The sequence below is a fragment of the Aquila chrysaetos genome, chromosome 17 (assembly GCF_900496995.4).
Source record: "Aquila chrysaetos chrysaetos chromosome 17, bAquChr1.4, whole genome shotgun sequence".
In the NCBI taxonomy this organism is placed as follows: Eukaryota; Metazoa; Chordata; class Aves; order Accipitriformes; family Accipitridae; genus Aquila; species Aquila chrysaetos.
In genome coordinates this window covers 10115943-10188031 of record NC_044020.1, presented here as the reverse complement: position 1 = coordinate 10188031, position 72089 = coordinate 10115943, and the positions used below count along the sequence as shown (strand labels likewise).

Sequence of the window (72089 nt, the reverse complement as noted above, 5' to 3'; positions counted from 1 at the left end):
GGATTGACAGGTTCACAACCAGGCACTACCTAGGATAAACCCAACCTTAAAATGACTTGTCAAAGTCCTAGAAAACAGTTTGCATAGCAGCGTAGCATTGCTTAAGACACATAAGTGATTAAATTCTTAATTTGCAGTTAATTCTCAATTTAATGAGACTTTGCAAATTGAAACTTTAAAAAAGGGCATCTGTGTAATCTAGCAGTTCAGCATATGGATGCCGGGGGAAGGAAAGCTATTTTGTATGTCTATAAAAGCTGACAGCAGAAGTTGATGATTATGAAATGTGTATCTCTGAATTGTTGGACTAAACAGAGCAGAAGCTGTTGGTCTGATGGTGGGCTGCGTGGGGACTGTATCCAGAAGCGAGTGGGAGGATTCAGTGCCCAGCTTCAGCACTGAGATATCACAACTGATGTGAAGCAGGAATGATCAAAGGACAACACCAGACAACAGCTGGAGAGAAAGTGTTACCCACTGATATAGAAAACATTGCTTCTTCCCTCCCAACATCTTAAAGGACATAAAATAACCATTTTTCTGTCCTATGGAAGCCTGGAGGGAAAGAGTGATCCTCTGTGTGCTTTTTAATAGCAGCAGTGTTGCAGCTTTGATGGCCAGAGAAAGTGAGGCTTGGAGCAAAGCTAACATAATTTATCAGAGCAGATATAAAACATTTTCAAGCAGAGAGTTATGTGCAGAGTCTCAGAAACTGACAGCACATCTGATTTTTCCAAATATATCAGCAAGGCTAGTAAAAGATGCTGCCTCTCCCTACCAATCTTACTTTCCTGGAAATACTGTTCTGCAGTAAACTACCATAAGGAGTTACAACACAATTAAATTATCAAAAGAGTGAGGCCCGGGGAATTTCCTGTACCACTAGTTAGTAGCATAAGAGAAAGAGAATAACTGCTGATGGGCACATTAACTTTTCCCTTCTTAGCAGTGTTTAAGGAACACATCTTTTATAGATTCACTCCCTCATTTACCACTGGATTCAGTGGATGTGACCTAAGTTTGACAGAAAGCATAATTTTCCTTAGTATAAAGCAGATGTGAATGTCAGAAGGAAGAGAAATGTATTCTTAAATAAAATAAGAGACCCCAGTCAGTGCTATGCTAAGCAGTCACTCTCTTTGGGTGTCGATAGAGTTATGGCAGTTTGTCGTGAATATGATTCTTCTCCTTTCTCCAGGCATTGCCTTACAAAACTAATTCAAGAATACAGTGATTAATACTAACAGCAGTCATTATAATTCTACTGTGAAAGCAGCCACACAACATTTACCACATTGGCTGAATGAAGTGACTTCCCACTGGGGCAGGGAGACTAATGACTGAGATCAGAAGATAAATTTAGGACACTAGCAAGCCAACAAGAGGAACAAAAAATTAGAAGAAAAAAAAAGTTAAAAAGCGAATAATTAGTATAAGCATAATCAAAGACAATTTGCCTGGTTTATTGCCTGCTGATCCCATTTCTCTCCAACCAATGCAAGAGGCCACATGCTACGCCAGTGCAGATGTATCGCACTCAGGAGTATGTTTATTTCCTTGATCACAGCCCTTTGTCGTTGTTGAAACGCATGCTATGAAGTTGACTCTGACAAACCTCTGAAAAAGCCCTCCCTAAACAAGCACAATGTGATAAGAAACCAAATTCACTTCTCTTTTATGACTAATTTTCCTTCAACCTCTATCATCTTTGAAGGAGATATTAGAGTAGCTAAAGTTACTTGCTAATCTCAAGCACCTTCTGAAAGTAGTGTCTAAAACTTCTCTTTCCAAACCAGTCCTAATCTCTGAAAATTGCTATCAAAAACTGCAGTAAAACAGCCATCCATCCATCCATTCTCAGCTCTTGTCACAGTAACTCAAAAAGATAGATAGCCATGCTGACATGTGTTGAAAGCAAGCCAGATTTCAAAGGCGGCCATCTGCATGCAAAACTTGCTCCGTTCTCATTGTCTGAAATAATGCCTACTTCTATTTTCTTAGTTGTTTTGTGCGTGTGCCTATGTGTGGCTTGTAATAGCACTTGCTTGAAATGGGCGTAGAAGAAAAGATATCTCAAGCATAAGGCTGGGATAATGCCACCGATCATATCCACCCCTTCTTCCCCAAAAGGCAACTTCTTAACAATGTGGTCATTGCCAGGGAAGTGTCATATTTTAGGACTTGGTATTTTTTGTACATTAAAATAAAGAGATTTATAAGCTTTTATATCCTGATTTCACCCAGTTTCTGTTCCATCTTTCCTGCTTCTATCTTGTCTGCTGTACTTATGCCTCCACCTCATCCTCCTTTTTGTTCCATACAAGACTAGTTTTTTCCTGACTATTTTCTCTGGATCTCTTGAGCTGAATCTGCTTCTAAAATATTCAGAAAATAATTTACCTAAAATTTTGAATTCTACCCTTGAATCTAGTTCTCGATGTTGGCACAGAAGATCTCCAAATCCCTGTTTTAAAGAAATAGGGATAGGTGGAAGAGTTATCAAAAATAATGGCAAAACAATGCCACTGTTCTCTGTCAGGAAGGGGGCTGCTGCAGAGGAGCAGGAATTGCCATTTTAAGGGACAACCCACATTGTATTTTTGGTAAGGAACCACAACTGTCATAGCATGATTGTACTAACTTCAAAGCAAGCCAAAAACTGAATTATTATAATTTAGTCCCACGAAAAATGCATTTGAGAATCACCCTCACTGTGTACAACCCAGATGTCCTGTGTCCCTTCCCTGAAAAAATACAAGTGCTCTATTAATAGTAAAGGGCAGCAGCAGCCTCTAACAGAGCTGGGAGAGGAATGCTGGCAGGGCTAGAAAGGTAGTGTCTGTAGATGAACTCATTTGCTAGCTCATCAGCGAGCCTGGCCAGGACTTGCACAGCTTTTGGGACTAGCAGCCTGAAGGGACAAGCTCCATAAAGTTGCAACAACAAAGCTGTTCTGTGCTTATTTAAGCAAAACTCTTCCTCTGAGGCAGAGTCTGAGAGCTCCCCATGGAAAAGTTATTTACATATTTGAGTGATACATCACTCAGTTATGTGAACATTTCTCAGGACTGTAAATCTGGTAGCTAGTATAAATCTGTGATCCCACTGTGGTTTTTTAGCTTCTTCCCTGTTACAGGCAGAGAAAAATTTAAATAGATAAACCTTATTAAAAGTGACTATTTTTCTTACCACTGAAGAAGAAACAGTAGCAAGATGAGCTGTAATTTTTCATCCAGATGGTGGAGAAGTTTGTGACTGTTTTTAGCTCTTGGACCACAGACCACAGGCTATGAAGACTTGCAGTCCCATGCACCTCTCTCTCTGAAAAAGGAAGAGAAAAAAAATTGTTGTTCTGTCTTCTAGTCAACAAGGCTGGGTTTGGTCATTGAAGCAGCACAAGTGTATGAGACAGCTCAAGTACAGTCAATTAGAGATTTGGGGAATCAACAGAAAGACTTTTAATATCAAGTGGTATGGAATGGAAAGCCAATGCACCCTTTAAAGCATAGGACTCGGATCTTATAGGAAAGGTCTCCGGATATCTGTGCTATACATTCCTTATGCTGCATTGGAGTGGGGGACTCTGACATAGCTGTATGGGATTTATGGGAGAGGGACCTCATGAGGTAAGAGAACAGTCGTGGCAGTTTATCAGCAGCAGTATTCTGCAGAAATGCACTTCTAGCAAAAGAGGAGGATGAGGCTCTTCCCCCGCCCCCCTTTGCAGGAACAAAGTTTTAACAAAATTCTCTTTTTCTTGTGTGACTAAAATAGAAACCTGGACAGCTGTGACTCAAATGCAGGCTCAGAGATGTGCTTCACAAACACGAGTGCTGTGGTCCTCAGTGCTGCAACAGCAAAGAGTGTCTGGCCTCAGCAAGAGCGAGCACCAGTGCTGCACAATGCAACAGACTGCACCAGCTGCCGCCTTGTGCTCAGAGAGGTTTTTAGGCCGGACTCCTTTCGGTGGAAACCCTCAACAGCTCCAAAACGCTGAAGGACTTACACAGACCCTTTGTGGGGCTGTACGAACACCTCTGTGGACCTTGCTGAAAACGCTTGCTTGCGGAAGGAGATTTCTTCTTGTACTTCAGAACAAACACAGAGGACAACGAGCCCTACACCAAGCCATTAGCATTCGGTGCGGGGCCCTACTGCTGCTCTGGAGTTCAGAGGGGAAGATCACGCACCCTTCTTATTGCCGATGACTTGTTTCCAGCAGGGATACCGCTGTTGATAAATTACTCAATACCATTGTCCAAACCCCCACGCTGTAGCTCTCTGCTCCGGGCTCCTTCTCTCCTCGTAAACGTGCCATGTCTGGGACGCGGGGCAGGAGAGCTGACGGGACTATCGCAAGGCGGGGGAGAGCAGGTGGAATTGTAAACAGCAGCAGACACAGAGAGGAGACGTAAAGATGTGAACAAATAGCTTTTGTTCCCAGCTACCAGCAGTGTCAAGTTATTCTGGCGAGACCAAAATTACAGCTAAGGGAGGCTGTGTCACAGGGAATCCATTTTTACTGGAGAAAAGAGGAATTGGCACCAGCGGCCTGCAAGCACTTCTGTGAGGTAACCGAGGGCTGGCTGGTGACAGATTTCTCCTGGTGCCTTCACTGGAGAGGGGACGGAGGATGCCAAATGCAGTGTGAAAGCAGCAGAGCAAAGGCAGGAGGCCGTGAGGCGCGCGCTCGCCAAAGCCCTCCTCGGGCGCTCGGCTGTAGCTCTCCGGGGCCGGGCTTCCCTCCGATTTCTGCCTTGCTGCATTTCTGTCTTTCACTTATTCGCAAAAAAGCAGCAGGTGTTTAGCGAGGAAGAAGCAGTTAACCCTGGAGAACATAATCAAATATAGCGATATGAAGAGCAGGCCTGGAAAAAATAAAGAGAAAGAAAGAATGAAGGAGGTAAAAAGACTGAAAGGGAGGGGTGGGGGGAGGAGTAAAACCACTTCAAAATCCAAAGTATCTGGTCATCTAGAAAGAGTGTACATCGTCTTCTGTCTGAACATACCCAGCTCTCCCCCAGGAGGTACAATGATGTAACCCCACCTCTGTCCTTGGCAAACCACTTTATTTGCTGTGTCTCCGTCCGCTAACTGGAGATAGCCTCTGGCATACTTATTTCTTCATGTGATTTGATTTGCCTGGTCAGGCTGTAAACTTTTAGGCGCTGGGACACCCACGCTCTCATTCTGCTCATGAACCATGTCTAGCAACAGTGGGGGGCCCTCTGCCTCCGCGAGAGCCCCCAGGAGCTACCGTAACTGAGTCGGCACGGGTGTTGGTTTTAACGTTCTGGTTCCCTTTAGCAGCACCAGCAGCAAGTCCAGCAGCTGTGGCAGTGGGCTGTTGCTGAGGCTGAGGATCCTCTGAAGCTGTTAATACCAAAGCAGAGGAGAAAACATGGTTAGGGATAAACAAACTTTCATTTCCATGAGTTCTTAGCAGGGCAGGAGGGAAGAAGAATGAACAAGCAGATCAACAGCAACTGAAGGGGATGAGGTACTAAGATCTTCCAAGGACATGCAGACCTAGGCCGAGAAAAATGTTTGGGGTACCAAAAGTAAGTTTGTGATGCTCCTGGAGCAGACCTCCGAACTAGGTGCCCAGACTTCTTGTACAGGCCCTGGTAAGCTCAGTAGCTCTCTGTAATTGTTTTGTTTAAGGCACTGTGAAGAGGAGGTTTGTATCATCATTCCTAGTTTACAGATGAGGAAACTGAGGCACAAGGAGAGATGCCCAGGCCAAATATGCAGCCTGATCCAGCTACAAGCTCCCTCAAGCTGCTTCTGTTCTCTTGTGCAAAAAAGGGGAGAACCATGCTGTTCAGGGTTAGGCATACACAACCCAAACTCCCTTTAGTTGGTTCATCAGCAACAAAAACTGCAATATCATCAGTACTGCTAATCTTTTCTGAAGGGTATGGTTTGAAGGGATGGGTAAAAAGTTTTCTAAAATCAACTGAGTGCATTAAGAAATGAAAAAAAATAAGATCTGAGACATAAAAATTTCCAACCAGGTCAGAAACAGAGCTAATGCTTCTACATCAGCTGAGAAGGGGCACAGTACAATCCTGCTAAAATAGTCTTGTTATGATATTTAACAATTTCAAAGAGAAATGGAAGGTAAGGTGTTTTCATTTAGTCCATGGTTTTATTCTGCAGCAATGCTATGAACATAGGAGCTCCCAAGCTTCTCTTGATCTCCCTGCAGAATTGTGGCTTAGAGGTGGAGAGCTTATAGGTGGAGAGCTTAGAGATGGAGGGCTGCTTGGTGCAAACTGTTCTTTCACCAGAGTCTGGGTGTTACTGGTCTCTATTGTACTGGTTGTTTGGTTTCACCTAAACAGGATCAGAGCTTTAAAAACTAGTGTTCTTTTTTTTTTTTTTCCGGTATGCAAGCTGAAAAATACAGACACATTTCTGACTTCTAATGCAAGTCAGCTGATTCAGAACTGGAGACAGGCTTTAATTACAACATTTAACCTTCAAAACCACCATTATATCAATATCATATCATTGCCCTAGGATATTTCACAGAATGACATGTGTTTTTGAAGTTACATATATATATACACACACTCTTTTTTTCTTAGAAGAGGTTCACTATCTACACACTGTATATATGCCAGGAAAAGCATTCATTAGTGAAGATGCAAATGCTGAAAAATGAGTGGAAAATGAGGATGTCATTGCTAGGCCTCCACTGCTTAAAGCCAAGCTAGAGGAGGGGTATCAGTTTCCAGGTGATGCTAATGGTGCAGAAGAGGGTGTCTTACGTGAAAGGAGTCTGGGGAGCAGCAGCAGTGGGTAGCGTGTTGGAGAGGCAATGAGGTTGCCTCTTCTAAAAACCTCTCAACCTGAATCGCAATTGTTTTAATGCCTGTAACAGATTCTGCAATCGGGACAGGAATGAACAACCTACTCACTGTTTACATCCCCTGTAGGTACTAGTGCAAACAACTCATTTTAATGTGGTTTTGCCTATAAACGTATGACCTTGGACCAGGATATTACATACACAACATTACTCCCACAGAGAGATGTTGTGATATTGACATGCTAATTCTGATATCCTGCCAGGGACGTGCTGAATCCATTTTTTAGAAAAACAAAGGGAGAGGTAATTGCACAATATGCAAAGGCTGTTGTAATTTTCTTTAAAGTCTGAAGAATCCCCAGGGGTTTATTTAAGCAGGGAGACTATGGGCAGAGCCATTTGAAATGCACAGAGGTATCAGTGCAGAATGGGAAATGAACTAACCGTAGCTATAGGTCAGTGAAGGTTGCAACCGGAAAAAAAAAAAAGGAAAACCCAGATAATTATCCTTTCTTTCCTAATTAACCCTTGCTTTCGGTTTCTGCCCAGCTTTCCAGCCCTGAGGGAGAATGTGTTTGCAAGACAGATGCCAGGTGATCCAGTTCAAGGTGTCCCATCACTTCTGAAGCACAAGCAAATTGCCTGAACTTGAGAATAAGTTGGCAACTACAACAAAATCTGCTGTCACTTTTTATTTTTAGATCAAGGGAACGAGGTATGTGACCACAAAGGAAACCCCACCTGCACGCTTCACTTCTAAGGCTGAGGACACTTTTTTTCTCTTAAAAGGCACCACTCCCCTATGTAAGACAATTTTGACAGGCTTTCAGAAAGTCAAGCTGCCCTGTGCAAGCCTGTGCAAACACTCTACTGAGTAATACTGAAACTTAAGTTTAGAAGCTAGCTCTTGCTGGTCTCCATAAAAGACAACCTGTAGAACTGTACTTTTCTATGCTTTTTAACTGACCTCTGTTTTTCTCTTTCCTTTAAATGGTTCTATCTAGTCAAATCACTGAGTTTTTTGCTTAAATGGAAGAGAAATTCTTGTCTGGCATTCTCTAGAAAACATCAAAACTTTGTCCAGAAAGAGTAAGAGGCAAATGTGACTCATAATTTACCAAATCCATGTTAGGGAGGAACCAGCTATCCTGAAGGAAAAGGAGCAGTCATAGGTTGATCTAATCCCCTCTAATTCCAGTCAGTGCGTAAAATCTTCCAGCACCACCAGAGGTAGATTCTGAATTAGGAGAAAAAGGAGTTTTCATGTTGCACCCAGCCCCTGACTTCATAACATGCAAATAATTCTTACACGTCACGGAACATCAGACAGAATAGCTTGAACAGGACATGAAGCAATTAATGCTACCAGCTCTTTACAGCTGTCTACTTCTCAACCAGTCCTCCCAGCCAAAGCCTCCTGCAAAAATTTCAATTTTTTTTTTTGCCATAGCTCAGACATGTATTCTACAGAGCAGAAAGAATGATGGGAAAATTAAATCCACACATTAGACTCAAGTGTTTCCCTGCTCGAGGAAGACATGTTACATCCACAGCAGAGGAACAAGCAATTGATCACTGTGCATCACAGGACAGGATGGAGCTGCTGAATTAGTATTGAGCTGGAGTGTTCCTTCTCCTGCTGGGAAGCAAAGCTGCATTTCACAGATGTTGTTTATAATGAAAGACAAGATTTGTATTCATCTGCAGGTCAGGTCTTTAATGAGATTCACTTTCCTGGTCTGTAAGTCACAGTGAAATGATTAGAGCTCTCCAGCAGCCAGTATATTAGCTCCTCAGCCACAGACCTTCCAAACTTTAAATGCAAAGTGCACAGCAAAGCACCCTCTTGCTTTCCCTTATCATCACTGATTCACTTGGGATACGGCACGTACTGTCACCCATAGAGCCGTGAAAAGTATGGAACTGGTGCATGACCGAAAAGAGCTGCTGCAGAACTGGGATGCTGCCAGAGGGTCTGTGTCTTCGAGAAGTGCTCCACTTACCTGAAATCTTCACTAGAGAAATAAATGGTGTTATTCAAAATGCTGTCCAAGGGAAGGCCTTTCCTAAGACTTTGCAAATAAAGGTTTGTTGCAAAACAAAATGAGATAAAAAACATAAGCAAAACCCCCATCATGTAGCTGTGGTTGTATAACCTAGTACAGGACTTTGTGTTAGAGAGCTGTTAGTTCTCCTAGTGCTCCAGACTGATTATTTTAGGCAAAGCTACAAAATAATGCAATAGGAAGCTGAATTCAAGTTGCACCTTAATCCTTATCTTTCCTAATTTTTGAGTGATTTAACAACGTTCTTTAATGCTGTGTTTAGGAGCTCTGATTGAGTATCTAAAAGTCATGCCTGTTTGCTGAATCCAAGTATTGTCTCTAATCCATACTTAGCCTGCAACCACTTTAATAATAGCACTTAATGCATTGTGCACCTGCACAGAGGCCTCACATGATTCATTTTGGAGGTGTCACCCAGCGTCACCCAGCCCAACCCACTCCTCTGCAACAGCCCTGGTGTCTGGGCCATCAGGAGCCAACAGCGTTGCCTGGCATCCTCCCCAAAAAGTCAAGAGTTTTCACGGGCTCAGGTGCTGAGCAGCTTTATAGTCTTCTCCTCAATCTGTCACACAAGCACCAATATCTGACCAGAGAAGGGAGCAGGACTAGACAACTTGGGGCAGGAAAAGGAGGAGTAGTATTGGAGCCCTAAACAAGATTATTTTAAGGTTTTACCTTAGAAAGTTCTGCCTCTTTGCATTTTAGTCTTTCATGATGTATCCTGAAGCTCCTAGGTGTGACTGACTCATGGAAAGGGACAGCCAGGTTACCTAAAATATTTTGAGACTGGCTTTTAAAGTCATTCACAAACTTTTAATGTTGTAACTGATGACAATGGCTGCACTCAAAAGGAGCTTTATCCATTATTCCAAACAGCAAAGGAGACAGCAAAATGAAGTCGGTTAATTTTTAAATAACTCTTTTTGCCATAGCTGTTTGCTCCTGTGCTGCATATTTCTAGCGTTGGCTGAAATATGAAGTGCTGAAATACATACAAAATAAGCTACACTATTTCTAGCTAAGCCAAAAATACCTGAAAACCAAAGTTTACCAAGCAACGCTGTTCTCAGTAAGTTCAGATGAAGATTAAAATCAGATTCAGCTTTTGAGAACATTACTCAAATGAAATCTCCAAACCTAACAAAGTTTACTCATTGTCAGATATTCTACTCAAAACCATGGCAGTGGTGAAACTTCATGAAAAGACAACCCAGGATGTGCCTTGCATAGAAAAATACCTGGCACTGCAAATACAGAGAATCCTCTCCAGATCAAAATATGAGTTGCTTTAGATGTAAGTCATTAATAGAGCCCATGTGGTTTTTCACACAGCTAACAGTTGTAGAAATAAAGTAAACTCTTAAAATCAGTTTTTGTTTTCCTTATTTTGGTAACCATGGGTATGAGAAGTCTCAGACACTTTGGGAAGTAATCCAGACTTCTTTAACCTACAGGAATAAAAATAATTAAAGAAACACCCAGGGAAATAATAATAATAATTAAAAAAAAAAAAAAAGGCTTTTTCAATATTGTATCTTTTTAAAAGCAAGATATCCTAAAACTTTGAGGTATTCTAAGGTTTTCTCTTGCCTTCCTCCCCTCCCCACTTGTTTCTTTGAATCTTAGTTACATCAAAAATATCCATTTCAGCAGGTAGGGAAGTTCACCTTCCCTTAAAGCCCATTAACCAAGTGAGCTTTTTACCCTTGAGGTATAGGAGGTCCCTTCTTCCGTTTCAGTCTTATTTGACATCTTTTAGTGCCCCCACAGAGGCCTTCTACAAAAGCAAACTAAATGCATCCAAGCTAACAGAAAGCTAAAAACCTGGGACAAACAAGGTACCTGTGGTACCTTTGAGATTTTCTGTGTGTGGTTTTAAGGGGGCTGTCTAAAAATGAAAAGGGCATATCTCATAATAACTGAAACAGAGAACTTTCACTTCAGAGCCATCAGACATTTAATATCATAGCATTAACTATTCATTATGAGGATATATGGAACAGTTCAAAAAATGATGAAATAACTTCTTAGGATATGAAACCAAGAATACTGGAAAAAACATTCTCTTACACAGATCAACTACTGCCTTGCAAGTCTGCTGTCGAAGGCCAAAATGCTCTCAGCTTGCTGAAGATTGTATGTGCTTATCTAGGGCCTCATAACCATTTTTCCCAGGTTATGGGAAATGGGTTTCCCATTTTTCTCTTTTCCTCTCCTTTTTAGCCCCATCTCTCCATTGATACTCATCTCCTTTGTCAGCCTCAGAATGAAGAAATCTGTAATAAAAATGACACTGAGAGCTAGATGATTTAGATCATTCACTGAAGTTTCAGATCATATAATGTGTGGCATGGAACATGTACACTAAAAAACTGCATTTTATCACATCAAGAGATTACAGTTGTCACAGGCAAGTACAGCACAGAAGATGATTATTCTAGGAAGGAATATGTTACAGCAATGAAGCTGTTAGGTGTTGAAAAAAGTGGTTTATCTGTTGACAAGCAAGGTGAGAAGATGCTTAAAATTAAGTCCAGCTAAAAGCCTTGCAGAATCAAAGCTTTATCGTGTTTCCAGGCATTCTTAGAGCTGTGATTATTTGTATTTCTCTTCTGTAACTTAATAAAAACCTAGTAAGTGTAAAAGAAAAGGTGTGGATTTGCTTGCAACACAATAAAGAATTAACTGATATTTTGTTGCAAGTACAGGAGAAATGACCTTTCTGATTATTCACAGCTCATCTTTTTCTCCCTAATAATGTAGGAATAGCTCAAGGAAGCCCGCTTTTATGGTTGATGTGCTTGGTCATATTGGAGCCCTTTGAGGATACGATACTTATTTGTAACTACGGTTGCTCTTCAGGTTTTATATTGACATTACTATTTAAGAAACAAAATATCCAGAAACCTCCTGGACTGCTTCTATCCCACTGTCTTGTCCCTCCAGCTGACACTGGGGTGGCTGAAGTCTCCCCCTGGGAGTACCTGGGTAACTAACACTGAACTATGCACCTTCCCACGCACCAGTGAACGGCCGTGCAGTCACAGAAATGTATCTGTTGCACATTATTGTACGCCTGTTCCAACTGAACTGTGTTTTTTCCCAAAGAGGTTTAAATAGATGCTTTTGCAAGCTGCTTCTGCCTCTGCCTTTTCGCCTCCTCTTGCATTTTTATGTGGGTCTTGAAACATATTCTTTGAAAAGAAATCGTATAACCTCTTAGACAAATCTCTGGTCACTCTACAAAGTTAGGCAGATGACTGCAGCCAGTCACGCCACTGTGGTTTGCCAAAGCTGTAAAACCAGACTGCATGTGGGGTCCTGGCCACTGGCAGTTGCAAAGTGCTATTTAAAGTCATTGTTGTGATTGTTTCACCTGTAAAATGGACAACCTAGATTAAAACTGGAAGCACGTGTTTGACTGACTCACTGAGCATGACTTGCACCACTGTAGCCCATTTACAAAGGACTGCTTTCTCAGCTGTAAGAATAGGATTGTTCCCTATTCATATGATTATAGCCTGCATTTGACTTGAAGACCTGAAGGGAAAGCATACCATCCTACAACACATGAAGAAAAACTAGGATAATCATGAAGAACCTTACAAGTTATTTCTTTTCTGTGTGTATGAATTCAAACCATAAAGAGATGAAACGTTAGCACTCCCTTAAAATGCAACATATAATCTGAATTATCCTGTGGGTCTAAGGGACCTCAGGAGATCTAGTCCAACCTCCATGAGAAACTTCAAACTACAAACTGATGCAGATGCATCTTTGCAACCAGGAGGGATGTGATCTCTAATGGACTTACTTGGCCATTGAAGCTGATGAAGTAAATCTTGCCATACTAGATCTTTTTCTGGTTTTGTGGGGTATTTTTTGCTCAGGGTGATGGCTGGACTGATACAAAGGATAGCTTTCCTATTGTAGCTGTATTCACTCTTGCAGCATTTTACTAGTATCGCACACTAGTAGTCCTGGTAATGTAGACGTGTCCTACAGCTAAAATTATCATTTGGTTTCACATTTGAAAAATGTAAAGTTTACATACAGACCATGATGTTTTTCTTTTATTTGCTCATCATTTGTTACAAATTAACATAATATTATTGGATTTGTACCTTAAGCACAAATGAATAATAGAAGATAAATTATCCTGAAATCACATTTTTTGGAAGTCAGGGAACAACAGCCTCATAGCAGAGAGGAAAAAAACTATTACAAGCCAAATGTGTTTATCAAGGGATACTACAATACCCCAGGCTGTGTTATTTCAAATTAATGGGGCCTGTAAGCACACTTTTCTTGATATATCTTATTTGTATCTGTTGAAGTCATATACAGCTGTGAAGCATCATCAGAAGTGGTACTCTGCAGAGAAATCTCCGATTAAGAAGCTTCAGAATTTTCATAATTTCAATTAACTAAAATGAATGGAGGAAATCTCTAAAGCCACTTGGCAAGCAGTTTGTTTTGTATAAATCCCATTTTTTCTGGGAGTAAAGATCCATTAATCAGCAATGCTACATCATGAAGGAAACTAAAATCTATTAAAAAAAAAATTAACCCTATCTAGACCTGTTCAATTACAGAAGCACAACCTTAGTACTGTGGATGCAGTTAAATATGAAAGTACTGAAAAGGGACTAGTGATGGCAGATGTAATTTCTAAGTGGGAATGGAAATAAACTGTACTGCTATAAGCTGTTTTCACACTAGAGTACTAATACAGCTAGTGTGAACACAAATAAAAAGATAAAACAAAGTATTACACTTTAAACTGAATTAGTCCCACCAATATCTAGCCTGTGCTTAAGTAAGGCATAAGAACTGGACTTCAAGCGATTGAACAGCTTTGTGATTTTGACATAGTTCAATATCCAACATGGTTCTCGGAGCCATTTTTGGGGTATTTTTCAGGCTGTTTGCAATCTCGTTTTCATAGACTGAGCTGCCACAGTGACTCAGTAGGATTCTGCAGAGTAGTCAGTGTTAGGATCAATACAAACAGTTGCAGGTGATGTGTCCTTGGAAAAAAGGAAAAAAAAAACAACTCAAGATTTTTTTATAATTTTCTTTTCAGAATTTCAAGCCTTTGTTATTTTTCGTACTTAAGTCCATTATTTTTCAGTAAGTTGTACGGAGAAGTTGCCTTCAACAAGCACAATATCTGATGAAGACACCTATGAAGTACACTGAATGACTTAATTTCAGAGGACACTGAATCCAAATTCATCCTTTAAATTGCCCAGGAAGACAACGTAACTAATCATTCTCAATATGACTAAAAATGTTTAAATCCATAAATATTGCATAAATATGTATTTCTTCTACGCATTTTTTGTTAGACATGTATTTTAATGTTTTTTCTAGATATAATTATCAGTATTAAATATATATACCCCTCAAGTAGATGAAACTTCACAAAATTGCAGGCCAAGGATGAGTTTGGAAAAAGTCATCTAGACCTCACCGTGTCCCAAAGGTTTACGTGAGTAGTTTCTGATAAAAAAAAAAAAAAAAAAAATCCCTCATATCTGTTTTTAAGAGCATTTAGTGATGGAGACTCCATAGGCTTTCTCAGAAATCACTTTCAGAACTTCATTATTTCTTGATGTCAGACTCCTCACTATAGTTTATACCCATTTTATCTTGTCCACCACAGTCACGGGGAAAGCTTCCCTTCTTTGCAAGTGTTTTACATATTGGAAGGTCTGTTATTGCATCCGATTTCTGGACCTTTGATCATTCTTGCTGCTCTCCTCTGTTTGTGTGAAGAATGTCTAGAGTTTATCTTACTGAAATTCAGGACTTTTGATCTCTCAGAGCGATTTGAAGTAGCAGTAGATATCAAACATTAGCTTGCTATAGCCTTTTGACCTGTTGCATTGTATCACAGAAGAAAAGAGATGCCAGTCTTTGGCCAGGGCTTCTGGACTCCACCATAATGCATTAAATAGATTTAGTAGCAGCAAGCTCCAGCAGAGCTTCAGACCGAGAATTTGAAGACAAGAATTTTTCTTCTATTTCTGTCCTTGACCCTGATGCTTTTATCTTGAAGTGTCTGCTTCCTCTGTAAAACCTCCCACATGCAAAATGGTGCATAAGAACCAGGCATTACTAATTATATTTTTCAGCTGTTTGCCCGTGGTATCATCATAGTGGTGAGCTCTAGCAAGGATTACATATCATTCAAAGTGTTTGTTTGAATTCTAAAGGACTGTCTAGTATATTCACAGAATGATGATAAATAATTGAAATACAAGACAGTCTGATGGCTTGTCACAGGCTGTTTGAACTGTCAGGCTGCTGGCGAACCTTGGATTTTCAGTTGCAATGGATTTCTGAAAAATATTGCAGAGACACAAGTTCACTACATTCTTGGGTCTGCATTATTAACGATCTGTCCGAACTTAGTTTAGATGGAGATGAAGTCGCCTTAACAGTAGCTGGTAATTTGTTGTTTGTTACAAGAGGCAGGGGCAGGGAATCGATTAATTCATTCAGAAAAGGAATCGATTATTCCCCTAAGCATATGTTTACCCTTGTAATGAGCAGTTTATAGAGTTAGATGCTTCACAAGGACTTTGGGGAAAAAGAGGACTTCTGCCTGGATTTTAATTGCCTGTCTATTTACATGTTTGGGATGCTTGCATCCTCTCTTTCCTTTGAAGTTAGTCCAGAGCCCTGAAGGACTGTAAAGTTACAAGATAATCACTGATTGTTAAGAGACTATGCTTTCTAAAAAAATTGCCTATACTGTTTTTTCTCTATTGCCCCCCCCCCCCCCCCCAACTGATTTTAAATAGAGAAACTTCTAGATAGAAAATGTTTAAACTTTCCAAAGACTTTTTACAACCTCCTTCACAAGAAGCTATTGAAGAAACCTGGCAACCAGCATGGGGAAAAGTCATGGCACAGTTTAAAACCTGAGAGGAGAGAATTAGACATAAGTAGCTATTTCTCACTGTTGACAGAGGTTAATACTAGAGTGACCTAGGGACCAGCCTTAGGACTAGACCGACGACATTCAACCCACGTATTAATGAACTGAAAGGGAAGGTGAGCAGCAAGGTGACTATATCCCCTTGATTATTCTAGATTCTTGTGGCCAGTGAGGATTACAAGAAACTTTGGAAAGACCTAGCAAGCCCGGGGAATGTGCCAGAAGCAATAAATCCACAGATAGCTATGTACAATTTTTGTTATTGCTGTAAATAAGGAAGAAAAATTTGCTGCTTCTCCCTAAGAACAGCTTAAATATTGTCTCAGGCTTATCATATTTTTGTTATTGCTGTTAGGCTACATTTTCTGCTGTTTCAGCTCTCTTCAGGACCAGGTAAGCATTAGTGCTAATGCAGGAAAAGAGGCTGGGGCTCAGCCGAAGACAGGGGGAAAAAAATCTGCCTTTTCAGCAGCATTTGCTACTTTAACTATTCCATCAAACTGCAGCATAAATGATTTGTCCAAAGATCATACAAAAATCTTTCACATAAGGAAAGCAGCTCTCCTGAATCTGGAGACAGCCACTTAATCATTTGGAACATCCTTCTTCTCAGCAGGGGAAAGCAATGAACAGCAACAGTCTACTGTGTCTTTCTGTACTGTGGATACCTGTAATTCTCCCACTACTGCTGCAATGACAGCAACACACTTGTAAAAGCTATGACATCTTACACCACTGTATCTGACACCAGTTGCATAAGGACGTTTACACCAGACCCCAATACATTACCCTTTGAATAGAGATTTTCTTCCTCCTCCGCTGTAGTTCACAGAAGCTCATCAACCGAGACCTGCAAGATTATATACCAAAAAGGTGTTTAACAGTGCTTAAAGCAAACTAGAGGTGACAGTTGTGAAAAATGAAGTCATTTACAGCCAACCTACACAGGCAGTCCTGCCACTGCTAGCTGTAAGACAGAGAGCTGCCTCAAGGACGGGACTCTAGCAGGAGAACACAAAGATTTGTCACACCAGATTAGCTAACTTTCAGCCAAATAGATCCGTACTTTCCAATCTCTATTGGGATTGCTTATTACAAAATGGAAAGAGTTTAGCGCTTGTTTATTTTGTTTAAATATACATTTATCTCTGTTATTTCTGTATTAAGGATTACTGGGTGACTGGTTCTCCAACTTTTCTGTATAAGGAGTCTACATCAAAACAGAAAAAAGTTTCACAACTTCCAACCAGCTATAAATAAATAAATGGAACTTAGTCATTCCCAATGAGAAGAGAGACAGAGCCTGAAAGCATAGAAAGCCTGTGGAAAGTAGTGCTTGACAATTGTTGTTCACTTATATACTGCCAATTTTAAACACACTTTTGCATTTTAGAAGGGCTGCTGTGTTCGTCTATTCCAGGAATAAACATTACAACTGCTTTCCTGTGCTTTTTGCAACACCATATTTCACAATGCTATTTCAACCCTGCAGAATACAGTGGTTTTACAGTTCAGGATTAAATAGCACCATTTAGAGAGCAAATATTGAGCCAAAGAACTTCAAAGCTGCAACATTCACTTATTCAGCTTTCATGTATTTAAAATAGCAACTAAAATAAAACAAAAAGAAAACTAAATGAAAAAACATAATTTATTCATTTGAAAATAGGTTCTAATTAATATCCTCAAGTTTAGACTTATTTCTTCTGCTCTTTTCTAAATTACAGCACAAAAAAAATTGCCAAACCTTTTTCAACTCTTGCCTTACTATACTGAGCTAATCCCCTCTGGAGCAGAAACTATTGGACTGTGTAAACCTGAAGTTTATTAGTGAATGCATTGCAACAGACAGTCATTGCTTTCCTTTCCTATAGAGTAAAAACTCTTTCTGCTGCCCTGGCCATAAAGATAGCTTTGCTGTAAGAATCACAGATATGAATCCTGACTATATTTTGCCATTCTGTATTTTATTCCAAGCGTCGTTGCAATGCATACTTTGCGTTATTTTTGCTCTTTCTTTATGTTGCCTGATAATTTTCTATGTTTCCTACTAACACTAAAAATTTCCTCTTCTCCCCCTCTTATGTATTACTTTTAGAGATCTTCTCTGCAGCTGTCATTTTGCAATGTCATTTCCTCCAAAATTCATCAATTCATAATCAAAGTGAAAGAAATGCTTGGACCCTTTCCCCAAACCAGGATGACCATGTTTATTTCTGTGTTCCAGTTCTCACTGGTCTGATACTCGGTTTCATTCAATCCTACATTTTTTCTTCCTTGATTAGCAGGTACAGCGAATACAGCTGAATAACTGCAGTCCTGGTACAATCCTTCATTTTTAAAGAACATTTATGCTCAGTGACAAAAGTCACCAGTCCCGAAAAAGTGATGTTCAGTCTAACCACCACCTCCAAAGTGCAGCTACTTTGACAGTATAGCCACATACATTGCATGCGATCCTGCGTGCTTCTTCAGCTTGTGTTTGTTGAAAATTCCTCCCTGCCACTGGCTCCACTGTTTAACCACATTTTATTTTCCAGCCAAATACCATTTCTTGGCATACAAGCAGGAGGACAAATTCAGAATTCTTCAACTTGGTAGCAAAATCCTGGGCAGCTGTACTACACAGGTTAACAGTGGTAAAACTCCTGAGTATTTCCTGCTTTCGATCATCTCTTTCCAAAGGAGAATCACAATTGTCAAGGTCAAATCCAATGTTTTCAAGGAGTGACTTGCTAAATAACCATGCAACTGAAGGATGCACAGATTTTCTGGGGACTTAGCTTATTTATATGTTGGAGAACCAAAAATGAACAAAATTCTTTTTTTTTTTCCCTATACACTTCTTAGCTATGTTGTATCAGCCTGAGTTCCTTTACTGCAAAAATAACTTGTTGCAGGAACACTCAACTTCAGCTTTACGAAAGCTAAACACCAAAGATGAAAACAGTGAAACTATTTAACGCTCTCCCTGATATTTTCCCCTAATATTTCTGAAGAAAGGGAAGCGCTACATCTCACAGAAATAGAATAGAAAAGAACAAAGGTTTTGAGAAGACTTGGCCTCCTGTAGACACTTGGCCTGGCTATCAGCTGAAACAATGCTATGTGGAAACAGCTGCCTGAAGACACTGTGGAAAATAGAGCGCAGATTGCTAATACACCAACCTTTGAGGCCTAATATCTCATGTTTCTCTGGTGTAGTCACATAACTTTGGGGAAACTGTCTTTAAGCTACTACCACTACTAGCACAGGTATGGAGACAACAAGACCTTCTATATGCTACTGTATCAAAACACAGATAAGAAGTTGAGTAAGTTGCAGTTCTCACCTTGGTGGACAAGACATTAATCTCCCAACTGTCTCAGGCAGGAACACAGAGCTCATTTTTGCTGTTGTGTTTTTTGGGGGCATATCTCTGTGTGTTTTTTTTTTGTTTGTTTGTTTGTAGTGTGTGTTTTTTTGTTTTGCCTTTGCAAAGGAAGTGGAAGATTCCCATGGCTATTTCCATACGTGCTTATCACCTGCCCCTCAAAGCCAAGTACATTCATTTAACTCCACATTACAAAGAAAGTGTTTGGATCAAATTGTCCTGAATTCTTCAATTCTCAAGAGGAAATTCTTATATATTAGATATCAGTTGTGATAAAGATGTCTGATGTGATCCATTTATGTAGAACTCATCTGGGAGAAAAACTTCATCAGTTCTTGTTGTTATACTAACCCTGCCATACTGATGGAGGTATCAATTTTTAACCACAAAACTGTATTGAAGTCCAGGGATCAGGGAAATTCCTACCTCTTATTAACTGGTGATCAATGGTCCATGAGTAAGATAAATCACCCTCTCTCTCTCTCTGAAAAGAAAGCAAAGTAACTAAAAAAAAAAAAAAAAAAAAAAAAAAAATCAACTGTGCTAGATGTTACTCTGCCTATTTACATATACAGAAGTTTCCCCCAGGCTACAGGGGATTATTCTATTTTAATGAAAGAGCATACAAAGCATACATCCCAACTTTAAAACAGAGAACAGAGAGACAGAACAATCAATCAATCTACCATTACAGGTAGATGAATTTGCGAACACAAGGAAAATCTCCCTGACTGAATTTCCCATTATGACAAAAGATGGCTGAAAAGCCCCCAACTACTGATAACATGTTAAAAAGTGAACAATGTTTCTTACTATTAACCTGTCAAAAAATAAATTTAGTGTAATTTCAAAACCTCTGTAAGACAAGCTTTATATTTTTATTTAGTCAAATACTTCAATAGGTCGACTCTCTTAGTAGCTATTAGCCTTTATCACTGCTGCTCTTACACTACATAAAAAAGAAACTCGCTACCCTCTCAGTATGCATCCACAGCAAGTATCATTGTTTTTCTTAATAGACTGCTGTTATCAAGAATGACAAAGGCAGCTTTAGACTGCTGCTTTCACCCATCAGCTTTTTAACAGCAGAACACAGAACATTTGAACAAATATTCTAAATCCTCAGTAAATGAATGACACTACATGACCGGTCGGTAGGTGCATCCTAGCACATATACCTACTACTTGGCAATGGTTTGAACATTTCCTTGGGAGAGGATCCAGTAGAATACACCTTTTTCTGTAGAAGCTTTACACTAGACAGGTCAAGCTCATGTTGCCTCTTTCAAATCATCATTTCCTCACTCTGGTAAGTTGTCACTACATGAAAAGAACAAGCTGGCTGAAACCTTTTTTAAAAGGTGACAGTTTTCTGCCTAGATGGCCATGAAATTATTGATGGGTTTTCACAGCCACCGGCAGGAAAAATGCATTTGGAAGTCCACAATGTGTCGCAGCTGCTCTCTGCAGCAAAAGTGCTTGTGCGTGCAGCAGGCAGCTCTGCATTGACACAGGCCTCTGCTTCACAGCAAAACTCCAGTTCAATAGAGCAGCATTTCTCAGTCCAAATGACTGAGGAGCAATGGACACCTAAGCTTTTCTGAAAAAAAAAAATTAAAAAATAATAAAAAAATTCATAGAGCATGTTGCATCTATCATTTCGGAGCAGTAAGGCAATAAACGATCTTCAGCATGAACACACAAAACATTACAGAACACTGTAAGTCAAAATATTAATGACAAGAAAAGCCAACAAGTTTCAGTCATTGGATTATGGATTATACCTCAACAAATGCACACACAAATCTTATTAAAATACCAAATGTTTGCCGAACACAAAAACTGAATGTAGCACCTTTCTTTGCCTTATCACCTTAACAACTACTGTCCTTCACCCCCCCAGTCTGAAGCTCAGGTGTTTATGAACTTGGCTTATAGTTGTTATTGAAAAGTGTTTTGTCTCCAATGGAAATTGTGAAGAAATGGGCTCAAAATAGAAAATGGTCTATGAAAAACTACTCAGTCACTATGGATCTTATTTTTATATCCTTCACTTGCCTGCCCTGTTTGTTGGTGCAAAATTCCAAAACACTGCAAAGCCTACTCCAGCTCCTCTCTGGCTTCTAGGTCTGTCTTTTTACTGTTCTGCATTACAGCTTATCTTTTAAATCCTGATCTTTACTATACTGTTTTGTCTAGTTAATTAAAAATAAGATGTCTGTTGCTGAGTCATCCTGCTATTAAAATGTCTAATCTTGGAGGGGTGCATTTGCAGAGGTATATTTTGAATTATACCGTATCACAAGTAACAAGAAAATTGGAGTCACAAGGCCAACTACACTGGAAAAAGCAGTAAGACCACAACACACATGATGCCTTCTATTTCTGCCAGCAGCATGATGTATTAACCATCAGCAGTTCAGTACTTAATTTGAAGTACCTTGCAGGTTTAAGAAAGTTATCTTGCTCCAAAGCTTGAACCAAAATAAAGTCATTTACATACTTCCTACCAACCTGTAGCATTATGAGAGAAGCAGTCAAAAGGGTGTCAAGAACTCAAGCAATCTGCAGGTTAAAACACTTGTTTTGCATCCACATTATTTCAGGGTAGCACCAAGGATCTCTGTGGCACCACTGATATTACTGTATTTTGCAACCACTTTGTCTTCCAGTAGCTTTCAGGAAAAAAAACATGGAGAAAGTAAATCGTATTATTCCAATCCTACAACTACGCAGGGTACATTTGATATAAAGAAAAGCAGTAAAGAGATAAAGCATCTGACAAAAAGAAAGAAATAGGACATACTACTGTAATATTTAAAGCGGAGAACAACCCTGCAGCAGCAAGGAGATAGGATGGAAAAAGTCTTTCTTTTACTTAATTTCTCTTCAGTCTTTCCTCCTGTGATTTTAATTCCTCCTTTCCTGTTATAGATGACAGACAGCTTTAGATAGAGTATTTTGTAGTAACATCAACAACCAAGTTTTTTGCCTACTTTCTAGCCACCTATTAAAGAGAAAGCTTTGATGGGGTAAAGTACAGCTTTTGAAAGCTGTGCATTTAGGAAGGGCAGATAAAATGAGAGAATGGAAGCACGTGTCACAGGTCAGCTCTGGCATATGGAGAACAAATGCAGCTGACAGAATGTGATCTTTAGAAACCACTCAGGGAGATTTTGACATTAATTTATAGTACATTTCACACACTGTACATCTCTGTAGATCTCACCTCTGACAGTAAAAAAAAACTTCAATCCCAACCTCTGAGCTTTGCAAATTGGGAACAAGGGAATTCTCTTTTCCCCAAAGCAACCATCTGCTAAGTAAGTGCCAATTTCTTTTTTTTTTTTAAACAGATAAGAGAATGGCCAATATATATTCAGCTGTTTATAGTGAGAACACAGCCTTAAAAGCACCTCCTTATTAAGTATACAGGCTATGCAGCTTTACTGCTGTAGGCTGGGCCTTGTTTCTTTCAAGTTATTGTTTAATATGACTTTGTAAATATTTAAGTTTATAGCTATCTTCAGAAATTTCATTAATTTATAAGCTTCGGTTTTGTTCTTACATTTTAAAGCCCTAACACTAGAAATCGGTGTGCTTCCCATCTGTTTCATCTCTCTTTTTAAATTATCCCTTCTGTGCTTTTGAGGTTATTGATACTGACTGCAAAACACACACAAAAAAAACCCTTTAAGGTGTGTCAGGTCCTGAGAGATAATCCTTCAATCAGCTTACAGGCTAAGTGCACCAAAAAAAGAAGGAATGAAATTAAGTTTTCCTATTGAGAAGTGAAACACAGAGAGGTTTGTGCATAGTCACAAAACAAATCTGTTGCTGTTGTATTGATCCCAGTTCTAATGATATCTCATCTAATGCCTCAAAAACTTAACCATTTCCTGCCATATACTATTTATTCGTACTGTTCAGGATTTGTCTACATGTAGATGTTGGTATCAGGTGTAGGACTAGCTTTTCACAGCAATCTGTCAAAAGTATATTTAGGAAGTATCCTTCAGCACAACTGTTCTTATATAATAGATAAGAACACACAAACATTGCCTACATTTTTTATTTCAAAATAATGTAAAAGATACATTTCTGTTGTAAAAGGTAAAGTTACACCTTTGCTTTATGCAAAGGAGCAATGAAAGAAAACTCAGAAGCATTCCTGTTTTAGGAAGCTTCTTAAAGCATATGGAAGACAAAAAAAACCCCAAACAAATAAAATATATACAAGTAACAAGAATAAACTTCCAGAAAGACTTTTGGAACCTAACATTACCATTTACTTGCTCTTTCTAGAAGGCTACCATGTTATGATGGCCATAGCTCTTCCGCTATAATGACCAATTACTGTTGAACAGTCTTTAACAATGGCAGCTATCCTCACTCTCCCCATGCTAAGAGACAGATACTGGGAAGTCTTCTGCTTTGCAGAAACTGAATTAGGTAATAACAACCCCATTCAGATATCTGTATTTATCTTAGTCCTAATTAAACGTTTACAACTGCCCTGTGCTACAGCGGACTGTAGCATGAAACTCAATTAGGAGACACCACAAAAGTCTAGGGCATCATGCAGCTCTCCCAGGGATATCACCACTCTAAACACAAACCAAGTTGAATCATTACATAGAGACATACAAATACTCTTTTGGTTTGGTGGCTGCACTGAGAAGTTGGCCAAAAAAAAAAAAAAAAAAAAAATTGCGTCAACCTGTAACATAGCTGTTGGTTTTCCACTGAAAATAAATAAAAAAGAAATGGGTGGTTGGATTTTTTTGTCACAATATGCTGCCACTCTAAATAGGATACATTTCTTAATTAAGTGTATTCCAAAAAAAGAAAGAGGAAGTATAACTTCATTTCCATGAAAAGCTACATACTTTTCAAGACTTCACACCTCCAAACACTTTTGAGGCAAAATAGTTAAACATTGCTCCAAATTAGAAAATGGTTTCTTTCACTTTGAAACAAAAGCTTTGGTAAACAAACTGAAGCTTCTTTTGAATATACTGAAGAATTACTTTCAGTTAGAGGAAAACGATAAGAAACACATACAAAGGAATGTTTCAAAGCTAAATAATTTTATATATGCACCAAACCTGAGCTTATTGTAGGTCAAGAAATTATTTTTGAGATTGAGTTTTGGATCCTTCACATTTATGCTTAGCTTGAGACAAATGAAAGAAGTTTTCCTTTAATGAATTTTAAGTTTGATAGATGAATTGAGACATGCACTCTATTGTGGTTTTGGCACACTGTCCTGCCTCTCAACTTCAATGGCCCTGAGATGAACCTCAGAGCATGAAAAGGAAAGCCTCTATTCTTAGTTTTGAAAAGTTGCAAAATGATGTGGAAAACAGGAACTCACTGAAAAGTACAAACCCATCCTTTATTCTGTAGCAGCCTGCAGTATCCTGAAAACAGAGACATTCTCCACAACACAGGAGAATGGAGACATGCACACAGGTGCTTTCCAAATGCAATTTCAAGAGTGAAAACTCAAGAGATTCCAGGACTTCCATTTGAAGGAAGGCTCTCCAAATGAACGTTAGATCACAATAGCAAGCAATGGTATCTAAATGCAACTTTTCCTAGTTTAAAATTATTAGAAACATTGTTTTGATTGCTAAGGCAGGGAGAGAGGAGCGCTGCTCCCAGGAAAAAAATGCTCATTCACTTCCTGAGCAGGCAAACACTATATGCTTTTGAAGCCTTTCAAGGCACTACATGACACAAAGTGCTTTCCAAAAAACTCATCTAGTAAGTTCATGGCATAACTTAGTTGAAAGCTGTCAGAATATGAATAAAACAAAAATATTTTGAGGAACAGCTTTCCTAATATAATTTTCTCAAAACTGAGAGAAACGATCAAGTGATGTAATTGAAAAAAATGCTTTCTTGGGCCAACTTCTTTTTGGAAGGGAGATGAGAAATTCATTTCTTCCTAAAGATCAGCCATAGACAAATATTAGGAAGAGTCTTTACGTGTATAGATGAATTTGGTTAGCCAGTCACTGAGGAATGTGAAAGGAACCTGCATTCTGAACTTGAGCTAGTATTTCCTCCTACAGAAAAGCTGTCCATTAAAAAAAAAAAAAAAAAAAAAAAAACAACAAAAACCCAGTAAGATGAACACAGGAACTGAAGCACACACATCAGTGTGATGGCCAGTGGCAACTATTTGAACTGTTTTGGTATTTATGATGAACGTGTCCTTTTCTCCAATATTTGACTGAAAGGTTGTGCACACAGCATTAGAAGTCCCTGCTTGCAAAGTTTAGCACAGAAAAATGAAGGGTTTTTTAAGCATTTTTTCCATAGTTTTCCCACTTTGACACACCTGCGCTTTTAAAGAAAAAATGTATATTTTAAAATAAATCATATGAAACAATTCAAGCAATTGGAGCTAAATGTCTCCTGACAAGCAAAGTTATAAAAGGAAGTTCTGACAAAGTCACCATAAAGATGCAACAAGAATAATGAATACACATTTCCGTATAATTTTATTTATACTTCAGCTGTGCTTTCTGTAAGTAATTATTTCAGTTTCTTTGATGAAGAGGAGAATAAATTACTTTAGTCTTTACAGGTAATGGGAGGCACATCCCTCTATCTACCGACTGTCTCTTAGACTTTAACATGAGGAAGAGACCTTCAACATTACGCATTACCATTTAAGCAGGAAATGCAGACAAGATGACCACAGAATTAATTAAACCCTCTTTTAAATGGATGTAATTAAAAAAAAAAACAAACAAACACACAGAAAAACAACTTCATATATTTAGTTCTCAAAGCAGCTTCCATTTCACATTTAAGTCTTCTAAGTACCTCAACATTTCAATCACTGTACATGTGAGCTGGAGCTTAGATGCCTTCAAGGCAAAAAAAAAAAAAAAACAAATGTTGTAGCCAGAGATTAATAAAACACAGGAGTAGAAGGGGAAATAAAACTCTACATTCTCATATCGCACAATTCAAGTTTATTCCATTCATTCTTGCAACACAAACTTAAAAATACAGTATCATTTAGCATTCTGATGTCTATGAACCATGATAATGATGAACCCAACTGTGTCAAAACAGTTAACAATGGTGAAAAGAGGAAGTCAAATATCAAAATGCACAGAGCACTAATTTTCTTCCATCACTGCGTAGAAAGATGATTGTTTATCCATTTACAAAATATAATTAAGACAAGTTCATTTTGAAATTTTGCATGCAACACTGCAATTGCTTGACCTAGGACACTCCATTCTTACCAGCCTCTTCTACAAATAATTCAATGTTGTGTTCAAGGATGAAGCTCCATTTAACTACCGTTCTCCTTTTCCCATTTGCTCCCCCTCAAGAAAAAGAAGCAGAAGGTACAAAATCCAAAATATACTTAAGGTTATAACTTATTCAACACAAATTTCAAAAGGAAAAGGTTTAAGAAGAGTGGATTTCCAAGTATATGTGATTCCAGTCTGACAAAGTATGTAAATTCTGTTTACAGAATGTAAAATAAGTTACAGTTTGGTATTTTCACCTAGTTAGGACATACTCAAAGATAGAGGCAGCCACCCATTATTTTTTTCCACAATATAGCTAACAAGAAGGGTACAAATGCACTAGCCCAGTTTCTAGACAATTACAAAAGCTTAAGCTTTTATTATGACTTTTTTTTTTTTTTTAAATCCTGGGCAAAATGATCAGTCACCTCTTATGTAGTACAAAAAGCAAAAAAGTATTTCTTCTTTATGAGCCAAACATTAAATGCCATAATGCCATCTTTTAACTATCTCGAAAGGCATCTTGGGTATATATTACAGCCAAATTGACACTTGTCTCACTGAAGTTTGTTTACATCCCTCCCCCACCCCCCCACCTCAAGTGAAGTAAGAAAAAATAAGGTGTCCACATAATTGTAGAAAAAGGGAGGCAAAATTGCCTCGGTGAATCACCAGAAGAGTTAGTACAAAGATGATGTTTCTTTACTACAATAATGCTCACTTAAATGAGAGTTGAGGGGCAGGGCGGGAAAGAATACAGAGGAAAAAAAAACCCAAAACACAACTATGGCCAACTTGACACTAATCAACACAAAATACTTGAATAATCAAGTTTTCCACATAAAAACAGATTGCAGTTTTCTAGACTAGTATTTTAATAGCTAAGTATTTAATAGCATAATATGGAGGCAGATTTATGCCAAAGATGGTTACTTTCATAGCTGAATAAAGAGTTAAACCTATAGTCTGTGTTCACACTATTACAATGACATGACAATCCAGCACTGATCAGAGATAAGATTAAAGAGTTCTCTTTAAATAGTCATTAAAAGCACTGTTCATCAAACACCCTTGTTCTTTCATCAGCAGCTCACCAATAGATTTATCACTGATTTCCAACCCTTCTGCTCTTCCTTGCCACCCATCTCCAAGAAGCAAAGAGTAATTGCACTGTACAGTTTATGGCCAGAGTTGATTGTTTTCTCTATCGCTTTTCTTATGGGATGTGTACACGTAAATCTGTTTCTGCCCTCATTTTACAGTCTAAATGCAAGGCCTTTTATAGCTGAGACATTCAATCATAACATACAACATGATTCAAGTAAAACTAAGTCTCCGTTAAATATGAGTGGTAGTCACCAGCCTACTTCTACATATCCTCTCAATTTCAACAGTGATACCAAAATAATATCAGCTACTTTCGTTGAAGAATTCAGCATGAGACATTATATACATTTGTTTTCTGTATTGTGTATGTTATCAGAAAGTTTGAAATCTGTATTCCAAAAAAGAGGAAGATGTATAGTCTGCAGTATACACTTTTCTGTTATAAAACCTGTTCAGTTTTGGGTGAACCAGCAGTCTAATGAAAGTTTTCAAGATGAAAGCCAAAAGCTCAGACATTCCTGAGGACCATAAGATGTGACGGGAATCTCTACATCATCATTAAATTCCTTCCCACAAATTATCAAGGCTGTCATAGTACTGCCACACTTACTGGTATAGTAAGTCTTATCTAAAAGTCAATGGTTAATGTGGTATGGTTGCACTGGGAACTTTCAGAATAAGTCCCATGCCTTGACAAAATTTAAGAGGTTCATTCAGCCAACAATGAAACACCGATTCAAAGATATGCACAATTAAAAGCTTTTTTTTTTTTTTTCCCCTCCAGTAGTTAGAGCAAGTTAAGACTTCTACTTGTACATCTTCCTGGTCCTAACACCTGAACTTAGAAAGCTTACATGTATTTTAAAAGTTTACCAGAAGAGTTTAGCAACAATATTCACCCGATATGAATGTCTAAATAATTACTGTTTGTTTTCCACATTTGACTTGATTATCCTTGCGTACCAAACAGCCTGTAGCTTTTGCGTGTGTCTATAAATTTTATGCTGACATGGTGAGTAAAGAAATTCCACCTTACAATCCTTTTGGAAATAACTACAGTGACATTTTGAACTCTCTCAAAACCAGTTGCTTAAAATGTCTGTCCTGGACTAGAACAAACATGGGAAAGAAAAACCTCAAATTCAAGCATCCAAAAGTACCTTGGCAGATATTCTGGAGTGTAATGTCACCATGCCTCAACTGATCTTTCCTGGTTTACTCAAGAGTCAGAAAAACATTAGTGTGATATCCAATTAGTCAATATAAAGAACAGTTCCAATAACTAGTATCAAAAGTCCTCAAAACTGCAACGTAAGCTTTAGGCAGAAGAAGAATAAAGCTACCCACTGAGAGAAAAGAGAGAAAAGCAACTCAGCCACCTACATTACTACACTTCAGATTATGGCAGATACTAATAGCATTGGACTATTGTCTCCTTCACAATTAGTTTCAGGTACATAGCACAGTACTTCCATCTAAAGGAATCTTTCAACAAAAATCTTAGTACTAACCTAGGAGGTTTACAAGCCAAAAATTCAAGATCATGGTCTGTCTTCCTTCTTCCATTTTCACTAGAAATGGGAAGAGATTGTGCACTGAAAAGAAGTCCTAGAGGGAGACTGTTCATAATAGTTTTCAACCCTCTCCAGATTATCTTTGACACAAGCCCCTAACTAGTCTGATTCATAAAGAATTTCCCTCCCCCCGAAGTATTTAGCTGAAGAAGCTGGAAGATGCAAAGAGTGACAGACAGGCAGCAGTGTGAGGCCACAGGAGAGACATATAAGATATCAGTCCATCCGTCACTGAAGAAGAGTTTTGATTGCCTGGTTGTCAGTGGCTTCAAAGGCAGTTAGTCCATCTGGGCCTTTCACAGTCTTATCAGCACCCTGTAAAGACATTGAGAAGGACTGTCAATTCATAAAGCCAGGCTGTATTAGTATTAAATATGTCACAACAGTTACTTACATTGGATAATTACATTGATTACATACAACTTTTTAGTACAGTGCATTGTTTTCATTTAGAAACCAAACAGGCAAGATTTATGTACAAAAGTATTTGGCATGTAGCTGATCTAAGTTTCAAACTTTATACTTTAGAACTAGAAAAAAAAAAAAGTCACATAACTTGTCACACAGCAAGGTGCAAGATCATCAAATTATCAATTAATCTTGGATAGAAACAGAAGGAATTTTTTCTTGTTAGTTTCCAGCAACTACTCTTATGAATGCAAGAATTCAGTGTTACACACTTCTATGAAATCTATGGCGCAACAAGCTTTTTCACATGCTAAATTAGGTAATGTCTGGAAGAACTTACTAACAAATCATACTATTTTCTTTCTATATCGTAAAAGACTACATCCATCTAGGATTGTGCTTCTCTCCCATTTTGAAAAAACCCCTATTGCTACATAGGAAAAAAACCCACCACAAAATCATTCCAAGTCCAAAACTGATCAAGTTTGTTTGTTTACACCTAAAAGGCAACAAAACAGAAAAGGGAGGCAACAGGAGGATAGAGGATAACAGAAATGCACCAACTAGACAAACTGCAGAATAGTAAGCACAAACACAGCCTCAGTGCCAGAATTATGGAAGGAGAGCAGAAGAAAAGCAAAGAGTGATTAACTAGTCATGTTTGCTTTGAGCACTGCATAGTCATATACATAAAAGGGAAAACCCAGACTAAATTATAAATAGGGTAGTTAAAGGGATAAAAGTTATTAGAGAACACAGGACTGACTACAGAGATAGACATGTTTCCTGAAAATAAGATTAGATTCCAGAATAACTCTTCTTGAGAAGATATGCAAGTCTCACTTTAAAAATGTGTATTTGCTCCATCAAATGATAGGAAAAACACTGTGGGTACAGACACACTTTGTCAAGAGCATGTACAGCAGAGGTTTGTCTTTAGTTTATGTATAAACTCTCTGTAGATTAAAGTACAAATCTCTTCTCAATTACATTACAAGGAAGGAAGTGCACAGATTAATAGTTACTATTAAGGACATACAATAGTTTTCTAAGAACATAATGGAGCTAGAATTTCCAGACCTCCTTTACTGATAAAAGATTATACACATAAAACACCACTAAGCTTCCATACATAATACCATGTCTGTTCCCAAAACAACTCTCAGCCCACTAAACTTCCCATTATAACTATTTCTAACAATCTAATAAACTGGATCTCATATTACTATGATTTGCTCCCAATACCACTTTTCACAACATAGAGTATTTCCCTCTTTGAAACCTCTGCTCTCTTTACTTGTAAATATTCAATCTGCCATTCTAAACAGATGGTTTTACAGTGGTTTCCAAGGCAGCAGTGCCCATCTTGTGGTCCACTGGCCAAACTGATCTTGTTGGAGCTGTTCATCTTCTGTGCAGCCCCTAGGGACCCTCAGTGCAAGAAATGAGCTGAACGGACTGTTTTGTTTGGTGGCAATAAGCTGTGGGGCAGGGAGACAGTCTGCTGCTATCAGAGAAAGAGCCTGGGAAAATAAAATTGTCTTGAGAACTCCAGTAAAGAATTCAGAGAGGAATACTTATAATTGCAGTAAGTCCTTCCAGGCAGCTCATTTTCTCTAGTACCTTTCAGGTAGCAGAATACAGGCACACATTTTGTGCACATGCAATGAATTCACTCCAGTGACAGAAGCAATTGTAACATTCACCTCTCTCCTGTCACTGTGTAACATCCTTGGCCCAAACAGCATGCTGTATGCTGCAGTATCACTGTTCTGTTAGGTATAAACATGAGCTGAATTGGTCTGTTCCCAAGAAGTGCAAGGTCATTGCAAACACATGCTTAGGCTGAAAACACTGAAACCCATTGCTTGTGAAACATTTATTTTTCCCCTAAAAAAACCTGAGAGATTTAACAGGTATTCGACAGTTACAATCTTAGTTCTCCTGGGAGAAGAAAGGTAACATGAAAATAGCACTGGCTTCTTTTGCAGGTGTTGATTATTTCTACTGTTTAGATAGCACTCTCAGATTAGAATCCATGTGGAAATCAAAAGGGCTTCAAAGCTGTTATTTGATGTTAAGCTCAGAAAACCTGAAGGAACTTAGACTTGAAGAAAAATGGAACTATGCAGTAACTGACTTGCCAGTATTCATCTTGAAATCAGAGTTTAAAGAACCTTAACTTATAAAACTCTCCACCAATGTATCGGCATTTAGGGTATAAAAGATATAACTGTTAACTGAAGTAACTTTAAAGGGAACTTTTAGTTTAGACAAAGGACTGCTTTCCACCCTCATGTATATTTGTACTTCAGAAAGTTACAGATATGCAAGATCTGAGTTTCTAAAACAGCTTTACTGAATGTAGGATAAGAGGGTCATGACTACCTAAGCAGGACACCGTTTAATAAACTCAGTGTTAATAAATTAGGAGAAGGGCCCCTTAGCTAGGCAGAAAGATTTCTGCCTGCATTCGATAGAACAAGAAGGAAATAATAAAGTTCAGGTCAAGATAACACTGCCTGGAAGCAAGTTTAATGAAAAGTTCATAGAAGTACAATGATTCTGCAGTATTCTCTACTTCCCCAAAGTAAAAAGCTATTAACATTTTATGATTGCATTATGTTCTTTTCTCAAAATACACACATATATTTATAAACTCTCTTTCTTTGGTAGGGTAATAACAAACAAGAACATGTGCCCTCTTAAGCCATTGGGCAAAGCACAAATGTTAAAACATGCTCTGAAGGCAGTACAATAGTTACTAGGGTACAATTGCAGTTCAGAAAAAAAAAACAACATGAAGGTAGCAGATAAAGGCAATGCAGAGCTGTCACCAAACACTGTGAAACCAGAATTAGGGGCACATAATGAAGCTGGTAGAAGACTGGCTTACACAGCAAGCAGCAAACTTCCAGAACAAGTTGCCAGATGAAGTTACAGAGGCAGATGTCAGCTTGTTCAAAAAGAATATTGATGAATTCATGGACAACAAATCTATAATCACTTCTTACAGGCACAGATGTGTGTACATCTAAAACCCTCACTACAACAACTATGAATGAGGGGAATAAGTGAGCAGAAGTGGTCATACAACTCTTCCCAAATGGCATCCCTTTTGCCACTGTCAGAGGAGAAAAAAAGGGTGCTGAATTGCGTAACTCAATTGGATATTTCTTATAACACGTTTTTAGTAGACAGCAGAAATCAAATTGCATTAGATATTTGCAGAAAGCAGAACTATTTTCAAAACTGAACAAATGGATGAGATTTGTTGCATCTTTCAAACAAACATCATCCTCCATTAGAAGCACTCAGAATGGTTTGATTGTCCATTGTAACATGATGTTGGTTTCTCCTACATTAAAAAAAAATCTTTTTACATTACAAAATCATATATAAGATTCTTAAAGAAAAACATGGAACAATCTGAATTTTATACATCTTTCTGCTTTTCAAATAGGTATCCCTTAAATCCACTATCCCTCAAAAAAATAAAAGCAAACTGAAATACAATGACTGATGTTGTTTCAGTCCAGTTCTTAGTACTCATTACTTTATCTGTTATTTTGTTTTGTAGGATGCTGGTACATAACATGAACAAAATAAAAACCCTGGTATTTTGGAAGACAATTCAGTTCTGACTTTGTCAAAAGCTACTAAAACCTTATTTCCTCCCTAACAGTACAGTATCTTCCAATATTATGTTATTTAACATTATTAATAGTACTGAAAAGGCAGAAATGAAAAAATGAACACAAGATACGACATTTTTGCTTCACTTTGAGGTCACAACATGCTGCAAACAACTTTACTGTTTAAAATTACAAAGGCTATTTTAATATGCCTCAAATTCCTAGAAAAATATTTTAAGGTTAATAAAAAGGATTAACTACTGTTAATGTAGTAGTAAGACAACAAGCCCTACCTTTGAACTTTAAGCAAGAAGTGCTCTTTAGACCAAAGCTAATTACTTTCACGTATTACAGTAAGTCATAGCAAACCAGCATTTTCAACTGAAACTGAGATGCTGATAGAGCAGTTTTAGGTATCGCTCTGCAAAGCTCCATAGGTCTACTCTTTGGGATGTCTGTGATATGATATTCCACACATTTTCATAATACTAAGAATTCCCAAAACTATTTCTAGGCTATATACTGTATAAGTAAGGTTTGATAGTTTGAAAAGGAAGGATTATAAAACACAGCAGTTTTGTAGAAATAGGCAAAATGAATTCTTCAAAACATATGTTTTAAGGATACAGTATTTTGATCTCTAGCCTGACCAAAAAAAGCATTTGTTAGAAAAACATTTTTCAACTCTGACCTAGAGTGTTTACACTACTTCTGGTAGCCATAACACCTTAAGATTTAACTCATTCTACTTTAGTAAATTCATCCATCCCTTGTGGAGGGCAGTAAAAAACATCTTCACCCACTGTGTATTTCAGTACTTGGAGTCTTTCAATTTTTGAGAATTAATATGATATTTTATTATTATCTACTGGTAATAGTAGGTTAATTAAGCTTTTTGGAGGCTGATCTACCATACATGTAGCAGCTGTTTGTTAATCTAAACATTAAAATCTTGCGCCCAAATGGAAGGTACAATCTTTTCTAATGTACAGAAAAGTTTCAAGTATGAAACCTCACATTTTTATTTTTTCCCCACTTCAGTATGTTTTACAGTTTTATAACAAATTGGTGATTTCAGACCAACATTGGAGCTTTAATCCCCACAGGTTTGGAAGGAGTGACTCTATTTGAACATTTTAAACATGTCAACAAAAACTCTGGTTTTGATCTTTAAGATTAAATTACTACATTATCAATGTTTTAGTTCATATTGGGCAGGCCTGAACCATCAGAGATGACCACAGCCGTGCAATGGTGAAAACCAGTTAATGAATCCAATCTGTCAAAATCATGACAGTAATTGATTATGGCTGATCACTATGATTAGCACAACAGCAGTGTTTGAAAACAATCATTTGTAATCTCAACTTTTAAAGTTTTCAAACTGTATCTAAGTTTCTTATAGTGCAATAAATCAAACTGAGCATTGCCGAATCCAAAGTTAAAACATCTGAACAAGGCATCAGGAAGTCCTCACTGAAATGCTAACTTCAGAAGAAAGTGTGTAACAAAGGCCCTTTTGAGAAACTACCTTTGGAAGAGTATAATATATCTACTTTTAAATTATGTTAGGAGTTTATCAGTAATCCTATATGTGAACTGTGGTTAGGAGATCAAAGTCATGTAACTACTTCACACTTTGTTTAAAACAATGCAAGTTACTGTTATTTTGTATAAATAAAACATGTTGGTTATATCTGTTTTTTTCATATTGGAAGAAATGTCTGAACTTGAATACCAACACAAATTATGGTAGTATGTGAAGCTACAGTTCAGAGTACCTTAATCATAAAACCGTAATTCAACAAAATGTTTTTTGCTATGCTTCATGCATAGAAAAAAACCAAACAAAATATTGGGGGTTAAATCCATGCAACCATTAAAATAGGTGAACTTGGGAAAAAACCCCTAAAACCTAAAACATTGTCACCAACTTCAATACTGAACAAAGGATCTACCAAAAAGTAAAAGCAGCATTATAGAGCTGTTAGCTTTCTGAAGCTGCAAAATTACTGCTTAAACCTGATGGAGTACTCAGCTACAACCACTAATGAATATTAAAATCACATTTCAAATACTTCCTGTAAAACCCACCAGGAAATTCCATCAAATAATTATTCTTCTTCACAGTACTTAATTCACCATTTTTGATGAATGTACTTTCCAAGGTCAAACCAAATGTTACGGGATTTACCTGCCTTTCACAGAAAAATCACATTTTAAATGCTTGCAGGGATTCCAAGAAGAAACTTGGAGCTAAATCACTTGGTTTAGGGAGCTCTTAATACCCCTCCAGAGGCAGCAGTTTGAAAAGCTAAAGTAAGTGTTATAACACAAACAAGATTAAGGAAGGAGTTCTCCTGCAGTTTTCGTATTGCTCCACTTTTAATATGTAGCCAAATGCTACAGGATCACCAGATAGTTTAGAAAAATGTTAACTATGTCATAATTTGGAACCATGGTTGACTCAAGACAGAATTTAATGCATTCTTAGGGGGATAGTGGGAGGGAAGAGGCAGGAAGTAAGATCTATGAAATCTAAACTTATCCAGAAGTAGTAAGTTCCAGTTCCCTGAAACTGCACAAGAGAGGTACCGGCATGGTATACTCTTTTGGTGGGCATAATATTCTAGACTTTCTTACTTCTACCAGTGAAACCCCTTCTCACTGCACATGCAACTACAGCTCCTTCTTCAAGCATCTATTTCACTTCACTTCTTGCCTCCTCAAAGTCTCTTCCCACCTACAATTATAGCTGAATGTTACTTTCCACACAAAGGTCAAAACCATTGTTATTAACCCAAATGGGTATTTGGATTTTGCCCAGCCCATTTCTTCATAACAATTTTTAGTATTTTTATTTTCATTGCTAAAATGAAGCAATGAGAAGCTTTCTTTTCTTAGAAAATGTATATATTTAATTACAAATAGATTTCCCAGGCAATGAAACTATGCATCCAAACAACATGATTTCCTGTGATCAGGTACTTCCAAACAGAGGCCTCCCAACATAAACTTCTAGCCAAATTTAGATTTCCACAGATCTTAGACTGCACAGCTAAGGAATACAGACTTGCATGGAAACAAACAAACAAGCAAACAAAAAAAAGGAATACAGCTGTGGCAAAAGTTACACAAGGGCTAGATAACCTTTAACCTTGACTATTTTTTTTCTTAGAAAAGAAGTTTTAAGGATGCATTAATCCTTCAGATATGACAATATCATAGGTAACTGCTGTCAAATGACAATAGCTGGTGTTTCTTTAGCTTATCAAAACTAATAAAAATCAAACCAGGCTTTCAAAATGATGATGACAAATAGGCTTGTAAAAATATTTTCCCCATAGTTCTTCAAGAATAAACATGAAGGGGGGGGGGGGGGGGGGAAGAGAGAGAGAGAGAGAGAGAGAGACCACTTGTGCCTTTGCAACTAATAGTATAAGGCAACTGTGGGTATATGGGACACTACAGGGTTGGTTAAAGGGACTCCAGCTTCATCCTTCCCATCTATTCCATGTGTCATTCTCAAATTTCACCCGAAATTCATCTGTCCCCTACAAAAACAGTGCCACAGAGACAGCTGAGCAAGCATTTAGTACATGGCAACAAGCAAACACCATCTGCCATTTACAAAGGAACAACACAGAGACAAGGTGAGCAGTAGAACAGAGAAACTGGGTTCTACTGTACATCTCCAAAAACTGTAATCAAACCTGGGAGACTACCCTCGAACAGGTAGGTCACACTGCAAAAGCACTGAAAAAATTCCCAAGGCAGCAGCTGAAGTGAAACTGAAGGTACCTCAGCTCTGTCTCTTGATTGGCACCAGTGCTTCTCCAATTCCATAAACTAACACAAGGAACTACATCCACAACAAAACTTTAACTTAGAAGCCTCAATTGGCAGGAAACTAACTACAGAAATTAACTTGCAACAGGGACAAATGAACAAGGTAAATGCCAGTCCTATTGCGAGGAAGCAGTAGGAATATGCAGGTAGGAGGATTAAAAGACTCAACACAATCACCTGTTCTGCAGGCCTTTGCATTGGCTTGGCTGTAACATGGGACTGCAGCCTAATGTTGGTAGACAGCATGCTCATCTCGTACACTGAAGGCACCGTATGGCAAGAAAGACTGCATACAAGCACTCCTTAACTCTCACATGATTAAAACCGCTGCAGAACACCACAAATTAAAATCCTGAAAACAACTCGAGTATCTGGCTAGGCAGATTTAAACGTGACTGCACTTTGGCTGTATGTTAGAAAGCATCCAATGGCAATGCCTGCTTAATTAGGTCACCCCCCCCATCTCCACAGACCCTTATCAATCCTGACAAGGCTACTGATGATGCTGGGTTTTGTAAAGTCTTCCTAGGTTTCTCACCCATTTCCAAATGCTGCCATACAAAATCCATTTTAGGGGACTGGTGATAGCATAGAGACTCCTTATACCATTGTATGTTTTGTTTTGTCAAACTACAGCCTTAAAAACTGCTTTAACACTAGAATATTTCAAATTGCCCAAGGAAGGAGCCATTTATAGATCACATAGCACACTTTTCCACTTTGTTTCTTCAGAAAGCAGCATATTAAATTATATCTCCCTACTACAATTATGAATGCCCAAAACAAAGTTAAGCAAGTTAAGAGTTAAGGTTGCTAGTAAGATCTTCTGGATTTTCAGAAAGGAGCTTATTTATATAATTTTATATACCTTCAAGACCCTGAGAGCCACAAGATTTAGATAAAGGGTATGCAAGCCAACACAACTCTCCCAGCCACAGTAATTTTATTCAGAAGCTGACCAAACCTAGCCACAGGTAATGCTTCCATAACAGTGGTGATACTATGACTTGACAAACAATGTACAGTTCTATTCCAGAGACTTGAACACCAGCATGATGGAAAGTTGAATATATTCAAGGAACGGCAGACACTGAAGTTGGCTGAGGAAAGGCCTTTGAGAACAAGCCAGTCAGTCATCTACTACAACAGTGGCATTCTTAAAAATGACTTGAAGATAACCCCTTGGGGTCCCTTCCAGACTTTTTAAAAATTATTTAACCTGCATGTTAGATGTAGTCCAACCTGATTTTTCTACAATTTTCCTCAACATATTCCTACAAATACTGTAGAATAAAGTTCTGCTTCTGAGACAGAGGACTTGTCCAAGGTATCACCCTGCTGTGGTACTGTCAAACCAGACCGGTGCTTCAGGGAGCTCTTGAGAATTTGAAACATCTCTCCCTCCACTGCCTTCACACAAAACTTCACACGTGGGCAGTTCTCAGAGGAATCTTCCTTCCTCAGAAGCTGTGATACCATTTGATTCTGACACATTGCTAACCCCAGTGAAAAAGAACTGGTCAGCTGGTTTGGGCTGTAACAAGAATGGCTGGGAACACTACTTGAAAGTTAGAATTGGCTTTGTACTGCTTCTGAGAGGACATCAAAAGGACAAAGAGCTAGTAGTTTAGGTCTAAGAGCAACATCTTTAGTTTTGTTCTTCCTGTAGTCACTCCAAATATAGTTTAACAGTTAAGTTTTCCATAAGAAAGGAAAATAGTGTCACCTGTGTGTCCAATAAATGCATATAATAGCATGACAGTTCTTGCTTTAATATAAGAAAAATGTGAATGGGTCCATCAGATTTATAATTAATAACTGAGCTTCTGAGGAGAAAAGGAGCATCTTATTGCCAGACCAATGAAAGAGCTATTTTTTAGCTTGTCTTTACAGTGTCCATTCTGAACTCTTCTGCTGAAAAGGGTGATGGGGAACAGAATTAGAACTACTTTAAAGTCATCCTAACACCGTATGCTAACCTTGGAAAATTTCCTCCAACTTACCAGTAAAAGGCCAATGTATATGAAGGACAAATTTTGACACATCACACCCAGTGCCTCAGCCAGATTTCAATGGATTATTAAAAGCTTTGTAGCCCAGATATCATAACTACGTGCCTTAAAAATTCTAAGCCTCAACTCTTTCTCTTTATAACCTTAAATATTCCAGCACATTTCAAATGCAGATCTGTGTAAAGCCATCACAGGCACTGGAGCACATCCAAAGAAGGGCAATGAAGCTGGTGAAGGGTCTAGAGCACAAGTACTATGAGGAGCAGCTGAGGGAACTGCGATTGTTTGGTCTGGAGAAAAGGAGGCTCAGGGGAGACCTTATCACTCTCCATTAACTACCTGAAAGAAGGTTGTAGCAAGGTGGGTGTCAGTCTTTCCCAAGGTAAGAAGTGATAGGACAAGAGGAAAAGGCCTCAAGTTGTGCCAGGGGAGGTTTAGATTAGATATTAAGAAAAATTTCTTCACTGAAAGGGTTGTCAAGCACTGGAACAGGCTGCCTAGGGAAGTGGTTGCGTCACCATCCCCAGAGGTGTTTAAAAGATGTGTAGACGTGGCACTTAGGGAAATGGTTTAGTGGTGGACTTGGCAGTGTTAGGTTTATGGTTGGACTCAATGATCTTAAGGGTCTTTTCCAACCTAAATGATTCTATGATTCTATCAGTTCAGCTGTATATGGGCTGCCAGTGATTCCCAGATAAACCACCAGGCTTCACTATTCCAAAAAGTCATTTCTGTTTTAGACACAGCATCCTCACAGCATTCAAGTTCCATGTGTGATAAGCATTAGCTAAGAACCCTAAAACACTCCTTGCTGAGGAATAAGAGTAACAACTGTGCTTTATCATAGGAAAGCCTTGTTGAAAGTTAGTTGAAATTCCATAAAACAAATTGCTGCTTTTTAAGGGACAACAGTTGGTGGAATGGCTTTAACTATTAGTATCCTCTACAGAGAATTCTATTAGTCATGTGACATGTACATCAAAAACTTTTGTAAAGACTGAACTGATAAGAGCCAGCATAGTTCCCCCAGTACTTTTCAAGTTAAGTTCTTATGAGTGTAAACCATTTCTAATGTGAACTTAGAAGAAGCTTGGCTGTGTTTCACTGTGCAACTGCATGATCACCAATATCAACATCAGAAAGCACAAGTTTGCAGCAGTCCAGGCTACTCCACCTTAAGATCGAGTGGGCACTCTAATCATTCTAGTCAGTTTAAGAGCTTAGAATCTCGATTCAGTGTCTCTACTATTTATATGTATTTATTATCCTCTGAAAGTGAATCATGCCCAAATACTGTTAATGCTTTTACTGCTTTCAGTGGAAGATTGTTTAAAGAATGTTCTGCAGTCACATTACATGAAAGAATAACCACCTTACTTCCACCTGAATGATTCTTCTACAGTAACAGAAAGTTTACAAAAATCCTAGAGGTCACCTTGACTAAGCTAACCTTTTTCATATTTGGTATTTTTATTAAGGTATATTTTTTTGCATTTTATGTCTGATTAATGTCTGAAACATTTGTTTGAATACGCCTCCTCTCAATAGCTCAACAGTCTCACATGGAAGATTTACAAACATCCCCACAATTCATATACTGTAGAAGGCAGTACAGAATGTTAGCTTAAAACAATTCAACTTCCAAATCAACAACTGCATCCAACATAGAATCATTTATATTAAATCTATCCTAACAGGTGAGGAGGAAAAATCTTTTATTCATTACATAATTTTAACTTGATCAAACTGCCAACGTTTTTATATTTCTGGTATGCAAACAGACCAAGGAGATATGCGTCACTGTTCATTGGTTCTCAAAAGTTGTGAAAGTACAAAAAAATTCATTATTTTTGTTTTCCTTTTTCAAAATATGTTAAGGAGGTTATTGACTTCTAGTCCAACAGCTTAAGGGATATTCTATGACAGAGGCCATATATGCAAGAGATCAACTAACAGGGTAAACGAAGGCAGCTGAAAGGAGGTACATGTAAAATAATGAAGCTTCTTAGAAGTAAGTAGAAGTGTAGTATTTACAAAAGCAACAAAGAACAGCTTTGAAGAAAAATCTTAAATATATTGGTCCATCATTTGCATCTGCAGTTCCACTATTTACATACACTAACATCAGACATTCAATATTTGTCCTGCAATTGGAGTAACAATAAAATATACCCCACTCCAAAAGTAACTGGGAAGAACATTAAACAGTCAAAGTTAAACAGTCAGTAATTTTTAGAACTTTCAATAAGGGTTGAACTACCTGATCTCCCAGGTATCTGCTATCAAAGAACATATGAAATCAGACTATGTTACGAACAAGTTGTGACCACAGATGTTCAAACAAGGGTCATAAGATAACTATATTAAGAGAAAGAACAACCTCTTAATATAAGATCTGCCTCAGAGTGAGCTGATGAGCAAAGTTCCAGTTCATAAATATTTCATCAGCTAGCCCATATGAATGGAAGCAAGCAGATGTGGTACAACATTTAGCTCTGCATGAAGAAATCTGAAAATAATACAAGCCTTCCCAAACTATCCAGTTGCAGTAACATTTTTCTAACCTCATCTCCTAGTCCAAGTTCACTTTCCTATAACATTCTGCACATCTTGTAAGATTGCCTCATCTTTATGACTGCTGAACTTAACCAATGCCATTCAAATTGTACCAAGTATAGAGATCAATACATTCTCACAAGCTGTGTGAAAAATAGCTGGTTCAGGAAGGACCTTAATGCCCTTGCTGACAGACATACAATGAATGCACAACCCTTACTAGTTGCCAGACAATTCATGTTTGAACTCAAGTTTTGAGGCATCTTATTTATTATTTGAGCAACTCATTTAGAATGCAAAACACTTCAAAACAGAAATGGAAAGAAATACAACATGGGATAAAGGATACCTTTTTTTGTAAGGTGTATATAATGATCCTAAATGAAGGATCAGTCCTCACAACAAATTTAAGCAAGTTGGATGTACCATTTGAATCCTAAATTAACAGTCACAGCATTTCTTCACAGAAAGGCATAACTAACATTAGATAGGATCAGAGAAGTGAAATTCATGCAGCATTAAGGCAGTTAAGAAGAACTTTATCTCAGAGTGGCATATGAAAACATTACATAGTATGAAATCCTTTGGCCAAATGATTTAAGTGGGTTTATATACTGAAAAGGTACTGTTAACCTCCTCTTTTCAAAGTAAGGAAGGCATAACAAGAAGGAGCACATATGAATGGAGACAAAACATTGCTTGAATTAACTACTGCTTTGTAAAGTGGATCACCTTTGTAATATGAATGAAAGGGAAAACAGAAACAGATTAAGCTTATTCTCCCCAGGACAAAATTTACAAGCTCTACAACAGAGAAAGCTTGTCTTCCTACTTTTACTTGCCCTCAGTCTGCCAACCCAGATGGGTTTTCAGTCATCTGGCAAAAGCAGAGGGAAACCACACCTCTGAGCAACTTCACAGTGGAGATTCCATCACATGAAACACTTAGGCAGCTGCCAAAGCTAAGTCCCACTCCTTCCCATGTGCTGAAGGAATGCTTTTTTTTTTTTTTTTCTTGGCTGATTTGCTGTTAACTGCTCTCTAGCTGGATACTCTCTTACTGGTCACTATTACTCTTGCTACACTGCAGAAGTCCTGAACTTTCTCCTTCAACTATCTTCTCTGTAATCAGAGTACCCTCTCTGGTTTAGGAAAATAAACAGCATTTGTTTGATGTTCTGAACTTATCTCAAGCATCATAATCTTATTGAAAAAAAAAAATATCATAGTGATATACTTTGCTAATGGATAGCTTGTTCTAAACATTTGTCTCTCACCTTTGACAGAAGCAATTTCACACAGGAAACATGGCCCTCATACACTGCTGATAGGAGTGGTGTGATATTATGTTTGTCTGGAGCCTGTAAATTGAGACACAGTTATTTGAAGCACAATTTCACACAACATTAAAAGGTTTCACTTAACATTTTAATTTCGTTTTGTCAACAGTAGAGCGAAGGTAAGGATTTAAGAATATTATCCAGAAATGCATCTCCTCAGAATTTTTTACTCTCCTTTGCAAAAATAAAATTAATTGCTTAAAAAACAACCAAGTAACAGCAAAGTATTTCTCCATAAGACTTCTAGGTATCCCTAAGTTTGCCTGTTTTTTCTGGCCAATGACAGAAATTGCAGGGTTTCAGCTGACAAATTTTGCCCCATTTAAAAACTCTACTCTTAATTCTCGCATTTCTCAGCCAGCCTGACTTAAGAAACCAGTTTTGGCTGAAGCATTGTTTGGGCTGTCTTCTCTCTAAACTATATTCCTGGAAAGAATAAGAAATGGAGCAACTGAAATGTTCTTATTTTTGCCTCCATATTTTCCTCCTCTCTAGATAGGACAGCTCCTGAGGAAGAGACAATCTTTCCAGACAGCAAGGAAAAAATCCAAGCCATTTTGTTAAGGACAAAAACAAAGATGTCTTATACATTAACTTTCAGACAAGTATTCTAAAGCACAGTGTTTGGGGTGTATGGTTAAAGTATTTAGAGGCTTCACTTCATGGAGAACTACACTATTTTGAAGTGCCAACCCAGCCCTGCCAAGTCTTTTCATGACAAAGAGCCATGCATGTCAAGCTACAGCAAAATGACTAAGCTTGTACAAGTAAGAATGTCTCCAAAAAACAGAAGCACACTAATTTAAACAGAGTTGATCCTGGCCTGGCCAAGGATGCATTGCACTGTCTTCTGAAGACCCTTCCAACAAATGTAATATCTATTTCATGCAAACTTTATTTAGATGTGATTACAGGAATTATTTTTCTAATCATGGTCAAATTAAATTTAAACTTCTTATAGCTACAAACAACTTTTCCTAGTGTGTTCAAAAATAATAAAAACATTTAATAAACGCAATTTTAAGCTTCTAACCTCTAAGAGACCGTCTCTCAAATATTTTTAAATGCACAGAATTGTTTAGTTTGATCTAAGTCTTTCAGTAACCATTTAGGCACTTATACCAATCCCTTATGTGTGTGTGTGGGGGGGTGGGGGGGGGTGGGGGGGAGGAGGGGGAAGACCCTGATATCTATTTGTAAATTGATGTACATACATTAATATCAGCTCCTTTCAATAGCAGAAATTCCAGAATCTCAAGCTGTCCACAGTCTGCTGCATAGTGAAGAGGCTTCCTCCCACCTTCAAGTGTCCGGTTGACATCTTCACCCTTCAATGTAAACATAATCTAATAAGCAAAATTTTAGAGCTAACATACCAAGAAGAGCTTGAAAAATATCCAACACCTTCAAATATGCTGAAGAATGTTCCATCCAAATATTTAAGTCATTGCCCAAGAAAAACAAAAATTAAGTTGCTCAATTTTCTTTCCCTCATCTATGCATTTAAGACTGTAAGACAACCTTGGTCCCTCCTTCCACACTGCATCTCAAGTGTAGTGAGTACTCAAGTGCACTTGGTAACTTGTATGATTAAAAAAAAAATTAGAGAGTCATTAGAGCTTGTAAAAAATGCTCACATTGCCTCATTTGGCTTCTCCTTCCCCCCAGCTGAGAACCTAGTTATCTGGCTAAGTTACTTTACCTGCTTCTACACATTTTGAAGTTTTGTACACTGAGAAACCAGATGCATAGAAATAAGTCAGCATCATAACAGCTAGCCAGTGAGTACAGACCATCGATAATTTAAAACCCAATTATGAAACTGTCCATTCTGTTTTATAAATAGCACCTGCCAATCCTACATGACACAAAAAAAGTCTGAAGACAGTCAACCAAATCAGGATACAAGAAGTTGTATTCTAACGTCACTCATACTAGTGGATTGAGACATCTCTTAAGGCGTAAACAAAATTTAATTTAGTGAGTGCCTAATCAGCTTTGTTTCTTCACCTTGGGTTGTGCAACTAAGGATAAACTGATTTGTTGCACTTCAGTAATGACGAGAAGTTACTGGAAATCAAATACTGACATGCTATGTGGTGACTTCTTGGTTGTATGTGCAAGTAGTGTTAGTATTTTAGGGAGTGGCTAAATTTAGCATCATACCTCAAAAGCCCTGCGTCTCCACAGAAAAACAAAAGAATTTCAGCCGCAACACCAATTCGTACTTCTCTACAGAGCCCCTGCAGTTCCTTCACTCCTGCCCCAAATCTCTCGAATGTTCACAGAATAGAGGGCTTGACATATATCTTCCAGACATTACTTCCCTTTTTAGAATGGAAGAGAAGATTGTCAGAAGAAAATCTTATTCTGCCTTTGATGTTCTATATTAATCAGCATTTTAACAAGACCACCTCAGAATTCTCCTCTCCTATCAATAGGACATTCAATTCTCCCCATAATATACCCTGCTGAAAGTCAAAGCAACACAACACTGTTTAACTTCAGGTGTTTAACTAAAACACCATACATTCTGTGGTCTCAGAGGTCAGCACCTGGTTCCCACACTATTGAAGGTTCTGGTTTCAAAGTAGCATGAAGTAGCAGCAAGTAACACAAAGAAAAAAACTGCAACTGATGTTACTGATCCTGAAATAGGGCTATGGCTTCTGAAGCATGCTGGATATCAGGAAAAAGATAGTTTTACTTTTATCTATGATTTTCAGAACAGCAACAAATTGTACTTCTAAGCAAAGTCCACCACAGCTTTAGGTATATGGACTATCAACACTGTACAACAGTTTATAACATAAAATTCCAATGTGACTAACTGAAGGTCTAACTCTGTTTACCAGCAAAGTTGTTGCAGATAGTCTTGTGATGTAACTTCTCTTTTGCTGAATTTCAGTACAAAACATTGGTGGGGATATGTTAACAACTGTGTTCCAATTAAAAAAAAAAATCATCCAGATCACTGTACACTAACAGCACACAAATAGACACATTGGCCTGAAAAGCATACAAGGAAGCAGCATATACTTAGCTTATCTAGAAAGTTAAGATGCACCCATATTCTTATTTGCACCTTTCCACTTGCCATCAATTTTAAAACAGCTGTCATTCAAATAACACATGATGTTTTCAGATACATTAAGGATTGGGATGCATAATTTTAGGAAGACAAACATGTAAAAGCCACACAATCACTACCCCAAAACAGGCTCTAAAAACTCCTGTAACGTCCGATGCATGACATGGTAAGTAAAGGGGTAAGGGAGAAGGACAAGCAAGCTAACTCCTGGGACAGCACACAGTAAAGCTACAAAGTTCACATTCAAAAAGAAATTTAGAATGATCATGTCTTAAGATTAGGACAGAGCAGCAAAGCTCCCCCTTCCTTAAGCTTATAAATATGATTTGGCTCATTGGTTTACACTATAGGATTTTTTTTTTTTTTTTTCTTTTTAAAAAGTGTACCACAGATCCCTCTGTTCTCTCCTAAGCTGGTTGTGGAATAAATTCCTGCTGGACAATGAACTTTTGAAAGGAAAAAAACAACACCCGAACACCGAGTTTTCTAAGTTTCCCTTAAAGATGACGAAAGCTCGTTTATACAGGAATACCTAGAAAAAGCCTGCAAAGATGTCCCAAACACAGATTACATGGATTTGAATACCAGCACTGAGAAAATGTACCAGCAGCAAAGTCAAACATCAGAATGTTTTAGTCTGAATTAACAGAACCAAGATATCCTATAAGTGACAAAAATTTAAAAAAAGCAAGTACTCCTAGATTCTGCAATAAAGCCAAATATCCAGTTGTTTCATGGGTGTGAAAAGCCACTGTAAAGCAGACAACTGAATGTTATAAAACTTCATTTGGCCTTTCCTACTCACAGTCCAAGACATATAGAAGTAGGAAAGGAAGACAAATCAATCTATTTCACATACAGGGATCAAACCCTGGCACAAGCACCTGCTTTAAATGCAGTCTTTAACACATGTACATCAGAAATCTTGCAGGACTCTTCATAGATAATTTCTCCCTGGCCTTTAGATGTCCTATTTATACTGCCTGGGGCACCTACCCATAGGAAGATCAGTGGTCTCCAAAGTGGGGTGCAAAAACCCAGAGAGGTGTGCAAGACAATCCACTGCGGTGTGAGGAGAAATTTTTTTTGTACTGTTAATGAAGTGTAAAAATAGTGTTTACTTCATCTTTATCTCATCTTTAATTTCCATTTTGGGGTATATTTTATAATGTGCATAATACAGTATATAATTTATAAATAAATATACAGATACTGGTGGTGCATGCTCAAATTTATTTTTTTTACTGGTGGGTGCATGATCAAAAAGGTTTGGAGACCACTGGTCTAGAGCTCTATCTGTATCCATGGAAACAATAAATGAAACTCCCTCTGAAAAAGAATACAAGCTGGAAGACTAAACAGTTTCAGTGGAAATTTTATAGGTCAACTAAAAACCCCCTAAACCCCCCCCCCCCCCCCATTATTCAGATTAAAGAGCAGTTGTTATAAAACTCACAAAAATATCCTTATAGTTAGACTTTTGCAACGAGAAAGTGCCTTTAGACATGAAAATATCGACTTTATATCTCTAATTGAAATTCTATTAAAAATTTCAATCTTTATCTACACCAGCTGCCATTTATGAGCTTAAATAAGTCTCCAAGATACAAGTTTCATATAAAATCACCTATAAAATGGGAAGGTCAGAAAACTGCTTGAACCCTCATGATCCAAATTGGTAGTACGCTGGTGCCAAAGACAGTAGTTACCACAGCTGCAACAATAAACCTTTTACTTGGCTAGACAGTGATGTGAAACACATCTAACATCCTAGATAAAGTTGTCAAAGATCATCTAAACAAGCTGCTCTTCTCCTTTAAGCTTAGGATGTCCAGTCTTGTGAGTGTTGATTTTTGTCTTCACTGGATGAGCACTCCAAGTTGGATTCTCTTGCTCTTCCACTTGAAGTATTCTGTTCAGGTAAGCTAGGGAGAGATGTTGATGCATGTCAGCAGTTTTATAGACTGCCCAGCCATGACAGACAAAATTTTGTATAGGAAACACATTTTCTCTATATGGAGACATCTGAAAAGTGATTGACTAAGCACTAGAGAATTCAAGGATTCACATTAGCAAAGAAATTATATATTGTAACTATAGCAACAAGCTCCAAATGCCAATTCACATCTTCATATGATAAAAGAAAATCTAAGCATAAGGTCAAGATTTGAGCCCCCTCTCATAATACAGCAGCTCAGGTGAAGGTGTGGCTAATTATGCCAACAGAATGAGACAAAGTGGTCTCTCAAGGCCTGTAACAGGCTGAGGCAGGAACAGCACAGGAAGTAAAGATTCAAAGAAAGGAGTTCTCTCTATGTAAAGTTTTCTGAAATTACTGTGGTTTTGAATAATATTTGCCAAAGACATCATACTGAATGTTATGAACTTGGGTATCAGCAATGTTATCAGGTGACAATTCTCAGTACTGACCTCTGAGACAGCAAAGTAACCAGGTACTGGTTTTGGTAGGCTGAAACTAAGACTGTACTAAATAGCTGCTAAAGGTTTTCTTTAAAAAAAGACCACACTCTGCACAAGCATATGGTTCAGAACCCACATGAACCGCCAAAGAAGAGCAAGATTTTTTCTTTACACCCGCAGGAATAAAATCTTATGTTTGTTTATTAGACAAAAAGTGACAGAACAATTCTCCCAGGAAGTTTTATGGGACTTTTGCTATCTTCTAGAGTCTAACACAGCAGCAACAAGGTTAAGAGTTATGAGAGTGCTGCGGTGGTGCAGACCCCCTGGTCCACATTGTGATGCCAGGATCAGCCAACATTGTGTTCTTATTTTGGCTACAAGTGTAGCGAGTTGGGACAATCTGGTCCTTTCTTATCCTGGTTATGGTACAGTAAGTTAGGACGATTAGGCACTCCCCAACCATACCTGAAATTCCTGCTGTCTGGATCATGGCCTGCCCTGGAAGGTGCCAGAATTACCTGAAAAGAATTGTGGCCAGAATGGAAATATACTGACCAAAGTCTATCATCTTAGGATCGCTATTTATAGGATCGCAAGTGAGACCCTTTGAGCTCTCCAGGATCACAGCAGGCTGTGACCCAGTATCTGGGATGCGTCTCAGGGTAGAGTTCACGAGGATTTCCAAGACTGTCTGCTGATAGATGCCTATGAAGAAGAAGGGGTCAAAGATCATCTGCTGACAAATGCTGACAAAGGACAGTAGTGAGTGATTCATTACAATTAGATTTCATGAAGTTTCAAATATCTTTTGGTACCAATAATTTACTACAATTGGCAGACAGAAATCTTGATGATGGGTTAATCTCAATATCTGTGTGTGTGTGTGTGTGTGTGTGTGAGAGATTCGATTTAGGAAGCTTTGCAGTATTGATTATAGCAAGTTTTATTAAATTACTTTGATAATTGGTTGATGATAAAGTATTGTCAAAAATCATATGACCTAATCTTGTGATTTACTGTAATAGTGCTAATAAATCTTAAATGGCTACTACCTCAAAGTTGTGTAGGATCCATAATCACTCATTCCCTGACAAATTGGCATAGTAACTCAACAGGAGGTTTTCCTTACCCTTTATATTAATTCCATCAGACATAAACCATCGACCAAGTCTGGGACTAAGTCTGGATCCGGCTGCACGTAGACTCCTTCCTGAGAAGGAGTTCAGAAAGCAAGGAGGTCCACTCTGAATCTCGTAACTCAACAGGAGGGTTTCCGTTGCCTTTTTGTCTCTGGTCTCTGTGTAAGTAATTCTAAATCAATTCTAACTCCATTTTCCTTTGTACGTTTCTTCCATGCAGTGATTAATAGAGTGAACCTTGCCATCGAACTTTGTTAAGTCACACTTTTACAACATCATATTAAAATCACTTTTGCTAATACCTTTGACAGTGATTAAGTGATCTAAATCATTCACTCATGACAGGTACTTTGAAGCAGACATAATCAAGCCAGAATCAAAGAATCATACCAACTTCAAAATAAAATACACCTTCAAAGGCCACACCTATCTTGTAAGAAGATTATTTATTATCACTTTCTAGACTAGACCTACAGATTCACTACCAATTGTACAAATGTTTATGCAAAGCCTCAGAAGAGAATTTGCCCTTGCAAAAGGAAAGACATGATCACCTCTTTAATGACCTTCCAGGACATACTGAGTTTACTAAGTTAGACATTTACAGCTAAGTCTGGCACAAGCTGTATCAGTAATATTTTTTGTTGCAGATCAAAGACCTAGGGCGCCAGCTATGCAATAACATTAAAAACCAGTACAACACATGAAACATCAGAACCAGCAGTTAGCAGGTGTCTGCTTTAATTCCCTCTATTAAAATCTGATTACAGGTAAAGAAAAGCCTCTCTATGAATCTCCAATTACTAGGCAGCATGAAAGAAGATTTTTATAACACACTGATCTTATGTCCTACTTAGAAAAGTCACATACATGGATAACAGCAGAATATTCAATTAGAAGGACTAAGTTCAGCTTCAGTTGAAAGCTGGCTATCAACTTTTCACTGAAGGACAGGAAAATAAGAACTTCAAGCTCAGTTCTAAATACTTTCAAAACTCTGCATTTTAAAGAACTAATAGTAGGGTTCATTATAGTGTCCTCTGAATGCAACTATCACTCACTTTCCATAACAGAGTAATTCAATCCATAAAAAAGATCTGTTCTAACTAATTTCTTAAGTGAGTACTGTCAAAATTAGTTACTCTTGAACTTAATTCTTCCACCACCCTCTATCTCATACATTTTCCTTGCTCTACATTTTCTTGCCAATATACCTACACAAAAACCTAGGTTGTATCTCATGTCCTTTTCTAGTTTAACTCCAGTCAAGCTTTGGTTTTTTTAGTTACATCCCTGCACATCCTGGGAAAGCGCCTACATTCTTCTTGGGTACCCACCCCAAATTGCACTTTTCATGGTTGCCCTCTTCGTACCTGAGCTCAGAGAGGAATATCCTGACAGCCAAGCTGCCCTCCTGTCACACCTGCTGGATATCCCAGAGTAATCTGGAAGGATCTGCACCTTAACAGCTGCCTTGAATAAGTTCTGCCAAATTTAATTCCTTATTCTTTTGCAGCCCTAATTAAGAGAATGAATCAGATTTCACCGACTTTTGTCCCTAGTGCACATTATGACATCAGCTCATTGAAAATGTTGAATGAACAAGTTTAGTCATAAACTACAAGCTCTAAAGCTCACTATTTTCCAGGCAGATTATTCAACCACACCAAACTGACACTGTCCTTCAACAGCCCTCGCCTTTTCTGTGGGCTCTATTACACAGATTGTATTCCCTTGGTCTAACTTTACCTGCTAACTTCCTCCTTTCCCAGTTCCTGCCAGTTTCAAAGGCATCAACACTTAAAGCCAAATGAGCTAAACTAAACTCATTTTGTGCCACTCTAGCATCCCTACAGCATATTCCATGTGCTTCAATCACAGGCTTACTTTGCAGTGGCACACCAACCGAAACAGAATCTGAGCCAGCTATTCACTTGGGCACTATAGTTTGCCAGCAGTGTTGCTCTAGAACATTACTGCCACGCTACTAATGTCACAGCTCACCCATTGGTTTAGCACCAATTTTCTCCTGTGCAGCAGTTACAGTATCACTACTGCTAGCCACAGTTTGATCCTTCCCACCCCTGCATCAGAATTAGTGGCTGAATGATGAATCCAATAAGGGAACTAGTCAGTCTGAGAATTAAGTTGATCATTTTGTTCTTTCCAGCTGAATCTGTTCCTTCATCTGATTCACCACTTGGCACCTGAACACACCAGAAATAAGTAGCTGGGACTTACATTGTGACCTCATTAAATCCTATTGCATAGGTTAACTGTATTAGTAGAGCAGTAACTGTAATACTGGTGGCATTAAAATGCTCTTTCGGATTTAGAAACAACTCCATATCCCCATCTGTACTGATCCTGCCATGCAGAAATAACTTCATCTCCCCATTTCATGCACTCCCTTCATTCTGGTTTTAATGAAGGAAAGCAGATTCCATGCAGTCAGATATCCTTAGAGCACAGGGAAGCATCCTACAGGAGCTATACTACTGGGTAATTCCTGTCTCCACTATTGTGAAAAAAGATGAACTCACTGTACAGTCTGTTGCATTACTTCCATCTCTTCGCATACAAGGGATGGCCATTCTTATAGAGTATTAGATAACTGACATTTTAAATATAGCAATAACTTTATTGTTGTTGTCTGAGTGGGAAAGAGGAAGAGTGAAAAATCCTCTTTCTATGAAGAAAAGTTTAAGTCCTGTGGATGAGATATTTGGAATATCTTACTGCATATTGAGAATACTACTTCTGAACATTTTATATTTTACTATCTTTCCCTCAGGCCTTTGTTCACACTGGTTGTATTTGTTTTTAAAAATTCAAGAAAGAGATTAAGTGAGATAACTCATCAGACACATTTTCCAACCAATCTTATTGTACAGGTCTATAGCAAAAGATGTTAAGGATTCAGCTCATGGAACGCAGAAATGTCTCGGGTTTTGAGCATTTATATTCCTCAGGCATAGGAACAATAGGCAAATACGTGCAGATGAAAGAGGAAAGTAAAATTCAGGTATTGTACGTTTTTGTTTCTTTGTCACATCACAGTGCATGGCTTCATATCAGAAGGGTCACATGCGTAACATTCCTTTATGCAACGTTAGCAACATTCTTCACTTTAAAGTGCATAGTATAACAACAAAAATCATCCTCCTAGGATTTTATGCCAAAAGAAACATTTGAAAACAACAGATGAAATTCAGTGCAGCATCTGCTTTCTATGTTCGTCTTCATGACAACTCTTTTAAAAAAAAGAAATTCCTAGTAGATAGCTAGGTAAGCTTTGAAACACCCAATAGCAATGAGAGAGGCATAACTGAAATGTAAAGATCTTTCTTACATTGTGATGAGATTCCCGCTCTGATTGAAAATACCAGTCAGGTGTCCCGATTTAATTTTAACTTTGTAAAATGAAACTGGCAGAAGTAAACCGTAATATATGCTGTTGGACACAATCTGAAGACTTATTTTGCCATAACAAAAACTATATCGGTATCCACTGAAATCTTTCCTTTCCTTCCAATCTAACCTTTTTTTTTTTTTTTTTTTTTTTTTACACCTAACTAATGGCCTGAAAGAGTAACTTTTAAGGGTTTAAGTGGAACATAGATAACTTCAGCTTTGAAATCACTTAAGAGCAACATATTCCTTCTCCATTCTGAAGGGAGAGCAAGGTTGGACAAACCACAGCTTGAGAAAAATTATTAGCTATATACTAAAACTGGGTTTAGCAGACAACCTTGTACTTCCACAATGGGGATGTGGGAGGTATGGAGGAACTAATGTGTATTATTAATCCCCTAATACTCTCCTCCCTTTTCTCAAAGTTTGAGTCAGCTCACACCCCTGCAATCATTCTCCAGTATTAACTTTTTCCAGATTCATTCATCTCTGGAAAGACTTCTTTTAAAATACAAAACAAAACCAAACATAAGTACTCTGAAGATAAAAATACATGCAGCTATCTTTGTCTTTCTACTTATATTCTCAAAATGGTTGTATTTTCAGCATCTAAGCCAAAGTTCACTGCTTAACCTGTGTTTCAGTTGTATGTTCATATACTTTTCAACTGTTTACTGCTGTCTCACATCAGCTCTGGGGCTCATCTAGTCTAAATGTTACCTCTCTAGCACTGCAGATCTAAACACCTTGATTGAGAATCCTTAAAAACAATACAGCAGAAACTGAAAAAAGCCCCTATTTTCTACATACTTTGTTCTTCAAGGTCAATCATTCTATGATTTCTAAAATAATTGTGAGCTTAAGAATACTGTAAGTCAAAAACTTCTGCCCTTATTCTACTTGCTGTAACAGTAAAAACATAAGTTGTTGTTTTTACGTAACTAATCCATGGGTCATAAACACTGGCAGTAATGAGGGAAAACTCAAATACCATGCTTCCTGAGACCTGACTAAATCTAAAAATACAAGGGCAGTTTAATTCTACAAGCTTCTAAGTCTACTGACTCATGGAATCACAGACTATTTAAGACTGAAAGGGAACCCTGAAGGTTATCTAGTCCAACATCTGCTCAAAGTAGGTCTAATCAGATCAGGCTGCTCTGGACATTGCCCAACTCAGTTCCATACACCTCCGAGGACAGAGGATTCCATAAGCTCTCTAGGGAAAAGCCCTTCCCAGGGCTTGACCATCCTCACAGTGAAATATTTTGCTCTTATACCTAACTGGAATTTCTCACATTCCAACTGGAACTGTTGCCTCTTACACTTTCACTGTGCACCTCTAAGCAACCTTCTCTATATCCTGCCCTTGGTACAGAAAGACAACAATAAAATCTTCCTTTTATCTTTTCTTCTACAGGAAAAAAAACCAAACCAAAACAAACAAAAACCCCCAAATCACCACAATTCTAACAGCGTCTCCTTGTGTGTCCTCAGCAATTCTGATGGTCCCCAAGCTCGACTCTGAACATATTCCAATATGTCAACGCCTTTCTTGTACTAGGAAGCTCAGAACTGGACACAGTACTCCCATGCTGCCTCAGAATTGGTAAGAAAGGAACAATTTTTTTCAGCTCACTGGCTGTTTTCTTGCTAGTATAGCCAAGTATGCTGCTGGCCTTCAATAATGCAAGGGCACACTGCAGACTCATCTGCAGCTTGATGGCCACCAGGACACTTAAGTCCTTTTCTAAAAAGCTCCTACCCAGCCAATTAGTCCTCAGCTTGTACAGGTGCATGGGTTTACTTCTTTCTATTGTCCTGACTGGTAAAGACAACCCATTGTCTAGGTCACCAATAAAAATATTAAGCAATACTACCAATACCAACCCCTGATAGATGCCACTGGTAACCAGGTACCACGTAGAAGTGATGTTGCTGATAGCAACCCTTTCAGTCTAACAGCCTAGCCTATTTTCCATCAACCTTACCATCCACTTACCCAGTCCACGTACCACAAACTTCAACTTGGTCCCTCACTGCAGCCTTACAGTGTCAAATGTGTTCTAAGAGGAGGAGAAGGATTTGCTCCACAGCCTTCCAAGAGACTGAGGCTAAGCCGACCTACCTAAAGGTCCCCAGATCTTCCTTCTCACCATTCTTGAACACGAGCGTGACATTTGCCTTCTCAGATTCATCAGGTACATTCCTCTTTCTTCCTCTGCCCTCCTTTCATTATCAGTGCACTAGCCCCTTCTACTGCCCTTGAGATTCCTTGCTAGTTTCAACTTCAGCTAAACTTTGGATGTCATACCTCCACCCCTCCACATTTGTGCAATGTTTCTACATTCCTTCCAGTGGACCATTTTGCTTTCACCTTCTGTGTAACTCTGTGTACTGGTTACAGATTCCTCAAAACATGTGACCAGGGACATAAGTTGTATGTCCAAGTAATAGCCTTGAAAAGCACTCTCTCAACTCAACATTTCTCATGCTGTCATTATCGAGTTCCAGAATGCAAAGAAAGGCCCCTGAAGTACCTTAACCTTCTTTACTTTAGACAGGCTGCACTATCATCTCATCTATATTCAAACAACACCAAAAAAAGGCAATCTGATCTTCCATCATAGAAACAGGATTTTATAGCTTGCCTCCCCTGACTTCTTCCACCAATCAGTTGCTTAAGCACAGAATCAGAGCCTCAAATACCCTGGTTTTCAATTAACTTTCTTTAAAGACTTGAGAAGAACTAAAACTGAACACTATGAGTTCAAACACAAAAACGCTCTCATTTTTTACTTTTGCCAGCACAGAATCTAAGCTGAGGTTTACCACTGAAAAGCCAAGTGCTACTGCATCAGTTTTCTTACTATTGAAATTTTCTCACCATTGAAACATTCCTTGGGCTTATGTGCAGAGAGCCCAGATTCCTCATACGACCTGATGGAGAGTGCTTTCATCCTCCTCAGTCTGCCTCTGGAGCGGTTCCATATTTATTCTGTTCTGTAACCCTAGTTCTCAACTTATGACTGCCAAAGAGCTGATTCACATACTACTAACCTTAACTCAAAGTTGGATTTGTAGGTGTCTTTTGTTCCAATATATGTATTTCTGTAAAATACATTGAAGAAATCTGACAGCATTATAGAACACCAGTTCTTAACAACAGAGCTCACTATATAAAAGTGTTCGCCTGGTCTGCACTTCAGGTCTTCAGTTCAATGATCCCACAACATTTCAGTTTTTTGAAGTTGTGTTGTAGTCCAGCTGAGTTTCCCCCCCCCCCTATAGAATAGTCTCAGGGTCTAAAAAGCAGCATTGACTTTGAAAAAGTAGTTTTCATTCCTGTCAAGATATAAACTGATTTAGCCAACCAAAATCCACACTAGCACTTTCACAGGTCCTTGGAGATTACTGACAGAAACACCCTTAAAATGAATTCAGGCCTAATGGCTTTTCCTAAAAAATTTATTTCTAGTTTTCAAGTGTTAAACACCTTCGAGTGGTGGGGACAATAAATTAATCTCTTCTTCCAAGCTGGTTATACAATTTTCTCTAGAAATTTTGTCATGGTAACTGAAATGGAACACTAGCCTTGAAGGAGTTTCTGCTGGGTAGAGCAGAAAGATTAAATATCCTCGCATCAGCTGTCTTAATACAAACCTGAAGATAACTGAACCACTAGTCTAGTACTTTAGACAAGGAAACAGTTTTTGTAAGCTTCTGGGTATTTCATCATAACCCTAGACTAACATGCCATTTTCAGATTCCTGTCCATCTTTACTAATTAGAAACAAGAACAATTCAAATGACCAGCTTGAAACACAAGTCAGTGCAGCATATTATTTAAACTTTTGTATCTTTTTTTTTCCTGTAAGAGGAAAAAAAACTCTTGACATATGATGCTTCAGGGATTGCAGAACTAAGGATTGGGCAGAGCAGATGAAAAAGATAAATTCCACATTTCCACTCAACCTGATACATTGAAAAAACTACTCAAACAATGCAAGAGGCCTAAGGAGAAGCAACAGTTTTATATATATTCTGCTCAGCAAGATTACTGAGTCTCAAGTTTTCTTGTCTCTATCTTCTGATTCACAAGAATGACCCTGTTGCCCATGGTCAAGGGGAACAAGAGTGGAACATGGTGAAGTAACTAATAACTCAAAGGCTGAGTTAAGTCCAAAGAGCAGAAAGGGAAGGAAAAAGATTTAAGTGTTGTAACTTGTGAATTGTTGATGATTTTGAAGCAGATTTCTTCAGTTAAAAACCAGCAGCAAGTTCCTGCCAAAGCTGAGAAATCAACTCATTTGTAACTGCAAGTAGGCAGTTTCCCATGGCAACTGTAAAAATTTTGTGCAGGATCCAAGTTTTCATTTAAATCCTCTATATTTTCAAAAATTACTTGCCTGCCACAGAGAAACTACTGCTGCTGTTGCTCAGTGGTTCAGCAAATTCTGACCATTCCAGTAGTTTTCCAACTGCAGGCTGAGTGGACCACAGTTGTCTGTGGACAACTGAACAGAAGCAAATGACCTAGATTTATTGTATGGGATAACTACTTTCCACTTAGAGATCTAGAATTTCTTTGGTTTTTGTTTAACAGCTGAGAGCAATGCATTAGCTAAGCCTTTCTGCTAATTATCTTTGTGTTCACAGTAAGAGATATTTAATAATGCCATTTTGACACTGCCGACTTTTTTATTTCCCATCCTCTAAATTTCATAGTGTGGAGCAACAAGGAATTTTCTCCCAGCTGTCTTCTCTCTACCCTATATGCTTTGGGGAATATTTGGGACAAGCTGTCTTTACACCTTCCTCTCATTGCATCTTACTGAAACAAACAGAAATAGCAAAAACATCCACAAGAAATCCTGTAGATAATGATCAAAAAGCAAAATCAAGTTAACAGATGTTGACAAGGGAACTTCTTGAATACAGGAAGTAAATCTCTGTGGAAGAGGCTGCAGACAGCAGCAGCAAGTTTTCATTGCTATTCTGGATTCACATCTAGTCTTTGTTATTAGTTTTGCTTGCCACATCCATCTGAGCTTCAGTATTTGAAAAGCTGAAAAAAGGATACTCAAAGAATTTCAGCGTAACATTCCCGCTAAAAGACCCTCACTGCTTTATCAAAAAGAGGTATCTGTCCTGATGATAGCATAAGTCTCTCCAGTTGGGATTTTGCAGCAAGTTCTACAGTCAGGACAGACAGATGTAGATGTCCATCTATGTTTAAAATGGGTATCTACTTTGCAATTCTCTACTTTGATAGAAGCCTCACCTGCTAATGATAACACCAATATTTGGTCTACACAAGAAAATCAATTATGAACCTGATGGTGGATTTTGCCTGTCTTGATATGGCATTTAAAGTACTCTGAAAAGCTTTTATAAGCACCCCTACACTTATTTTGGCTTAAGCCAAAAAATGGTACTTGAATAAAACGTGAAAAATATGCTTGTTTTTAGTGGTAAACAAGTATCTAGCTTATCCACCATAATCAAATGCAATCTGAAGTCCTTTGTCTCAGTCAAAAGAATACAATTCCAGAAACAACTGCTAAATAAACTGAACTACTGAGCCATCTGTGCTTCAGTTGTTGTATCAGCATTTTTAGAGACAAACAAACCTGGCACACAAGTTGTTCTGTAGAACAGTAATGAACCTATTGTTTCCTAGCTACCGCTTCTAAAAACTTGTGCTACGATCCCAGCTTCAGAGATGTGTCAAATACGTGCATTATTGAAAACAGTTGTTATTCCCCCACCCCTGCCCAATTCCTTAATCTAGCTAAGACTTGAATGAGAAATAGTGGAAACCACTCACTATTTGCATTAGCAAGTGACAAAAGAGGAATGAAGGGATCAGTTTTGCAGCTTCTCTTAGCTCTTAGGAATTCCTGTTTAAAAGTTTTGTCCAAAAGCACTTGCCTCTTGGTTAGGCAACAGCTCAGAGTAATGGCAGCAACTAGTTCTGACAGAATAAGCTGCTGCAGACAAAGGTATTATTACTTCGAACAAGAGACTCTCTGTCCAGAGTACTACTGTAATTTATGAATGTTGGTGTGCTAAATATTCTAGATCATGAACTGAAACAGCCGATTATCAGACATACTTTCTAAGATACCTCTGCTTAGAAGAATTGTTAGAATTTGGAATTAAAGTTAAAATGCTTTAGTTATAGCATCAGGGCTTGTCTATCAGACACGATACAGGGAGTACAACCAAAAATAAACCCCTTTAACCACTATATGCTTAAGGAATCACAGCCAGATCTAATAACTGTATACCTTAATTTGACATAAACTAATGTTCACTCTAAAGAGATGTGTTAAGTATATCTGTTGAACACAGCACAGTGTCCATTTTCACAGGTAACACTGAGCTGCCTAAAAGGGTTTTCTTTCCAGAAGTGATTGGCCAGACTCCATGTTTTAACACTGCTGCATTTTGATTTGGTTTGGATGATACCCACTTTAAGGGTGTACAAAGCAGAGAATATTCCAGCCCACATGGGTGCCAGATACACAGCTAAACAGCAGACATCAACCATACTTAAACCAGAAATCAGATGAGGTCTCAGTAATTCAGTACTATACCATCAGCAGACTGACAACAGATGACATTGTCAAAACAGAAGAATCTACAAAACACCTGTCCGTGTAGTTTCACACAAACTCAAGCTTAATATGTCAGATCATCTAGTCGTGGAATGCTGAAAGCAAGTTTGGACAGATAAAAATACACTGTACCATGCTTCACTTCCTTGGTGCCACTAAGTTTGTATTAGAGTAAGATATTAAGTTCAAGGATAAAGCAATCCAAAGGTTTAGTAATAGGATTCAGGCTATTTCCATCATTAGATCATTGCTCCAAAAGTTAACTGGCAGAGGAAAGAATAAAAGCTATTACCATCCAATCTGCACTTAGTTGCTAGCTCTGAATTAAAGCATTTTCATTTACTGTAAGAGCCCCAACATCAACATCTGTATTAAAACCCTCAGTACATGTTGTCCAAAGAATGCACAGGAAGTGACTGTTTTCCTTCTAGGAGAACAGTAGGCACCAGCTATGGGGTTTCAGTTTCAGTAGATGCCAGCTTGATATTTTGACTTCTATGTGTGACCTAAAAACTAACAATAATGAAAAAACCCACACACAATAATAAACATGAGTTCTTGAAGTTAAGGTAGTGCTCCACCATGAAGATATGAAAGGATAAACAGGAAGACAAGTATATCTTCCAAAAATTACTGCTATAGTTTAAAAAAAATACTGAATTTAATTATTATAATTGGGGCTTAGCATCATAAGCATGACTTCTCTAGAATCTGAACAAAGGATATGTCCAAGGCAAGATCAACTGTTCCGTCAAACCCAAAGCAATGAAGCTTAGCTTCTAAATAAGTTTTCATGTAAGATTAACAGGCATTCTTTTCCTGTGCACATTGAGTTTACATTTTCTTCACACAGCAATGCATAAAAAGATATGAAATATCAAAAGCAGTATTAATGAATTCTAGAAGTTTTGTGCCTTAACACAGATTTTTGTTGACATGCTGAAGCAGTTGATAATTGGAATCATGGAGAAACAAAACATGGAAGTAAAAAACTTGAGCAGAAAAGCTATTTTTAAATCCATAAAATAAATGCTGCTTTCTAAGCAGTATATACTTAAACAACCCATATGCATTAACATGCACAGAATGGCCCTGTAAACCAATTATATACACTTGGAGTATTCAGCTTCACTGTAATACTTCCATTAAAACTTACCAATATTGAAACTGCACTCATGATTTAAATAATCCATCTACAAAAGCTAAGCTATTTTCTCCAGATTTCACCAGGAATTACTGTTGAAAATGCTTTAGTAAATACAGTCTACTAACCTGTCACAAGAATGGAACTAAAGACTGTATTTCATGTTATACTCTAATTAAAGGAACCATACTTTGCAATGAAATGTATTTACTGTTGAGTTACTATCTCCAAGATAAATTTAAGTAACAGATAATTAATGCTTTATTACAGGCAAAATTCAAGTTTTTTAAACCATACTAAATATCCATCCCTTTAGCCAAGAAGAGTTAATACTATTATTGAAGTTATTGAGAAGTCCACAATCCAAGAAATAAAGATTCTCTCAAATGCCTCACTTGAATACAAAGGATCCTGCAAATTTTTTTATACAGGGCAAACATAGAAATGCTGATCTCACCCCACACGAACTCTCCTGAGCCATCGTTTTTATATAAGGACTTGAAACCTCCTCCTCCCAATTGCATTACCTGAATCAAGTACTGGAACTGGTTTTGAGCAAACATAGAAATCCTTTTTAAATGTTTATTGCCTATGGTATTTGCATTAATAGCATCATTAACAAATCAGCTTAGAAGAGATGTTGATGATAACTGTTCTATGGACACCTTTATCTTTTGTCTCAAATGGCCTTCCAGCTCATCTTTCCTCCTTGAAGCTAATAACTAATTTATAAGCCGCAAGTGTATTAAAAAGCAAGTTCATAAATTACTGGAGTTTGGGGAAAGAAAGTATCAGTCATTCAACAATAATTATCAAGACTTGATCTTAGCTCGTAAACTTTGAACACACAATTCTGTTTTATAAACTGACTCCATAATTAGATACACTTTAGAATATTCTTTGAACTTTGGCTGGAAGTATGACAGGCAAATCTCCAGAATACCTTTCTAGTGATGTTTTGGTCTGTTCAGCTTATTAGCCACTGCATGCAATTACTCTATTTGATTTTCAAAGTGTAGCTGAAGGCTAAGTAAAATGATTTCACTGTTTCCCTTTTGGCCTGTACGCCGTGAGGAAGGCAGCAATGTATATACACAAAGACAAAAATCTAGACTTTAATTCTTGTTGCAGCAAGAAAGTTACAAAAATTCTTTCTTTGGAGAAATGTAATAACCCTTGGCATATTACATATCTGTACTGAACTACAGAATTACACTGCATACAAAAGACTAATAAAGACTGTAAAAATGGGCAAAGTGCTAAAAAGCACCAAAACCCAAGTCCCCCAAGCTACTTCAAAAGCCATATTCACGTGCATATACATTATGTGTTTATAAGACCATATTTCTCCTTCCCTTCCTACTGTCCCTCATCAGGATTTCAACTGCTTTCAGGATAACATCAAGTTATTTGCTGTCTTTTTTTTTTATTTAAAAAAAAAAAAAAAAAACAACCAAAAAAAACCACACACAAGTGCATTACAGTCAAACAGTACTAAGACAAGAACTGTAGCTTGTTCAATGGGACTTATTAATACTGATTGCTTTCTAAGGCAGAGAGCTACAGATCTTCACTGTGTGAGAGCGCAACACAGACACAAGTCCCTTAAACATTTAAAGGAAACTACTGTTTCCCTCCCGTCTCTGGCATGTGACTGCAGAATTTGCCATTGGTGGTCGCAATCAACATAGGGTTTAGCATCAGTTTGCAGTAAAAAGAGCTAATAGCACATCCACCATCCAATAAAGATTTCAAACTTTGAGTTGTGCTCATTTGTACCTACCCCTCCTCATAATGAGCTAAAGCAGAAAAACATCTAATTGTTCAAAACTGCTGAAACTGCAACTTGTAAGAAAAACAATTGTTGTATAACCAACTGGTCAGTTATTGGCACTTATTAATTCCAGCTAATGCTTTTGTCCTAGTAATAGGAAATCTGTCTACACAAATGACAACTGCCTCTTTCTACAGAACTGTATTGGCTGGTAAATACAACATTCAAGGTGGAGCTTTTGCTAGGGAGGGAAGAAAATTTAAGAATAACTTAATACAAACTTTCAATTTCCGAAGTGTGCAAATTAGGTACAAAGAAGTAATTTTGTCCACACTTTTGTCTGGATGCATATTCAGAAGTTCAAACAAGCATAAACATAAAGCCATAAAAAACCTGCTAAGAACACTTGGCTGGATATGCACATAAAAAACCAAATACGTGACATAAGCAATACAATTTTATACATCTGCTGGCTTTCTGTATCCTTCCTAAATTTTCCTCTTCCAAGCTTTCACCTACACCCTTACAGTGCTTTTCAGTCTCATAAAAATTCTTGGACTTGAGAATCCTGTGTTTGAGTCCACTGTGTTCTGCTTAAACTTGGGTAGAATATTTGACCTTCAAGTCCTGATATCTTAACAGCTAAGCATATGTTCCTTCAGAGTAAGCATACAGAAATTGTTTGGTCTATTGTGAACTGTCCAGGGGATTCCTTATTTACACACTTTGATACTGCTGCAAGATCCATTCATTCACTATTTTTACTTATGTGGCCTGCATGACTCACCAATTCCACAGTACCCAAGTCAACATTCAATGCATAACCTTCACAACTAACACAACTTTCCACATATTATTCCAAATGGAGACAGAATACAAACCACTGCAGAACTGTTCTCTTGGACTTTTAGAAAGCTTAGCTCATCTTCCATATGCCCTTCTGTTGAAATCAGAATTAACTAACTAAATTGGAAGGCAAGAGCTAGGCTTGAAAAACAAGCATTTAGTAAAGATAAAAGTGATACAAGGCGGAAAACTGAGGTTAGAATAAGAGAGGGTGAGAAGAAAAGGAGCAGTACTATAAGTAAATATTTTCCACACACCACTGAATTCTCTGCTTGTTATTCATAACCTATTCCTAACTTTGTACTGTCATACTTAGTAATGCATATGCTAATGACCACAAACTCGGACAAAACAGGATATATTCACATAGATAAAATTTGCTTTCAATTTAGGGAATGGAATACAGTAATAAAACTTTCAGCAACAAAAATTTAAATTCAATGTCTTATTAAAATCTGATTTTGATCACCCTCTCTTTACTTTTTGCAGCAAACACCAATTAGCCCAAACAGAAACAAATAAGGAAGTACTTGATTTTTTATTTAAGCACACAAAAGTCAAACACGAGTCAAATACTTGGGCAATCTCTTAAATCCACCAAGAGTTTCAGAGCACAGAAGCCAACTGAATGAACAAAATGATCATAGGCCTGACATCAACATCTCAGTAAGATACTACCACCTTTAGCAATTCCAGATTTGTGAGCAGTCTTATAATGAACTCCATTTACATTTCAGATGAAAATGGCTTCAGAATCAGTTATATCTGTACCTTCACAAAAAGGACAGATTTGAGAATTCTGGGATGTTCATTCAGTCACCAAGTCATACATTCCACCACAACGCCAGGTTTACAGGTGAGTTTGTTACTCCATGCTGTTCCTATAAACTACTTAAAGAACTGATGCACAAGCTATTAATATTTGTGAGCAATTCTTTGCCACATGTCCTCAGGCTCTCTTGGATCAGTCTGGCAAAATTAATTAGCCATCTGAAAAGGTGTTTTTCATCAAGTTAATATGTCTTCTTGTACCCCCCACTAAAAAGTAGCTGCCATGCTGTGTTCTTCTGAAAGTTTTTCTAGTATATTCATGGCATTTTAGTTAAGAGTAACTCTACCATAAATATGGAACCTGCTAACAGCAGGTTACAGTAGCAACTGTCTTGTTTCATAAAAGAAAGGTTTAGGTCATCATGTTCAAATTTGCAAAATCTAAATTGAACACCAAGTTTAAGTAGAACTAAGCAGTAAAACAAAACTGCAACTTTAGCAATCACACTCCAGCACACTCAACAGTAATCAAAAGGAAAATAACAGAAGGCCTAGAATACTCCAGGTAAAGAAAAACCCACATACTACAAGTGTTGGCATAACACTGAGGAGTTACAATATGGAGGTATCTAAGAGGCTCCACAGGGGATAAACTCAGTCCAGCAGCTCCCAGGTCAGTGCAAGCCCTCATATGCTCCTGGAAAAACTACTGAGGTATACTCACACTGCACTGTAATCCAGCCAGGCTTTCAGGCTCCCTGTCACTTAAGAGCAAGAAAACTGCTTCCGAACCAGAGGCAATCCAGATATCAATGTACTCATAATATTGAAGTGCACTTCAGCATTGAACATAGTGAGACAAGGTGAATTTCCATGTATCCATGGTATGGTTAATCTGTAACTCAAATAATCCACCCATATATAATGACCATTTAAGTATTCATTTTCATTTATGTTGTTCCTGAAGGAACAGAAGTCATTTCAATGGACACTCAAAAGAATAGAGGTTACCCCTCAAAAGGTAAAAGCTATTTATTTCTCCATTGTAATCATTCTTCTTGCAGACATATTTAAGTCTCTTCTCTTTTTCACAACACTTAGACCTTAACTATACCCTGACGGCTACCTCTATTTCAGAAAGGTATTTCTAAACAATGTTTTTGTTTTAGTCTCTCCAGTTAGTTTTGCAGTAGTCAAGTTTTCCGCATTTCTCGAGACTTGTATTCAAACATCATTATATCCCAAAGAACCGCAAGATTGTTTGAAGTACCAAAATTTTGTGAAGAATACACAGGTGGATGCTGTTTTATAGCTGAGTTATTGAAGGTCCTCTAGGGATTTGGTTTTGTTCGTTTTGGCGGTTTGTTTTGTTATTTAAAAAACAAGACTCCACAACAGAAATGCCTCCTAGGCAAGCACAGCATATACATACTTTCTAAAAACATTCATTTCACAGCCTACCATCACTTCAGCCTCCCTGTCCTCTCAGCAGTAAAAATCCGGTGCTTCCAGTTTTGTTGACTGTCCTACCTTCTTATAGTATTAGGTTAGTTGATTTACCAAACGTAACTATAAGCAGTGGTATGTTTAGGAAGCAACCATGTAGGGGATTACAGCAGCTCATGAAGTAAGGAATTCTCAGTTAAGCTATGGGAGATGAAATTACTTAAGAACAAACATTTATTGAAACTTCTTTCTTACAAATCCGAGTTTATCTTGCCAAAAACTTTGTGCCTGGTGACTGAACAGGAATTATACTTAGCCTGAGAAATCCACTGCTGATTAGAAACATTACATGTACATGTTGATAGAGAAGTCTTTTTAAGTAATTGTACAGCTTATCAGAAGGATAAAGAAAAGGAAAAGGTGCAAACACCATTCACATTAAGAAGTTCTGCAGGCTTAATATACCCTGCTCTTAGTCTAACTAGTACTTTTTAACCCTGTTCCCTCCCTTGAGGGAACCAAACTTCTCTAATCTGCGTGGGTCCTCCTCACCCATTTAATTGCTTGATTCATCTGTTCCCATGAAAGCTTCTGCTTTCTTGGGGAATTTAAAAAATGTGAGTGGATGTATGTGGGAAGAGTGCAGAATTCCTTCAATCCCTTCAACTCCTGCAAAGACACCTCTGAAGCCAACATATGCCAGCTATATTCAAAAGTAAGACATCAAAGAAAGCAAACAGTGAAAAGTACTTTTTAATTTAGTCATCATAAAAATAGATGACACCATACTTAACTGCTAGCATAACACACTAACTACAGTACTTCAGTAGAAATTAACATTTACCATAAAGAAGTTGACACAATTACAAGTCAAGAAACGTAGAGACTAATAAAATGTTTCTTACAAAAAAGAAATAAGTCCTGTAGGACTATTCAAACTATACAAATAACCTTTCACATTTTTATCAAGTAGAAGCCAACAATGTCTTCCAAATGCACAAACTGGCAACACTAACATCTCTTTTGCTAAGCAACATAGCAGTATCATTTGGCATTTGTCTGTTTCATTGCCACCCCTCAGAACTACTGTTTCTGTGAAAGATTCTTTCTGAAGAAAGTATCTTTAGGAGAATGCAAGATCTCTTTACATAGAAATACATAAAATGGAAATGGAGACTCTTCCTCCTGCCTCTGTATCCTTTCTTTGTCCAAGAACTGTTGAAGTGGCAGAAACTTCCACTACTTAAAGAGAATAAACTATGTCATTGAGAAGGAAGGTTTTTACATTATACCTTAAGTTTCACCTGCTGTCTGAATCAAAGTCTGAGAGCCATTAAGCCATCTTCCTCTTGGTACCTACTAACTAAATCTGAGATGACAAAACAAGATAATGACTCCAAAGACAGAACCTCCACAGCTTATTACACACAAGTGAAGAAAAGCCATGACTGATTACTGGAGTTCAACTCTTATAGCCTCACTGATGCAATCCATTTATACTATTAAAGTGCCCAGGGTCATCTAGTTAGCATTTCAAGCCCTGCCATTCAGATATGAAACAAAATCAGAGGTCAAATCCTTTATGTTGTAATTGGCAGCAAAGCTGCAAGATTATTGTTAAAAGCTGTATTGTTTCCAATCAACTAACAATGAAACAAGACTAGAAGAAGAAACAAAACAAGTGAGAAGTTGGAAATCAAAAGTTTCAGGAAGACAGACAAGAAAGAATTTTATGAAGATGCAGACTGCAAGACGTATGACTGCCTCACACGCGACAGGGAGAGGAAATTTCTACTACTGCAAAGTTTATATAAGTAAAATTCCTGAACATTAAATCATACTTAGAACAGGAAAGCAGCAGGGAGCAGAAGCCACATAACTGATAAGGAAGACAGTCAAAAGAGAACATGCAGCACAGAACAGATACTTTTCTGATAACTGTAACTATCAAAGCATGATTTGCCCTCACATATTTCGTTAATTTAGGTAACAAAAATGTGAAGTTCCAACTGAGGTTTCTCCTACAGTCAAAGGATTTATAGAGTTCTCTTGCCCCTCCTCAATGCACATTTCCTGTTGTGCTGTAAAACATAAGCTCATTCTTGTACTCTTTTCTTCCCTCGAGGTACCTCCCTCTACTCCATTTAGTTTCATAAACCCCCCAGTATCTATCTGTACCCCTGTAAAACTTATCAAAAGTAGCCAAAAAAATAACAAACAATTAGGAAGGAAGGAGGTCAGTCAAAAACTGCTCATATAAGCTTTGTTTCCACAGGAAACCAGGCTAAAAATTTAATAGCCCACAATCTGTCAGGAAAACATAATGAACCGAAAAGAAAACATTAGACTTCTTGCGTTACTGGCAAGTAGGATGCTTAACAGCTGATGACAGAAAGCAATTTGCAAGAGGGGCAAAAGAACGAACAAGATTAGGTCACAAATAAGCAGAAAATTCCCATAGTTTATTCACCTTCTACAGTGAAACAGAAACCGTTCTAAAATGTTCAAGGATTGTAGGCTTCTTTTACTGTAATCATCTAACCAGACAGTATCTGTCTTTCAAGGATTTCTACCTCATTAGTACAGTTAGATGATGCCCTTCAGCCTCTTTATTATAGCATCATCCAGGCTGGCTCACACCTCTTTCAGTAGCAGATGGAACTAAGTATTTGACTTTGTGCTGAAGTGGATGAAGAGTGATCACACAAATCCTTTTGCTACATGAGTTGCAGTGCCACTCAGGAAGAGTGGAAACATTAAAAAAGCTTTGTAATTAGTACTGCAGTGATCTTGTAGATATAAACTGCCTCAAGATGGTTACTGCCAAAGTTTCTGCCGCAGCAATAGATACACAAGGATCCATGTGCAGTGAGTTCTCTAGATATATATGGAATTCCTGTAAAAGCTGTAGCAAGAATCCAAATCTGCTGGTGAAACACTCTGGAGGCCCCCAAAGCTGAGAAGAAATAAGACACATCAATGTAGTATCCAACTTTATTACACAGACATAGGTACACAACCCAACAAACAGCTGAAGTGGGATAATTGTATTACTCCCAGTTATTACCTCTGGCACTTTGCAGACAGAGCAGAGCATGTGAGTGCACAGCCACTTTGATGCAAAGTCCAGTAACTTAGCTGAAACTGTCAGAGAAGACTATTCAAGCTAAGCTGTTGGACTTTGTACTAAAGCAGCTGGAAGTACTTGCACACATTTCTTTTTGCCAAGAGCACTACAACTTTGGGTAACTTTCAACCAAAGTTGACAACTGGAGTAGGAAGAACTTAAGTCATCACAGCACGATATGTCAACATGTGTCAAGCTCCCAAAGACAATGATTAACATGTTCGGAGATCTAAGTAATTACAGCTAAATTACACGTAAACCTCTGCTCTGATGTAACAGTTTCTAGACAATATTCCCGAACGCTAAGGATTCACCGAAGCAGAATCTTGCCCTTGTGTATACGCACTTTTCCCACAAACCTCATTGATAACTGAAGGCAAACGCAGACAGAATCCAGCCTCCAAATACTACAATGTACCTGCAGGCTTCTCACCCACTACAGAGGTGCCTACTGTTCCCGTAGCACTCGCCCTAACTAGATATCAAAACACTTCACAGAAGGTTAATGAATTAAGCCTCAACACACCCGGCAGCTTAGCATCACCCTATTAAGGATGAGCCCTGCGGCACGGAGAGGAAGGGTAACCAAACCGAGGCCACACATAAGCATGTACACCTAAGATCGGCGAGGCAGGGCTAGGATATCGGCCGTCGAGGCAGAAAGTTTCACGTACTGACACCCGGTAACTTCACCGGCACGCAGGAGGCTCGGCCGGGGGCAGGAGGGGCGCGGGCCGGCGGGCGACGGAAGGAGGAAGCCCCGGAGGCGAGCGGGCCGCGAGGAGGGGGAGGGGAAGCGCGCCCTACCGCCTGGACCCTCACCGCCGCGGAAAGTCCACGGTCCGTCCCCCCCGGCCCCATCCGGCCGACCCCCGAACGGAGGGGGCCCGCTGCACGTTCCCCCCCCCGCCCTCAGCGCCGCCTCGCCCACCCCAGGCCCTCGCCGCCGCCTCCTACCTTGGCCACGTAGTCCTTCACCTCATCCAAGTCTCCGTTTTTGAGGGCCCACATGAACTCCTTGTCAGACATCGCGGCCGCCGAGCAGGGACGCGGGCGGGCGAGGCGGCGAGGGGCCGGCGGCACCTCCACGGAGCGAGGGCGGCGGCGCGGAGGGCAGGAGCCCCTCCCCCGGCTGGCGGCCGCTCGCTCTCCCTCCCTCTCTCTCTCGCTGCCGGCGGCGGGGCGGGGCGGCGGCAGTCGGCGCGGCCGGGGCTCGGCGCCGCGGAGCGAGGCCGGGCACGCGGGCAGCGGGAAGCACGGGAGAATCCGCCTGACTGAAGGGAAAAGCGGTTTACTTGCGCGCGGCGCTTCCGCTTCCGGTTTCCATTCCGCTCCCCTCCCCCGCCCCCCGCGGTCCCCTGCCCACCCCACCGAGACACCCACGCGGGAAAGGGGGGGGCGCGGGGCGCATGCGCCGCCCGCGGACCGCCACTTTGCGCATGCGCCCACCGTAAGCGTCCCCGTGTTCCCGCAGCTACCGCGGGAAGGGGGGACCGACGGCGCATGCGCTCTAAGCTCCCGCGGCCTCGCCCCGCCGGCGGCCCCGCCCCCGGCTGCCCGGGGGTTGCCATGGTGCCGCGGCCTGCGCCGGGCCCCGCCGACCGTCTCGCCAGCTCGCCGGCGGGGCCGCTGAGACCGCCGCGGGCTGGGAGGTGAGCCCTGTGAAACTCAGCCTTACGCTTACCTCACCCGGTGCCCGGGAACCTGCGGAGGATGTGCGTGGGGCGTTGCGTCTCTGCCCGGGAGGCTGCGGCAGGCCGCGCTGGGCTGCCGGCGCGGGGGGGGGTGCGACGGGCCGCTGGCCTCTGCCTCCAAACCGGCTGAGGAACTGCGTGTTTAACGATCGGTTCCCGCTGAGGGAACTGTCTAGATAGCTGTTCTGCAAAACCCGAGGCACCGAACACGCTGTGAATAATTATCATAATGCTTCCAAAACATGAGTGGGGAGACATAAAAGGAAGTATGTGGTAATTAATTAATATGTTGGCACTCGGTGGTTGCATCTGTTTTTCGAAACCGCATGTTTTGCGTATGGAACATGCAGCCTGTTGTGTGACTCATGCTTGCCTGCTAGCAGGCAGCCGCTCTTCCTAAGCCCCTCTGGCAAGCACCATCCTGAACACCCCTGGAGCTAGAGCTGCTCTGCTGTGACGGTACCCAGTCTGGCACCAGTATGAAAATGTACAGATACTGGTTAAGGGCAGCAATGCTCTTATTACCGAGAAGGAGGGGGCACTCCACCATACAGCCAAAGCAAATTTGTAAGGGGGGTGTGGCGGTGGTGCCATACAGCTCGTGATTTTTCAGTGTTTTCTTTGTATTTCTGAACCACAGAAATGTTAAATATGTAGGGCTTTGCAGATTTTTGTCAGGGATTAGATGGTATTTAATTGAAATAGCTAGAATGTTACTTGCAAGGAAATAAAAATCTATAACCTTTCAAGCTGGATTAATTGCTCATTTCACTTAGAAACTGAGAAGTTTTGAAACACGTGATTTTGTCCTTGTTCCTTTTCCTAATGTCATTAAAGAAAAAGAAAAAAAAAGCTGTGAAAGACAAACTGTCCAGTGCCTTTGAATTGTTTTGTAAATGCTCCCAGTACATGCATAAATATGAATTTTCAGGGCTTAATTTTCAGTCTGCAGAAACAAAAAGTCAGTTTGGATTTTTTTTAATAAGCTAAGTCCAATTTCTTCCTTTTTTAGGGAGACTAAATAATCCTGAGTTAATAAGTCTGGTGAAAACATATTTCACATTCTGGATACTTACTTTGATATTTGAATATGCATCAAGGAGCCAAGTTGTGACCATATTTTTTAAAATGTTGCTGGACACTTCTGTTGCCGTATTTGTAGTCACTAGCCTGTGAATCCAATCTTTCAATTTTATCAACAGTTTGCCTGTGTTATCCTTACTCCTGTCTCATCACTGAAGCAGAAAAACTTTCACACTTCCCTCTTTCTCTACAAGTTCTGCTACCTAAAGTATATGGTTTAGTCGGACATTTCTCCCCTTCTACCTGATACGTGCCTTTTCTAGAGGTACATTCATCGGTTAGCCTCAGGCCCAAATTCTAAATGGCTTTTGTCTACTTAGTGACTAATACTGGCTCTCTCAGGCATGCATCCAGAAATAAAAACCCATACCTGATACCATTTTCTAACTGTGGGATGCTATCATACATGCCTTAAAAGCTGCATGCACTGCCTTAGCCCTCTTTCTTTTCCTTTTACTTTTCTCGAGCTTAGTTCCAACTCCTAGAAGTCTGTTTACGTGTAAGAACTTTGGTTCTTAGACATATTAATCAGAAAAGAAATGT

At 38.7% G+C, this 72089-nt stretch overlaps 1 protein-coding gene across 1 annotated transcript; it reads right to left on the bottom strand.

Moving 5' to 3' along the window:
- Positions 1–26183: 26183 nt before the first annotated feature.
- Positions 26184–70103, bottom strand: MTPN (myotrophin). The gene is made up of 4 exons (XM_030041081.2): positions 69727–70103; positions 44185–44298; positions 42908–42991; positions 26184–29485 (listed from the first exon to the last, which is right to left on the bottom strand). The coding sequence occupies exons 1-4, from the start codon at positions 69796–69798 to the stop codon at positions 29399–29401; spliced, it is 357 nt and encodes a 118-aa protein (XP_029896941.1). The 5' UTR covers positions 69799–70103; the 3' UTR covers positions 26184–29398.
- Positions 70104–72089: the final 1986 nt, after the last annotated feature.

What these genes read in the sequence shown, in the direction of transcription:
- MTPN (XM_030041081.2), bottom strand. Translation starts at nt 69,798, where the DNA reads ATGTCTGACAAGGAGTTCATGTGGGCCCTCAAAAACGGAGACTTGGAT. An exon ending in TGAAGGACTACGTGGCCAAG is followed by an intron (nt 44,299 to 69,726) that starts GTAGGAGGCGGC and finishes TTTACATTGAAG; the next exon opens with GGTGAAGATGTCAACCGGAC. An exon ending in TGAAAGGAGCTGATATTAAT is followed by an intron (nt 42,992 to 44,184) that starts GTATGTACATCA and finishes CTCAATTTACAG; the next exon opens with GCTCCAGACAAACATAATAT.